This window comes from Arachis ipaensis, chromosome B2, assembly GCF_059453495.1.
Source record: "Arachis ipaensis isolate K30076 ecotype BB chromosome B2, ASM5945349v1, whole genome shotgun sequence".
Lineage (NCBI taxonomy): Eukaryota > Viridiplantae > Streptophyta > Magnoliopsida > Fabales > Fabaceae > Arachis > Arachis ipaensis.
The window spans coordinates 91140847-91212935 of NC_142437.1; the positions used below are offsets into that span (position 1 = coordinate 91140847).

The 72089-nt window shown below is 35.4% G+C and overlaps 2 protein-coding genes and 1 non-coding gene across 5 annotated transcripts; 1 reads left to right on the plus strand and 2 right to left on the minus strand.

Moving 5' to 3' along the window:
* Positions 1 to 9324: 9324 nt before the first annotated feature.
* LOC107625459 (exostosin family protein) lies at positions 9325 to 16425 on the minus strand. Its single transcript, XM_016328096.3, has 15 exons — positions 15895 to 16425; positions 15239 to 15655; positions 14993 to 15086; positions 14542 to 14728; positions 14191 to 14446; positions 13156 to 13371; positions 12977 to 13063; positions 12756 to 12890; positions 12184 to 12297; positions 11821 to 12068; positions 11608 to 11688; positions 11141 to 11372; positions 10614 to 10712; positions 10307 to 10492; positions 9325 to 9666 (listed from the first exon to the last, which is right to left on the minus strand). Exons 2-15 carry the CDS (start codon positions 15593 to 15595, stop codon positions 9568 to 9570), a joined length of 2391 nt encoding a protein of 796 aa, XP_016183582.1. The 5' UTR covers positions 15596 to 15655; positions 15895 to 16425; the 3' UTR covers positions 9325 to 9567.
* Positions 16426 to 36505: 20080 nt separating this feature from the next.
* Positions 36506 to 40572, plus strand: LOC107625460 (uncharacterized). 3 transcript variants are annotated; one of them, XM_021115965.2, is made up of 5 exons: positions 36506 to 36887; positions 37241 to 37296; positions 37378 to 37417; positions 37960 to 38256; positions 39212 to 40572. In XM_021115965.2, exon 5 carries the CDS (start codon positions 39221 to 39223, stop codon positions 40424 to 40426), a length of 1206 nt encoding a protein of 401 aa, XP_020971624.2. In that variant the 5' UTR covers positions 36506 to 36887; positions 37241 to 37296; positions 37378 to 37417; positions 37960 to 38256; positions 39212 to 39220; the 3' UTR covers positions 40427 to 40572. The 3 variants fall into 3 exon arrangements, with proteins under 3 accessions (XP_020971624.2, XP_020971625.2, XP_016183583.2); XM_021115966.2 differs by having other exon boundaries at positions 36512 to 36887; positions 37995 to 38256; XM_016328097.3 differs by lacking the exon at positions 37960 to 38256 and having other exon boundaries at positions 36512 to 36887.
* An 8875-nt stretch (positions 40573 to 49447) lies between these two features.
* On the minus strand, positions 49448 to 49555 carry LOC148574828 (small nucleolar RNA R71). Its single transcript, XR_015906450.1, has one exon. It is a non-coding gene; the product is annotated as a small nucleolar RNA R71 (small nucleolar RNA).
* Positions 49556 to 72089: the final 22534 nt, after the last annotated feature.

Genomic DNA, 72089 nt, shown 5'->3' on the forward strand with positions numbered 1-72089 from the left:
CTGTACTAACTAGCGTATTGCCAATTTTAGCACTTTATTTTATATGCATAACATTCGTAAAATTCATGCTTTATGTCATCCATAAGTTCTTACAAATTAACATCCATAATTACACAAAATTAACATCCACGTTAACATAAATAACATCCATAATGACACAAAATTAACACCCAAAAAATTACAGTAGTGTATTTTAGTTATTATATTCGACATTGAAACTAGCCTTTATTGTATAGGTAACTATCAGGTTGAGTTTCAATTGTTGTTTTTTTTTTCCAGGTCATAAACCAAGCTATTGGTGACGAGGAGCTAGAGCCTGAGGAGGGGATATGCTTCAGCACATTAGAAGATGCGCACGCATACTATTATCGATATGCAGCAAGGACTGGTTTTGTTGTCAAAATAAGAACCAGCGGCTGGGAGACTAAAAACGGTCAGAAGGTGCTTGTTAATCAAGATTTGCATTGTAACAAAGATAGATACTGCACATCATGTGTAAAGGCACCAAGAGAAGGAAAATAATGTCCTCAACAAACTGCAAAGTCCGTTGCTATGTAGCATTAGACAAGATGGCAAGGCAATAGAGGATTTCTCGAGTAGAGTTATCCACACACACCCACTTAATTCGAAGCTATTTCGCATGTTCTCAGCAAACCATCAGCTAAGTATGCATGTGAAGGACCAGATATAGTAAAACGATTAAGCTAGCAGTAGACTAAGTAAGACATACCAGGCACTAGCCAATGCTGCCAGTGGCCTGCCAACCTCACTTTTATGGAGCAGGATGTTAGAAATTACATCAGTCATTACTTACGCATTTCCGGGGATGAGACGGATCCAAAAGAGTTACTTAAGCACTTCTCACAAATGAATGAGCTAAATCTGAACTTTTTCTTTGAAATAGATGTGGACGAAAACCATAGCCTCAGAGCTACATGAAAATATTTCGGTGATGTCATGGCGTTTGACACTACTTACAAGACTAATAGGTACCAAATTATTTTTTTGTTCGACTTAATTAGATTTTTTCAGTTAAGGCATTTGGATTTTACACCTATATTACATGTTTTTATGTTTCCATCCTTAAGGTACAATATGTCGTTTGGGTCTTTTGTAGGTGTCAACCACCATGGGATGTCTACGCTTATTGGATGTGCATTATTGCAGAATGAGAAGATTAGTACATTCCAATGGCTTTTCCGGACTTGGGTGAAGTGCATGGGAAAGGCACTGCTGCTTGTGTCATAACAGACTAATGCCTTCAGATGCATTCTACCACCTTGCCAAACACACACCATAGATGGTACATATGGCATATCCTAAAGAAGATATCACAAAAGTTGTTAGATTTAATCAGCTCAGCACGTGCATGAAGAGGATTGTGTGGAAATCCAAATCTAAAGAATCATTTGAGAGAAATCGGCATGATTTTATTCAAGAGTATGACCTCCACAATTTTAGGTGGCTAAACGGTAATATAATCTCCCGGTCTGTTGTCACGTGTGTTTGGCGTGATTATAGATGTTATTTTATAGTCGATATGGATGTTGCACTTATGGGTTAACATATGCTATTTGCATTTTTTGTTTTCTTTATTTATTGGCAGATATGTTTGTCGACCGACACCTGTGGATGCCAGTATTTTTCAATGATGAATTTTGGGCTGGCGTGAGGAGCACACAACGTAGTGAGAGTGCATGCAATTTTCGATAAATATTTAAACAGTAAGAGCTCTTTGTTATAATTTCTTTACCAGTACCAAACTTTCTTATAGACAAGGAGCAAAAGGAGCTTGAGTGTGATGATGTTGATTTAAGGGAGATTGTCCCTTGTGTTTCTAGCTCACCAATAGAGAATCAGTTCCAGAGAGAATACACTAATTCTATGTTTCGAGACGTTCAGGATCAATTTATAAAAAAAGGAGGATTGCATCCTCTCCTCAATCAACCATCATGACACAATTACCGTGTGAGAAGTTGACCAACAAAAGATACTGTGCGACATGTTAGTGTATAGCAAATACCAAGTTGTCTATTGCTTGCACTCATCAGAAGTTCATTATGATTGCTACATGTTTCAATCGGATGGTATTTTATGTTGCAACATTCTTGCTGTTCTTTTGAATTTTCGTGTGACAGCAGTGTCCTTACAGTACATTCTATCCCGATAGAATAAGAATGTCAGTTGAAGACACACACACACATTAGGAGTAGCCTTGGCATGGACCGTTCTAACGACAGCATGATCATTTTTAGGGAATTGTGTTCTCTTTTTTTTTTCACAAGAAACATTTGTGGAGGATTTGAAGTTTAACAGTACTACATATATAAGCTTTAGATTTTAGCAACTACTTTGTACTTTGATCGTTTTCCGTCTTTATTTTACGTTATCATAATTTGGTAGTTTAGTGGGTTAGTTTTATATATTTTATATACTCTCTTGTTATAACTTTATATACCATTATTAAATAAAATGTAATAATAGATTTGGGCCACTAAAATACAACCTTTTTATTTTTTTAATCTTTTTTATCTTTATTATTTCTTACTACTATTTAAAATAGAAAATATTCAGTTAACAATTTGGTCATTATGATAAATCAATGCATTACATAAAGTTTAAAGTTGAAGTAAAAAAGTGGCTCATACACAATAAGATATTTAATTTATTATTTAAAAAAGTAGCTATCAAAAAGGCGTATTCAGGCTTTTTTTTTTGTTTTGTTTAAATACAATAGCATCCTTAAGTATTTCATGATAACATCCATAAAATCCTGAAATCATATCAACAGTATATATACACATACATCAACTCTAATCCCAATTTATTGTTTGTAGATATTTTTAGCTTGTTGTTAAGTATAGCTAACTTATGAAAAATGTGCATCATTTTTTTTTGTTTAAATCAAGTAACATCCATAAGTATTTCATGATAATATCCATAAAATCCTACAATCATATCAATAGTAAATACACACATCAACTCTAATCTCAATTTATTATTTGTAGATATATTTAGCTTGCTATCAAGTATAGCTAACTTATAAAAAAGGTGCATCTTTTTTTTTGTTTAAATCCAATAACATCCATAAATATTTCATGGTAACATTCACAAGACCCTAAAATCATATTAACAGTAAATACACACACATCAACTCTAATCCCAAGTTATTGTTTATAGTTCTATTTAGCTTTTTTAGCCTATTCCGCCCTTCGAATTAGTGATCTTGTCCTTGGATTTGTCCAAGGATCTTCACTCTTTTTTCCTTGCCCATATCATCCACATGACAACGCAACACATTGAGTACGCCCTTTACCATACTCCTAGAGATGTCCTTGCAAATTAGTATGTCGATTACCATTTCCTTCCGAATTTGTTGCAGCTGGGCCTGTAATAATAAACATATGTATATTTGTTTCATATAAAATATATTATAGAATCAAATATAAATTCAGACATTATAAGTAAAATGCATCAAAAAAGAATTATATATTAAATAAGCAAATAAGCATCGGCATATGTTTTGAATTACACTAACCGTCGTCCAAATAGGCATGTTTCATCCTTTACCAAGCTTTTTGGATCTCACATCTCCATCCATTTTATAACATATATGCCACAGTCCCACCTATCCAACACAAACAATAAAGAGTCATGCCAATATATTAAAATTTTGCTTCAGTTGTTTTCTTTTTACTTTTTCTAGTTTTCATCTCGAGCCCACTTACCCATTTGGCTGTTTTGGGATCATTATTTCATAGCAACACTCAAAATTCTTAGCTGTAAATTCTACTCTCTGGTCTACATTTGCAGCCAACTCTTGAAGAAGAAAGTCCTACGACAAGCCAAATAAAAAAAGAAGGGAAGGAAACTAAAACAACATACAACAAAAAGTAACAAGCAACACCCATAAAAAAATCATCATCAATTCTATTCTCACTTACAACATATTTGTCTATTTTCTTTCGCCGCTCGGAGTCTGGCCCATTGTGCATGAAGTCTACCACCCATAGGTTATCAGTATCCCAATGGAGTACATATAGCCAGCAGTGATCATTTTGACACACTGGAACAAACCACTTCATTGTAACAAAAGCATGTTAGCATATAGTTCTTTTTTTATCAAATGCTTACAATGAAAAGAAGATTTTGTGTATAAATGAAAAGCAATTACGTGAATTACTTACATATTTCATTTATTTTGCCTTTTCCGCATCTAACTAGTGCCTGCGACCTATGAACCCTCTAAGAACAGGGACGAATCTCGTGTTCGTGCCCACATCTCATTCAATATTATCATCAGTCAATATTAGCGCTTACAAACCCATTTTTGATTATTTAAACACCTAAGCTAATAATGAAGAGTGATTGCTCATAGCTAAAGATTTCGTATATCTTTAAAATTGTCCTTTACCAAGGCAATTGTGGGAATTAATTAATATTAAGTGGTTAAGGCAGATTGCACTAACCATTAATCTCGGCGAAATATAGTTAAAATCCGTGCAAAATCTTGCATTGCTCGAAGCATTGAGCATGGCACAATAGTAATCAACCACATGAATAGAATAAAAACAATGCATTTCACACCACTTTCATGCACAATACATACTCACCAAATTTTGACAGTTTTTGTTCGGTTTTACCGTATCACTTACTCTTCTCCGTCAGCCCAATAATTGCATGTCCGCTCACCACAGCTGAACATTATCACCATTTCGAATCCATGCGAGCTTGGTATACTGTGCAACCCTATGATCTGTCACCCACCTGTATATCCTTTTTATGTCATCCCTTGTAGGTCTTGCAGCACCCCGTGATGGCATTGGTATTTTCACCACATCTTCTGATTTTCTTATATTTTCTGTTTATTACTGGAGATCCGGGCGATGAGTCTAGTATGTGCATCTGGGAAATGCCAAGCGAGAATGATGGGATTGGCTGAATTGGGTCCTTTTCCAGGATCACTGCACATTAATTAGCACTTAAGTCGTTTTAATTTAGTGCCTATTGCAAGTTCTCGTGCAAGTCTTTTATACTTTGGTTTAGTAGGAAACATGTATTTCCAAAAGGTTTATAGCGTGAACTAAAGTAAAGAAAGTAGAGTAACACTCATAAGATTAGACAGATAACGTCATTTGTTGATTACATATAACACCTGAAAAATAGGAAAGCATCAGAAGTAAAAAGTCATGCACCTACTATAAATATCAATATTTCGTATTAAGGCTAAATTCAACTAATTTACCTTTTCTCTGAAGGCCCTTCATCAACATTATCATCTGTTGCCTTTCCAATAGGTGTGTTTGGCATAGTCTCATCCCTCGTGGGCGTTTCCTTATATGTCTTCTTCATACACACTGTATTCTCCCCAATGCATCATTTTTTGGAATCTTGACTGCAATTTCCGTTTAAATAAATTGAAAGTTAAGTAACTAAAGGAGATAATAAAAAAGGCATCTAAATAACACAAATATAATCCGATCATTGTAAATCTAATACGCTCAAATGTATACATGATTTTAATTCGAAAGTTTTTCCAAAGCTTCTGGGTGCAGAGTAAAGTAAATAATAAATAGTAACATTCGCAATTCCAAACAGTTAACATCCATAAGGCCACACAAATAATATCATGTGTCAGACATATATAACATCCGAATCTATGGCAAATATTAACTATTCAAACTCCTATTCAAGGTAACTAGTATTAGCATTAGTAAAATCTTTATTCATTTACAATATTGATAAACAAACTGTCATACAACTTATATATATTAAACCCAAAGCAGCTGAGTAACAAAGTATTAAAGTATGCATATGAGCTAGAGTAGAAATGACGTTATACATATTAATCTATAAATACTCACATAAATTTCAAAGTTATTAATTTATGAAGTGAACAATTAAAAAATAAAAAGATACATCTAAATGTGTAAAGTCAATTGCCATGCTCAATATAGGTAGTTGCAATAGTATTTTAATGATAAAGTAGATGTTTATGGAAAAAAAAGTTAAAGATAAATCTACAAATTAAAAAAATGATATCACACTTCTAAAATTAGATAAAAAAATTAATTATAGTTGCTATCCTTAGCAACTAAGCTCAACATTATATCTAAAAAATGTATATTAAAATTACTATATATATATGATATAACTTTATACACAACTGTAATAATTAATTATTTTAACACAGATGTTCAAATTAAAAAAATTGATACTAGTATACTGTTAAAAAGAGGCAAGTTAGAGCAATAAAATTTTATATTATAACTGGAAAATTATTAACTTGACTTTTTCTGAAGGACTTTCATCAAATTTATCAGCGGATGCATATCCAGTCCGTGTGTTAGTCTCAGTCTCAGTCTCATCCCCCGTGGAAGTTTCTTTACATATCTTCCTCTTACACCTTATTTTCTCCCTAACGCATCCTCTCTTTGATACGCAACTGTACTTTTTCGATAGATCATACTTCATCCCAATTAAATTTAGAAGACCCTGCAGTAGACAAATTATAAGCTTTATATTTGTTGGAGCATAAAAGAAGTGATTACGTGAACATATCTTTCATACTTATCACTATTAAAAAATTATATGTTTATCCTATGCCTCACCAAATGTGATGTACTTTACTCTTCATCCATCATCTTCAGATCAGCAAGCGATTAGTCTCTGATCCACGGTTCTCTTCCATTGTATCTTTCTAAATCTACTTTTTTTGTTAGCATGGAGATATATTATCTGAAAGTTATAGCTGTTAGTATAATCAAAATATATTATAAATTAACAGACAAAAAATCAAAGATTAGGGATATACAGCTCACCAGCAACGGGAGCATACAACCATCCACTGTCTTCTTCCCTACATCATGAAACCTCTCAATCTCCACAATTAGCTTATCGTAAATGTACCTAACCCAATAGATCTACCTTAGGTTCGATACATCAATGGCAACTAGTATATGTATGTCTGAAACGGTGGCCTTTGGCGAGGGAAAGAACAAACACTTCGATATCAGCATAATGAAGTGTCTCTGGAAAATGATTTTATCGTCATCGGACTACATGGAACATATAATAACATCATTTTTCAAATTGGCTTGTGTCTTTCCTATGAAGCTGTTAAAAATTCGGTGCTCTTCTAGTGTTTCTAGATTCTTGAAACTCGCCCCTGCCAAACAGAAAATGAGTCAACGCATAAATCTTTATTGGTTAATTTTATATAATACATATATTCAATGAGATTGTTGTGACAAATTTTTCTTTTTTTGCTTTTCTTCCTATTTTCTTTGGGGGTTTACTTACCATGGTTCGGTAATCCAAAACATCGCACAATGAATTCAACCGTTATGGGCATTTTTCTGGTGTCGACAACCAATGACTTCTCATCCCGACTGTATGATGATGCTATGGCCACTATCATATCTTGGTTGACAGCCCATTCAGGCACATATCTCAACCAGCCAAAGCCCATATTCTCAACCTCCCTTATTTTCTCTCCACCCGTTTTTGAACTTAAATGCTTCATAACTGAAGTCACGCAATATGACGAGTATTTAGAGACTAATATTTTCTACACAGACAATCATAATCAACACATAGTGACAACTAATGAGAAATTTGGTATTAACATTTACTATTAATGCATAAAATCCAAGTTAATTTAGTTTATTTAGTTTATTATTTATGTAACAGGTACTTAAAATTGACATTTTTGTTAATTCACCCCTAACCATTTTTTGTCATCCTCCTTCTGGAGTGTTACGCCTTATGTGTATCTTCTTTTGTCCTAGTACGAGCCAATTTTAATGCTTGTTTTTTGAACACCTGATCATGAGTAACACAGATGTATACTTAACTAAACCATTTAACTTAAATATAACATCCCAAAATTTGTACTAACATAACTACAATAACATCTATGCTTAATATAACTAGCATAACTTCCATGATATAAGAGTTACAAATTGACGCTACTTGACCAATGCAAAGGTCTTCTTAAGCAAGTCACAATTGCAATTATACCTAAGTCCAATTGTCAATACTTCACCAAGTATCATGATCATATTCATGAAGATAAAAGACTCGCTCCAAATAAAATAATGCATAATTTTTAACCAACTTAAACCTAATGGCTACTTTTTAATTGATACACTTAACATGATTAATCTCTAAAATATGAATTTAAATGTCACCATTTATATAATTCACATAAATTGAGAGTTAAAATTATAATTTAGTTATATATGATCTATTTTATTACTCTATTATTTATAAAAGCTTGAAAAATAAAAGCTAAAGTGTGTGGACCGTTTACATATATAGACATACATATATGATAATGTCATTTTTATTTGTGTTAATCTCTTTAATCAAAGCACACCACGTAGCAAGCAAACTAGGAAATTAAAAAAATGTTAAAATGAAATAAAATAATATAAAATAAAATAAAATATCAAATTGTGAATCAATGTGTGCATTGTGTGGAACAAACCATTGATAAAAAGGGGCTAAGAACACTCTAAAGTGGTTGAACAAATCACCGAGAACAGGGCCAATAACACTTTATAGTTGTGGATTGCAACGTGTTTAAAGAAGTTCAAATTTCTGGTGATGATACGAATGCCATAGATTTCTATCAGTTTGCAACCATCTCATCATCTCCACCTACAAAACACCATTTATGCAACCAGAAAATTAGGACGCGGCGGCGTTCCCTTCCCCGTAAACCACTCAATGCGAAATAAAGATTAAAAACTTCATCTTTTTTATCCAACCCAAACATATACAACAGCTGATAATGAAAAACTTCATCTTTTTTATCCAACCCAAACATATGCAACAACTGATAATGAAGCATTTTTATGCCAATTGATCGGAACATGCAAATAAATAACATACCTCTATAAATAGAAGACAATGCATGTGATGCTCCGATTATGAAGTTATGTGTTTTTCTTTTCTTTGCTTTTTTCGTTCTTTCTTGTGAGATTATAGTTGGAATAGAATGGGGAAAATATGGATTTTTTGGATGTTAATTTTTTGGAGCAAAATTGCATTTTAATGGGTAAGAATATAATTGAGAAATGTTAGAAATTTGATTTGAAAAAACTGAAATTAATTTTGAAAAAGAAATTAATGACACCAAGCATTCAAAGAAAGGTGAGTGATAAAGAGGTTTATTTTATTCACGCGCTTATCAAAAAAATAAGATCCTTTTGTGATATTTCTATATTGTATATAATTTTTTGGTTACCTAACATCACCGTATTAAATATGTTTAGAAGCATGCAAATATTACACTAGAAAACGAACAAACAATAAATAGAATACCAAAATAACGTAGCAATTATTATTTACCAAAATTTATTCATTGATGATAATTTACATTAACACGGATTGCTAAATGCACTTTTACGTGCATGCATTTATGTTGAAAGTGGTTAAAAGAATCACATACGTCCACCCTTTGTTGAATGATATACTGTATACTTCTATTGGAGACTTGCCTCCTTAGTATCTTCATCCATTTAATCGTTTCAAATAACCTTCTCACATTAGTCAAGATCCTCAGTTTGTGCTTGCAAGACACTGCTTAGGTAATCCAAATTCCTTTTCATGGAGAACTTGTTTCCTCCATGGGTCATTGTGTAACTTGTAATGCAAAACCTTGTTTCAACAAACATTCATGTCAGTATAACTGTTTCCTTTATAATGGCAAATGTGTAAATTGCGATGGATTTAGAGTGGATCCCTCAACAATGACTTTGTCATGTGTGATCTCTGACCATTCATTTAAGAGACGAGACAGATAAAACATGTGACTTAAGAAAATATAGATGGCAAGATCATGTGAAAATTCAACATGAGTATATTGGATCCATCCCTGTGATATTTAACCTATAATGAAAGTCAAGTGTCACATAACAAAATAGGTTAATTTTGATGCATCGATGATATAAACATTTTTTCTAATTACATCCAATTTTTTAGATGACCATTCAAGCGATCAATGTAAAAAGGAGTTATTGCTGATGTGACATTACGTAATTGGATATATGTATCTTAACAAAAGAGTTTAATTTTGATGCACTAATGGTATAAAACGTTTTACACAATTGTCCAATCATATCCATTCTTTTGAATTACCATTCAATATTCTTTGCAACAAATTTATTCCTCCATTGAAAACTTGTTTTTCTATCAAGTAATCAAAGGTTTTGAGTATCATGAAATAAAGTTGCTCTTATGACTTGCATATGTAAGGTGTGTTAAAATTTAAAAGTTTGACAAAAAGGAAGATAAAAACCTGTATGAAGGTGGCTAAGGCATCATCTTCTGTCAATTTTACAAATTCGATGGCCCAATCATCAACGTGTCCGAAAGCAGCTTTTTGCCTTTCAGCTTCGAGCATAACAGCATCACGGTACACGAATCTTTGCCAGATTTTCTGAACATTTGCCAGCTTGAATTCGATTTCTGTGTCATTGAATCCCTGAAAGAAGCAACACATCACAAACCATTCAGAACAATCTTTGCTTAAGAATGCATAAATTGTCCCATCAACAACAATGCATGAAATAAGCCATAAAAAGACAGGTAACAAATTAACAAACCCGAAGAAGCTTTATCAAGTTAGGAATTTCATCTTCAGGTAACCGAACTGCGAAGCTGTCATAGTTGAGCATATTCTCATATGGCAGGAAAATTCCATCCTGCAGCACAGAGAAACAAGGCAAAAGACTGCAATCATTCATCATTTCGTTAATTTTGAAATATAAACAAATTTCAGATCATTATCATGAATATAAACAAATAGCACTCTAATCTCTAATTGATAGGGCTGAATTATTCATGGTTCTGAGAACCAAACCGAACCAGCCAATTTGACCAGGTTAGTTAGAAATCGACCACTAAATTGGTCCGGTTCAGAGTAAAAACCAGTTGTAGGATAAGCAGTAAAAAAAAAGGTCAAAAAACCGATAAATCAATTGAACTGATTCGGTTTTTATTGGTTTTTTAGCCGTTAACTGATTTAACCATTCAGTACCAAACTGTCTTATAGATTATATTGACAAGGAGCAAAAGAAGTACAATTCTTAAGTAGATTCTATCAAGAAGGAGAAGAAGTATTATTTACTACCTGAATGACCACAGGAATGCACCCTTGCAAGATACTGTCCTCCATGCGACCGCTCCAACCGTCACCAGGCAGCACGCCGCAGAAAACAGAAGTTGCTAGATCAGCATGATAGTTCTCAGAACGCAACGGGGTCACAATGACGTCATCGGCATGCTGTTTTCCAAGCTTTCCATCCTTGTTAGGACTTGATCCAAATTCTTTAGCAAGTTTCTGTCGTATACCCATGCTATACCTGCAGTATTTCCAAAAAAGTTGAAGCCGCATGTTCCGTAACATTGCAATAATTACCAACAAATATATCCAATCACGTTTGTTAACAAGAAAGTGAGAAATCATTCAATTTCATACAAAATTTTGGGAGAAAGTTTGTAGATTATTGACTAGGGACAATGTGAATGTTCTTTGAAGAGAAATGAATCATACTACAGATGCCTCTAAAATTCCAGAAACTTCTCCAGTTAACTTACGAATCTTCTGGTCTTCCATGAGCATAAGCTGGACCTAGATTACCGTTGAAGTAGAACAACGTCTTGCGCTTCTCGCGGGGCCTGAAGTCAAACCATAATATGTTTGAGTTCTTTGATTTCATGAACTTTAAAGAAATAGCACTTGAAACTCAACCAGCATGACAAGAAAGGAAAGCAAATGACTAACAGTTAATGTATTGACAAATTGTTTACCAATCCCAAAGTTTTGCAGTCAACACATTAGCATCCGGAACTTTCCATGCAGGTAGCACAAGATCTTTGTCGGGGTCAAAACATGGATGGATGCCTCTTCGTTCGGAAGAAATATTATCCCAGTTGTCAGCCCAATAGGCCGTGGTTGAATGGTTATGTTTTGAGTTTGTGTTTCCCCAATGAACTAACATCATGCTGTTCCATATCTCCTTAGGGGCATAGCAAGCACCTTCATCCCATGAAAAAAACTGCCTTCAAAAACAAAAGTGACAACATTAGCATATGCTTCAAGCAATCTAATACGGTTAACATTACTTCAATAACAAAACTTCGGAGCAGAAAAACACATCTTCTTAGACATACCCAGATATGATCCCTTCCTGATGAGCGATTCCAATACGAGTATTGCTCAACAATGTGTTTATATGCATTCTTATAATATTCCAACGTGAGAGAGCTTCTCAATCCCAAATGATCCTAGCGTTATAAAGGAAAACAAAGTAAAAGTTGTGAGAAGTAATTAGTGTTAAACATGGAGTTTTTAGCTAACACATGATAAATATATCTGTATAATATAAAAAAGATCTACAACCACATAGTAAAAGGTAATTGAATAGGTAATTGAATGTTTCTATCCTTCTTCCATCCTTTTACAGAATATATTGAAGCTCCTAACAAGGGAAAAGAATATTAGATGCAACTCTATTTACCCTTTTGAAATTATTACGTATGTTTATTTAGTCATTAATGGAGAGCAAATCCATGTGACATAGACATTAGGATTGTACCAATCTTCCATAAATAGCAATTTTGTAACTCAGAAGACTATCAACATAAATAAAATGTGCATGCTTGAAAAGTTGAAACTCTTTGTCTTTCTAATACATATGCCACATGCAACAAGATACAACAGCATAACAGTTAATGCAATATACCTGCATACTCAAGTGAGGAGCGTCATCGGCACGAGTTATGATACATGAATCAAGAACAGGAACAAAGAAAAAATCGGCTTCTTCGCCATTTAATGTTCGGTGAGGACTAGCTAAGATGCTCTCGTAAAGTGCTATCTGTAAATAATCGGAAGTTATAAATATATTTCGATAGTTCTAAATTTGATCAACTGAAATGCTCTAACCTAAACTTCATAAAATACCTGGGAACCATACAGTTGCTCTGTCCATATTGTTTGATTATGGTCATTATAAATTCTATTAACACACTCTAACTTAAAATGGCGTCCCTGTAAGAATGAAGAGGAAGAAAATTAAAACCAAAAAGCACCAAAACTAGCTCTCCGGAGATAACCAAGATTGACAACCGGCTGATCCTAACCTCAAGGAGGAGGCTGTTGAACTCGGGGGGCAAATCATAAACATATATAAGAGGCCTTTTCTTTGCCACCTTTGTGTTGAGATTGACAATTTTTCCATTAACATGAAGATCATCAGGAATTTCAATCTTAGCAGGTTGAAGCCAACTCGGCCAATCTCGTATAGAAGATATCACAGATGGCACACTGCAATCTACTCCATACCACCCATTGTTACACTGAAAATCATTAAATTCAGTTTATTTAAGTTTATTGGGATGAAGAGAAAATTCACAAAGGAACCCCCATAATCCAGAAAATAATAATTAAAAAAAAAAAGAGCGAAAAGACCAGGAAGAAAATAGACAAACAAAAAACAAAATTTCAAATCCCTCATCATGTCATCTAGAGATAACCTGAAAAAAGGCCATCAACCTTGCATGAAATAGATGAAAGCCACAAAATCTCATCCCAGAATAGTAACTAACTGACTTTATACGCAAAAGTTACCCCCTGAAGAACATTTCAATGTGATTTAAATGAAATTAGACACTATTTTGATAGAGACATAAACCCGGCATTTAGGTTTCAAAGACTTTCCATACATATAATTTTAGATCAATATCAAGTGGAACAACTTCATGTTCTAGGCTTCTTATTTATATATAAAAGTGCCCTCAGAACTGAAAATGAATCACACAAAAATCCTCAGAAATTGAAAATGCATATCTAGAGGAGGCAAACTATGATTAGTCCACAGAATTCTTCTATAAATATCCCATTTCATCTCTAAAGTTTATTCTCCTTCTAACATCAAGTTAATTTGTTTCTAAATAGAGAAACGTTGGCAGCAAAATTAGGAAAATTTGACACTTTTTTCTCAAAATGAACCTACATTTTCTAAAAATTTTTAATCAAATATGTTTTAGTAGTATTTTATTTTCTACGAGCCAATCTCTACAACCGCAACAAATGAAAACATTGCAGTTTACTGTGTTTTTCTTCTAGAAACAAGTCAGACAGCAAAAACACACTTCACATTAATACACAAGAATCACCTGACAAAAGCCACCCCGACAGTGGCCATGTCCAGAGCACTGATTGATGCAAACAGATTCCACAGCCGTCTCGCATAGTGTGCCCCAAAGACCATCATATTTGCAGTCACATTCTCCTTTGATTTTCGCCTTGCCAGCATAGAATTCTGCTGGGTCCACATTACACCAACCGCGTACGCTACTGTTAGTTGAGAACACATCTTGGTCTACTTTGGCCCAATCCACTATTTTGGGACCATCGGGTTCAGAAGGTGGACTGAAGTAGATGTAAGATGTAAGCATTGTGACTTAAAATGGTACTCAAGCAAAAGATAGTCAATGAAATTCAATTAGGAAAATGAACTTCCATACTTAAATTGAAATCCGCATGTTTCTGCCAGTGGTCGATTTGGGTATTTTGTGCCTTCACCACAGAAGCACATTGCTCTTGTTTTGTCACAGTTGGCTGGGCAAATTGAGACAACCCATCGACCAAACGGGGCCTCTTGTGATCCTGGGTAGTTACATTCCAATTCCATTTTCTCAGTGCATTCTTCTCCTGTCACCACATAAAATAGTATAACATTCAGACCAAAAAAAAATATCAACTATGTTCTGTGCAATATATCCAAACATATGTAGAAAATGATATAAACAAGTTCCGTAATTTTTCTGTAAAACAACTCAGGAGATCCTTGAGCTAGAAATTGTGTCTGATTTATGAGTCACCAGAAAATGTGAATGAGAGCTAATGTGCTAAGTCATCTTCTCATTAAAGATCATGTATCAGGTCAAGAAAGTGAAAGGAGGGAACAGAACTAACCAGTATAACCGTGAAAGCATCGACATTGTCCCAATTCTCGATTACAAACGCCCAAGCCACTGCAATCATTTTTGCAGTTATTGCCACCTATAATCTGTTAATAGACCACAATCACAACCATATATGTTTAGTGAAACTACCAAGTAACTGAAACACAAAATTCCTTATTCAAAAACAAAAAAGAAGTCAATGATCTAAACATGAAATGGGAAAACAAGGTAAAGCTGTATAGGTATCCCTTGTCACCTCAGTAATGTTGACCTCCCTTTTTACAGAATCGCACCCTGCAAGCCACCGGCCAATCTCAGCCTTCCATGGTGCCCCTCGATAAACAACAGCTTCATGCAAATCAGCTGGGAACTGATGCTTCAGATCAATAACCGGCTCTTCCTTCTCAAGGTTGATCGGAAATTCAGCCGATGCATTGGTTGGTGGGATGCAAGAATCTTGAGCAAGCTTAAAGTAATTGAAAGAAGGGGTCAAAGGGAACAAGAACAGATGCACAACAGAAACCAAAGCCAAAACCGAAGCAATTGTTGCTACAAGTGACCAAGAGCATCGCCGTTTCTTCACATTTACCAAATCTAACAAGTCTCTTGCCATACTATACAAATCCTCTACACTACAAAATACTTTACCAATTCATCACCTTGACACCAAAACCTGAAATAACAACACCATCACCATCAATGCAAACAAAGAGCATAGCCATTACAAGGATCAACTAAACCAGAATTGAACCATAAAGAGTACCCCAACTCACTACTGTTAATGGATTCTTTATTTCAACACACAAGTTACATAAAACAACAATTTGAATTCAACAAAACAAAGGGCAACTACAAGAAACTGATCCCACATTAGCAAGAGTGATGTTCAAACATTGTAGACAATTGACTCACCTTTCCCAGATCTGAAGCCAAAGAAATTATCCAAAACAGAGAAACCTCATACACAGGAATGAAAATGAAGCCACCCCAGAAGGAGCAAATTCAGCAAAAGATTCACACAGTGGAAGGGGACCACCCAAATTAATAGATGAATCCAATTTCAACACAAATAAAGAAAAGAAGCTCCTTTCTTTAATTCCCTCTAGAGAATTTGTGCGAGTCACGTTTTTGGTCAATGGGGTTGGAAAAAAACAACGTTTTTCTTCATTTTTTTTCTGGAGTTTTTTTCGAGCAAGTGTGAGAACCCAAGTTGTCAGACTTATATTAAATTTGAGACAACACAGCGACTGTTTCGTTCTGCACATGTTAACATTCTGGTTGGTATGATTCTTTTTTCAATTTTTCCTTTCGGGTCAACAATTAGAAAAAGATAAACGGTGTTGTTTTGGTTTCGTAGAACAGGAACCAGAAAAGGGAATCGGATTTGTAATTTGTGAATTGTGACAAGAAAACAAAAAAGGGGGATCCGAATTTCAGTGATTCACATCTCACGGACACAGACACCGCAAGTGAGTCAAGCCAGCTCATGAGCCAGCTTGAGCTCGATTCGTTAACAGCTCGATAAGTTAAGCTCGTGAGCTGGTGAGCCAAGCTTGAGCTTGGAATTGAGTTCATAAATTAAATGAGCCGAGTTTGAGCTTGGATAAGCAGCTCGATTATATATATATATAACAATCTTAATTATTTAATATTTATATTTATTTTTTTTATATAATTTTAATATAGGACATAAATAAAAAATTTATAATTTATTGATAGATAAACAATATATAAAATTGATCTTTTCAAATATTTTTTAAAATATATAAGTTATAATTTATTGATATAGAATTATAGATTATGTATTTATGTTTCTCTTATTTGAGCCAGCTCGTGAGCTCGAGCCAACTCGTGAGTTTTTAGTGAGCCGAGCTTGAGCTTAAGAAATAAGCTCGATTGTTAATGAGTCGAGCCATGAGCCAAGCTCAATTTTCGTGAGCCGAGTTTGAGTTTGGTCTAGCTCAGCTCAGCTCGGCTCACTTTCAGCCCTAGATACAGGACACGTCTACACGTAAATTTTAAAATCTTACGTAACAGAAATATCTACATATAAAATATAAAATATTTTTAAATAAATCGTAATGATATTTTAATATTTTATTGATATTAAAATATAAATTAAATTTTTTAATTATTTTTAATATTTTATTTTAATTATATCAAGTATTTAAAATATTTTTTTTAATAAATAATTATATATTAAATCTAAATTTATTTTAAGGATATATATTAAAAATAAGACTGAACACGCTGATACATAATGGTATTTAAGTGTGTCCAAACGTATTTGAAAAAAAAAATTTATTAAGATACCATTTAACACAACAGGACGAATATCCATAAGTGTCGTGTTAAAAATATGTCAAATACGCAGACACCATAACTCAACAAAATATCCGTATTTTGTAGGATTTCACTTATTACCGATTATTTCTTTTTTTTTCTTTTACTGCAAAAGCCACCAAGGTTTCGCCCTCCATCGAGTTTGAAACCAATTAGTTGCAATTGAAGTTGCATTTATTGCCCTTAAAGGATTTTTGCATTAAGATTTACGGAAAAAATTTGGTAACCAAATTTAGAAACTAAAATGGGCCAAAATCTTCTATTTTTAGCTTTATTTAATGAGATGAGAAAAATTTAATTATTATTTTTTTATGTACTTATTTTTTTAATTATAATATTTATTGTATACTAACTGTCTTTTTTTTATTATTTTAAAAAGATTAATTTTTATAATTTTATTTTTATTTATAAATTATTAAATAATTAAAAAATTAATAATATAAAAATTTAAAAATAAATATAAAAATTTTATAGGTTATTTAACTTTTAAAATGTATAAAATTTATAAATTTAAATTAAATAAGATATTAAAAATTTATTATATTATTATTATATATAACAAAATCAAAATAAAGATTTATAAATATTATTTATAATTTAATTATTTATAAACGTTATTAAATTTATTTATTTATTTTTTTAACAATATTTAATTTGAAGTAGAAATAAATTTTTTATGCAATGTTGTCTTTATCTTTATACATGTTTTTAACAAATAAAAAAATTTATTTTTTTAATTTTATATTCAATTTTTTAAATTATCTTTAGTTTCATTATTTTTTTATTATTAATTTATATTTTTATTATATTTTGTTACTGTGACACATACTATCATAATTAATTATCATCCAATACTATTATTATAACTCTCAATCTTATCTATTATTTTGATCTATAATCATTTATTGTGATAATTTTTATGTGTTGTTGAAGTTTTGATAAAATAATTCTTTTGTCTCTCTTGTAAGGGTGTTCAAATCCAAACCGATCCAAATTAAACTGCTCATTCAATCCAATTCAAACCGAAAACCGATTAAAACCGTACTAATTCGTATTTGATTGGATTTTATTTTTTGCAAACCGTTGGATCGGATCGGATTTCGAATCTACTTTTCACAACCGATCCAATCAAAATCGCACAATATGTTATAATAATATTATTTTATTATTATATTTACAATTATACTTATAACATATTCAATTTGTTATACATTTTTATATTTTTTTAAGTATTATTATTATTTAATAAATGCTTTATGTTCAAAATGTGATTTATTTATTTTAACTAACCTATAATTTTATTTCTATTGTTATCTTATCATTGGTTTTTTAAGATATTGTTAAGACTTGCTATGTCATGGTTGGTTATTTAAAATTTGATGTTAAGACTTGATATATATATTTAATTTTTTTAATTTACAAAACCGCAAATCCAATCCAATCCAAACCGCTCGAAATTGGATCGGATTTGATCGGATTTTTTTAAAAAATCATCCAATCCAAACCGCACCGCAAGTAAACATAGTGTTCGGATCGGATGAGTTTTTTACTCAAAATCGATCCAAACCGCACCGCGAATACCCTTACTCTCTTGAATATCTAGATGTATAAAAAATATAGTTATTTTCTTAATTTGCATGATAAATCATCTTATTAATTTATTAAAAAATTATGACATAAAATATTCAAAATTTTTGCTCAAATGATTAAAATTTGTTGTCAACAGTCCTAAAAATTAATATCAAAATATTTATTTTTAGTTAATGTAATAAATAATAGTACATGTTATAAGTTTTGTAACTAATAATTATAAATTTTAGTTGCATTTTAATATAGTACATCATTACTTTTCATATTGGATTACCACCATATAATTTTCATATTTATTTTAAGGTCCACATTAATTAAATTGTACTTTATTATTTTATTTTGCATGTTTTAAAATAATGTGATTATACTATATAATAAGGATGACATTAATTTTCATAATTTAATATGAATCTTCTTACTATTTTATTTGTCATATGAATACTATTTATAAAAGATAGTTATTTAAGGTGAAATACTACTTTAATTAAGAGAAATAGAAAACTTTTAGATTTATCGACTTGTTTTACTTCTTAATCTTCACTTGATATTATTCAAATTTAATAAGTTAATGGTGGTGATTTCTTGTGATTAGTTAAACAAAAATCAATTTTTGTTCTCGTTTTTTTTATAATTTTGACCCAACTCAATTTTGTTATTAAATAATTTTTGTGGGTCATAATATTTTTAACTTTTTCTATAATTGTATTTTTTTTTCTACAATAAGTACTTTTAAATTATCTAATGCTTAAAAATTTATTTTTTTATTTTTTTGGAAAGGAGAAAATTAAAGTTAAATGATATTAGTTATTTTTTTAACAAAATTATATATTTATCTTTTGTTACTTATTTTACTTTCTTTTGATGGTCTAAATTAGTATATATATTATCTAATTATTTCTATTATTTATGCAACATTTTTTTTTGGTAATTATTTATTGATAAATATTCAATTAACGGTTCTGTTTATTGTATTTCAATATGTTTATTTTAATTACATTCAATAAACTACCCAAATTCAAATCTATTTTTTCGATCCACTTTTTAATCATATGATTGAAATTATTTAAACTGAGATCTTTAGACTCTAAAATTTTTAAAGTAAAAAAATACAATAAAATAAATTAAAAAACTAATAAAATAAAATATTTTATTTTATTGGGTTGTCAAATTAGTTAAAAAATCAATTCAACAAATGTTCTTATTTTGCCACATCTTTAATATTATATATTAATCTAATAATCAGTAAAAAATAATATTATCCAATGTAAAACAAATTAAAAAAAAAAGAAGTTAATAAAATATGCGTGAGACTTTTTACTCTATCATTAGTAGGTGGAGATTTTCTTGAGTCATTTATAAGCTAATCAAATCATTTGTGCCATATATTAAACGAACAATATTAAATCAATTAATTTTTTTGAAATATAATTTATTTATTTAATTTAGTTATAAACAAATTTACATGTATTTAGATGTCACATACAATACTCAACATAATTAATAGTTTAGAAAATTAATCTATAAATGTGTTAACAAATTATTTATAAGTATAGACTGCATCATTTATATACCAATTAAATAACTAGTATCATATGCCAAACAAATGATACTATAAAAGACAAAATTAATAATTTTTTACAAAAAGTTATGCGTGAACTTTTTTGTATTGTTAGTATGAAATAAGTATTTGCAAAATTAGTTTTGGATTATGTTAGTAGGATTAAAATAAGATAGAAGAAGAGTTAATATTCAATTTGGTCCCTGAACTTGCATGAGAGCCTCAATTTAGTCCCTGAAATTTCAATTGCCTTTCTTTAGTCCCTAAACTTTGTAAACGTGACTCACCTTAGTCCCTAGGACAATTTCCGGCACAAAAACGTTAATGAAGTTCTGACATAGACAACCAAATATCAAGCTGGAACTTGTAAAACGGCGCTGTTTTGGTTTTGGCGCTTAAATAGTCCAAAAAGGGTGTTGGAACACTTGTTTTAAGAAAAAAAGTTTCAATAAACACTACTTACGATATTTTTTTAGACTATTGAAGTGCCAAAACAAAAACGACGTCATTTTATAGAGTCAATGTGGCATTCGTCTATCCACATCAGCGTTCCGTTAACGTTTGTGTGACGAAAATTAGTTCAGGGACTAACGTGAGTCACATTTGCAAAGTTTAAGGACTAAATAGAGGCAATTGAAACTTTAGGGACTAAATTGAAGTTTGCGTATAAGTTGATGGACTAAATTAAATATTATCTCATAGAAGAAATTGAAAAGTAAAAAAAAAATACATAATAAAATATATGTGTCACGTTTTTGGAGCCCCTCTTACACTTTCATAAGGATCCTATTAATATTTTTTATTGTCACTTTTTTTTAACTTACTACTGCGCCTCACTGTTTTTTAGATTGTTCATACAATTTTAATCATGAAAGGAAGCAAAAACAAATATCTTATGATTTATTAAACTATTCTCTTTAGCAGTATCATAAAAAATAGGTAACATCCATTATCAACAAAATACCAAATATTATTATATAACTCAATAACATCACTCCAAAGTAATACATAGGACTTATTGATACTAATAATATACTGCATGAAGCACAATAACAATAGTATTTATTATCATGTATGCTACACATTAAAACTTCTGGGGATGCTACACATCCATGTAACCATGTAACTAAGTTGGCCCAACACCCAAAAAATCCGATACCATTAAATGAAACGTGAAATACACGCGCCCAATACACACGAAATCGCCCAACGCTTCTTCTCCCCATGCTTCTTCTTCTTCTTTTCACGCTCGTTTACGCACGGAGCGTCTTCTTCTTCTTCGCCTTCTTTTTCGTGTTCCTCCTTCTCCTCCTTTTTCGCGTTCCTTCTTCTTCACGTGTTTTCTCCTTATCGTCATTCTTTTGTTGTTGTTGCTGCTGTATTTTTTTGTCTTTTCCTCCTTCTCTCTCTGGTGAAGAAGCAGTAGAAGGTGAGGAAGAAGAGTTTTGAATAATGCAGAATGAACCTAACACAGTACTCATGGTGAACCGAACATAGTACTCATGGTGAACTGAAAATAATACAATTGTATAGTACTGAGTGAACGAAACATAATCCATTATATAAAATTAAATTCAAACAGTTTTCTGCAGAATGAACCGAATACAGTACTCATGGTGAACCGAACACAGTACTCATGGTGAACCGAAAACAATACAATTGTATAGTACTGAGTGAACGAAACATAATCCATTATATAAAATCAAATTCAAATAACTTTGCCTACAATTTACATATTATTAATTCAATTCAATTCAATTCAATTCAGTACACCACCGTCCATTTAATTCAATTCAAATTAGCAATTGCACTCCATTCAATTCGATTGAAAATTGAATAATCCAAACTTTGTCAGTTTGAATCGTTTCAGAAGAATAATCCAAATCGCTCTCCTGTTTACCAAAAATGTATGAACCCATAAACACTGAACCCTAAACACTAAAACCAGAACCCTGAACACTGAACCCTAAACCCATAAACCCTAAATCCCTAAAACCTAAACCCTAAATCCTACACCCTAAACCCTAAACCCTAAACCCGAACCCTGAACTCTGAACTCTGAACCCTAAACGCTAAACCCTAAACTCTGAGCCCGAACCCTGAACACTGAACTCTGAACCCTAAATGCTAAACCATAAACCATAAACCCTGAACCCTACCATAAATCCTAAACCCCTAAAATCCTGAACCCTGAACCCTAAACGCTAGATCCTTAAACCCTAAACCCTCAACCATGAACACGGTGAACTGAAATTAATACACGGGGCAAACCGAAAGTTTGAAACACACTAAATCCCTGTACACTGAACCCTGAACCCATAAACCCTAAATCCTAAAATCCTAAACCCTGAAACCCTATCGTCATTCTTTTGTTGTTGTTGCTGCTGTATTTTTTGTCTTTTCCTCCTTCTCTCTCTGGTGAAGAAGCAGTAGAAGGTGAGAAAGAAGAGTTTTGAAAAGTACAGAATGAACCGAACACAGTACTCATGGTGAACCAAAATCTTAGTTATGGTGAACCGAAATCTTAATTACGCTGAAATAATTATATAGTGCTTAGGGAAGAAAACAGAATATATTGGTCTAATTTTTGTTAGACTCCTTTCTGCGGACCGAACTGAAAATATGAAAGTGATGAACAACCTTTTTAGTACTTACCGAACCGAAAAGTTACTCACATTTATTCAGAGTTACTCACAATTACTGACACTCACAATTACTCATACTTACATATTATCAATTCAATTGAATTCAATTCAGATGTAGATCACCTCAGTCCATTCAATTCACTTCAAATAAAATTAAAAATTTCATTCCATTAAATTCGATTCAGAATTCAATAATCCAAACCTCATCAAATTGATGCGTTTGAGAAGAATCATCAAAATCGCACTCATTCAACTGATTTGAAGTTTATTCATTCATTGTTTCAATTCAAAAGTACAAATCAAAGAAAAAAAACGAAGAAGAATGCGAAAGAGGTTTACGTTGTATGAAAAAGTTTACGTTGAGAAACGTTGATAATGCAAAATAAGGATTCGTTATATATGTTATAAGAGGCGCGTGTAAAATAAACGGGGGTGTGAGGCATGGAGTGAAAGTTACTTAGATACCATCCATGTAATTTTTACATGGATGTAGAGCTTTTCTCTAAAACTTCTTCGCCTGCTTTCGCTTCATGTTGATGATTTCATGTCACCCAGTGCACCTTCATGCTCATAGTTGTATACAACTCTTGTGTCTAAATCTTTTATATATGTCTCATGTTATTGGTGCACGAATTGTAAATCACACTTTTCACAACTCGTACCACTAACCAGCAAGTGCACTGGGTCGTCCAAGTAATACCTTACGTGAGTAAGGGTCGATCCCACGGAGATTGTTGGCTTGAAGCAATATATGGTTATCTTGTAAATCTTAGTCAGGAGATTAATAATAAAAATTACTTTTGTTTATGAAAACTAAATAACATGAAATAAAGGTTACTTGTTATGCAGTAGTGGAGAACAGATTGAGGTTTTGGAGATGCTCTGTCTTCTGTATCTCTGCTTTCCTAATGTCTTCTTCTTCACGCACGCAGATCTCCTTCCATGGCAAACTGTATGTTGGTGGATCACCGTTGTCAATGGCTACCATCTATCCTCTCAGTGAAAATGGTCCAAATGCGCTGTCACTGCACAGCTAATCATCTGTCAGTTTTCACTCATGTTGGAATAGAATCCGTTGATTCTTTTGCGTCTGTCACTATGCCCAACACTCGTAAGTTTGAAGCTCGTCACAGTCATCCCTTCCCTGATCCTACTCAGAATACCACAGACAAGGTTTAGACTTTCCGGATCTCAGGAATGGCCGCCAATAATTCTAGTCTATACCACGAAGACACTGATCATGAACCAAGAGGCTAAGAGATACACACTCAATCTAAGGTAGAACGGAAGTGGTTATCAGGCACGCGTTCATAGGTTGAGAATGATGATAAGTGTCACGGATAATCACATTCATCATGGTTAAGTACGAGTGAATATCTTAGAATAGAAATAAGCATGTTTGAATAGAAAACAGAAGTAATTACATTAATTCATCGAGACACAGCAGAACTCCTCACCCCCAATCATGGAGTTTAGAGAGTCATGCCATAGAGATACAATGTAAAACGTGAAAATGTCATGAGGTACATAATAAATCTCTAAAAGTTGTTTAAATACTAAACTAGTAACCTAGGTTTACAGAAAATGAGTAAACTACGATAGATAGTGCAGAAATCCGCTTCCGGGGCTCACTTGGTGTGTGCTGGGTCTGAGACTTGAGCTTTACACATGCCTAGGCTGTTTCTGGAGTTAAACGCCAGGGTGTAGCCTGTTTTGGGCGTTTAACTCCAACTTATAACCTGTTTCTGGCGTTTAACGCCAGAATGCAACATGGAACTGGCGTTGAACGCCAATTTACGTCATTTATCTTTGAGAAAAGTATGGACTATTATATATTGCTGGAAAGCCCTGAATGTCTACTTTCCAACTCAATTGAGAGCGTGCCATTTGGGTTTCTGTAGGTCCATAAAATCCATTTCGAGTGTAGGGAGGTCAGAATCCAACAGCATCTGCAGTCCTTTTTCAGCCTCTGAATCAGATTTTGCTCAGGTCCCTCAATTTCAGCCAGAAAATACCTAAAATCACAGAAAAATACACAAACTCATAGTAAAGCCCAGAAATGTGAATTTTGAATAAAAACTAATATAAATATAGTAAAAACTAACTAAATCATACTAAAAACTACCTAAAAGCAATGCCAAAAAGCGTATAAATTATCCGCTCATCACAACACCAAACTTAAATTGTTGCTTGTCCCCAAGTAACTGAAAATCAAATAGGATAAAAAGAAGAGAATATACCATAAACTCCAAAATATCAATGAAACTTAGCTCCAACTAAATGAGCGGGACTAGTAGCTTTTTGCCTCTGAACAGTTTTGGCATCTCACTTTATCCCTTGAAGTTCAGAATGATTGGTATCTATAGGAACTCAGAATTCAGATAGTGTTATTGATTCTCCTAGTTCAGTATGTTGATTCTTGAACACAGCTACTTTATGAGTCTTGGCCGTGGCCCTAAGCACTTTATTTTCCAGTATTACCACCGGATACATAAATGCCACAGACACATAATTGGGTGAACCTTTTTAGATTGTGACTCAGTTTTGCTAAAGTCCCCAATTAGAGGTGTCTAGAGTTCTTAAGCACACTCTATTTTTGCTTTGGACCTCGACTTTAACCGCTCAGTCTCAAGCTTTTAACTTGACACCTTCACGTCACAAGCACATGGTTAGGGACAGCTTGGTTTAGCCGCTTAGGCCAGAATTTTATTCCTTTGGGCCCTCCTATCCACTGATACTCAAAGCCTTGGATCCTTTTTATTACCCTTGCCTTTTGGTTTTAAGGGCTATTGGCTTTTTCTGCTTGCTTTTGCTTTTTTTTTTTTTGCAAGCCTTGTTTATTCACTGCTTTTTCTTACTTCAAGAATCAATTTTATGATTTTTCAGATTGTCAAATAACATTTCTCCTTTTTCATTATTCTTCAAGAGCCAACAATTTTAACATTCATAAACAATAAATTCAAAAGACATATGCACTGTTCAAGCATTCATTCAGAGAACAAAAAGTATTGCCACCACATCAAAATAATTAAACTAATTTCAAGGATGAATTCGAAATCATGTACTTCTTGTTCTTTTGTAATTAAAACATTTTTCATTTAAGAAAGGTGATGGATTCATAGGACATTCATAACTTTAAGGCATAGACTCTAATCTTTATTTATTATTTAATGGAAATAATATAAATTAGGCATAAAAACAGACACTTAGTAATAAAAGAAAGGAAATTAAAGACATAAAAACAAATGACTCTAATTCTAATACTCATGTACTCTTAAAATGGATAAAAGGTTATCAAAGATTTAGGACTCAACAACTTTTATTTTGGGAGGTAGATGCCTCTTTAGTCTGTGGGGTGCTTGACCCTTCAAGAGATAGCTTCTGGCGCTTCAGTTCCTTCAGTTCACGCCCTTGCTCTTCTTGTTCCCTAAGCAGTTTGCAGAGCATGCTGTTTTGATTTTGCTGTTCTTCCTTCAGTTGATCCATAGCTTCTTGTAACTTGGTGATAGATGCTTCTAGGTGCCCCCAGTATTCAAATTGAGGAATTTTCGGGAGGAACTCCTATGCTCTCCTCTTGATGGGGTCGTCCTGCACTTGTCCTTCCATTGACTTTTTGGTGATTGGTTGCTCAACTGAGATATACTCATCTACCCCCATTTTTATCCCAGCATCTTTACATAGCAGAGAGATTAAGCTTGGATAAGCCAATTTGGCATCTTTGGAGTTCTTGTTTGCAATTGTGTAAAGCTCACAAGAAATCAGCTGATGAACTTCCACTTCTTTTTCCAACATAATGCAATGAATCATCACTGCTCTTTTAATGGTGACTTCAGAGCGGTTGCTAGTGGGCAGTATAGAACGCCCAATGAAGTCCAGCCAGCTTCTGGCGACTGGTTTGAGATCTCCTCTCTTGAGTTGGTTTGGGATACCCTTTGTGTTGGTTGTCCATTTGGCTCCAGGGAGGCATATGTCCTCTAGAATTTTGTCAAAGCTCTTGTTTGGTCTCATCATTCTCCTATTGAAGGAGTCCGGGTCATCTTGCAATTGAGGCAGTTTGAAGATCTCCCTTATTTTGTTAGGGTGGGTGTGAACAATCTTCCCTCTGACCAGAGTTCGGTAGTAATAGACTGCGGTTCCAGCTATTCTCTGCATATCTGTCTGCCACAGATTATAGTAGAATTCCTGAACCATATTTTTTTCCTACCTTTGTCTCAGGATTAGCTAGGATTTCCCAGCTCCTATTTCAAATTTGCTCTTGGATCTCCGGATATTCGTCTTCTTTCAGATCGAATTTAACTTCCGGGATCACTGACCTTAGACCCATTATTTTGTAGTAATGGTCTGAATGTTCTTTGGTTAAGAACTTCCCTTGATTCCAAAGTGGTTTTAGAATATTCTCTTTCTTGCCTCTTGAGTTGGTTTGTTTTCCTTTAGGAGCCATGATCTTGGTGGGTATTGGCTCAGTGATCACGGATAAACACACCAAACTTAGAGGTTTGCTTGTCCTCAAGCAAAAGAAAAGAAAGAAGAGGGATAGAGGGAGAGCCAAGTTCGAATTGTGGAGGAGAGGTGGGGGCCGAACGAGGATTTAAAGGGAAGGGGGTGGGTTTTTCGAAAATTTTTGAGAAAGATATGACAGAAAATGTGATTTGGAAAAGATAAGTATGATAGGAAAAGATGTAATTTAAAATTAAAAAGATATGAAAGATATTTGAGAAAGATAGATTTGTTTTTAAAAATATTGTGAAGATTTGAAAAAGATATTGATAAGTTTGAAAAAAAAATTAAAAAAGATAGATTTGTTTTGAAAAAGATTTGAGAAGAGGTTGAAGAAGAATTGAGAAAGATTTAATTTTAGGATTAAGATATTTTTAATATTTTTGGAAAAGAGTTTGAAAAATGAAAGTATGGGAACATGTTTATGCAAGAAAGTATGGATGGAAATATGAAAAAAAAAATCAAGTTGGGAACAAAAACTTCCTCCCCTCCACAATCCTGGCGTTAAATGCCCAACTGCTGCATGTTTTGGGCGTTTAACGCCCATCTGTAGCCTCTTTTGGCTGTTTAACGCCCAGCTGTTGCTTCTGGCTGGCGTTAAACGCCAGAATCCTTTGTCACTGGGCATTTTTCTGAACGCCCAGGATGCTGTAAGTGTGGCGTTAAACGCCCAGAATGGCACCCATTCTGGCGTTTAACGCCCAGAAAGGTATCATTACTGGCGTTAAACGCCCAGTAGATGCTTCTTTGGGGCGTTTAACACCCAATTGTACCTCTTACTAGCGTTTTCTTGCCAGTGAGCTTCTTTTCCTTGTTTTGTACTCTGAATCCTTCTGTAACCCAGTGAACTTATGCAATTGATACTTTACCTTGAAGATTATTTATATTAAACTTGTATAATTAAAAATAAATAGAAAAAAAGGTTTTGCTAATGGCTGGGTTGCCTCCCAGCAAGCGCTTCTTTATTGTCTTTAGCTGGACCTTGCTGAGCTTTTAATCTAGCCTCAGCCTTGAGCACTCTTGCTCAACATTGCCTTCAAGATAATGCTTGATTCTCTGTCCATTAACAATGAACTTCTTATCAGAATCAATGTCTTGAAGCTCCACATAGCCATATGGTGACACACTTGTAATCACATATGGTCCCTTCCACCGGGATTTCAGTTTTCCGGGGAATAGCCTAAGCCTAGAGTTAAATAGCAGAACCTTCTGTCCTGGTTCAAAAACTCTAAATGACAGCTTTCTGTCATGTCACCTTTTTGCTTTCTCTTTGTAAAGCTTGGCATTTTCGAAAGCAGTGAGTCTGAATTCCTCTAGCTCATTCAGCTGGAGTAATCTTTTTTCTCCAGCTAATTTGGCATCAAAGTTTAGGAATCTGGTTGCCCAGTAGGCCTTATGCTCCAGTTCCACGGGCAGATGATAGGCCTTACCATACACAAGCTGGTATGGAGAGGTCCCTATAGGAGTCTTGAATGCTGTTCTGTAAGCCCACAGAGCATCATCCAAGCTTCTCACCCAATCCTTTCTACGGGTACTTACAGGCTGTTCCAGGATTCTTTTTAGTTCTCTATTAGAGACTTCAGCTTGCCCATTTGTCTGTGGATGATATGGAGTTACCACCTTGTGGCTAATTCCATACCGGACCATAGCAGAGTAAAGCTGTTTGTTGCAGAAGCGAGTGCCCCATCACTAATTAGTGCTCTAGGGACACCAAACCTGTTGAAGATATGTTTCTGGAGGAACTTCAGCACTGTCTTAGTATCATTAGTGGGTGTGGCAATGACATCTACCCATTTGGATACATAGTCGACTGCCACCAGAATATAAGTGTTTGAGTATGATGGTGGGAAAGGCCCCATGAAGTCAATACCCCATACATCAAACAACTCAATCTCCAAGATTCCTTGTTGAGGCATGGCGTAACCATGAGGCAGATTACCAGCTCTCTGGCAACTGTCACAGTTACGTACAAACTCTCGGGAATCTCTATAGAGGGTAGGCCAGTAGAAGCCACATTGGAGGACTTTGGTGGCTGTTCGCTCACCTCCGAAATGGCCTCCATATTGTGACCCATGGAAATGCCATAAGATCTTCTGTGCTTCTCCTCCAGGCACACACCTACGGATTATTCCGTCTGGACATCTCTTAAAGAGATAGAGTTTATCCCACAAGTAGTACTTTGCATCAGTAATTAATTTTTTCTTTTGTTGCCTGTTGTACTTCTTGGGTATGAATCTTGCAGCTTTATAGTTTGGAATGTCTGCAAACCATGGTATTTCCTGAATGGCAAATAATGCTCATCCGGAAAGGTTTCAGAGATCTCAATAGAGGGGGGAAACGCCCCTTCTACTGGTTCTATCCGGGACAGATGATCAGCCACTTGGTTCTCTGTCCCTTTTCTGTCTCTTATTTCTATATCAAACTCTTGCAGAAGCAACACCCATCTTATGAGCCTGGGTTTTGAATCCTGCTTTGTGAGTAGATATTTAAGAGCAGCATGGTCAGTGTACACAATCACTTTGGATCCTACTAAGTATGATCTAAACTTGTTAATGGCGTAAACCACTACAAGCAATTCTTTTTCTGTGGTTGTGTAATTTTTCTGGCATCATTTAAAACGCGGCTAGCATAATAAATGACATGCAGAAGCTTGTTATGCCTCTGTCCCAGTACTGCACCAATGGCATGGTCACTGGCATCACACATTAGTTCGAATGGTAATGTCCAGTCTGGTGCAGAAATAATTGGTGCTGTGACCAGCTTAGCTTTCAGGGTTTCAAACGCCTACAGACACTCTGTGTCAAACACAAATGGCGTGTCAGCAGCTAGCAGATTGCTCAGAGGTTTTGCAATTTTTGAAAAATCCTTTATAAACCTCCTATAGAATCCTGCATGCCCCAGAAAGCTTCTGATTGCCTTAACATTGGCAGGTGGTGGTAATTTTTCAATTACTTCCACTTTAGCTTGATCCACCTCTATTCACTTTAACTAACTATTTTTTATGGATAGTATTTAAGTGACAAACAAAATAGTAAGAAGGTTCATATTAGATTATGAAAATTAATATCATCCTTATAGTAGGATCGCATTATTTCAAAATATGCAAAATAAAATAATAAAATATAGTTTAATTAATTTACACAATAAAACAAACGTACAACTTATATAATAGTAGTCAAATGTAAGAAGCAATGACAGTCTTTTATTCTAAGGGCCTATATTAAATTGTAACTTAATTTTATAATTATTAGTTAAAAACTTACAATAATGTACTATTTTTATTATATTAGTTAAAATAATATATTTTAATATTATTTTTAAGGATTACTGACATCAAATTTTGATAAATTGAGCAAAAATTTTGAATGTTTTATGTCGTACATTTTTTAATAGAATAATAAGACAACTTAAAATCTACATCAAGAAAAAACTATTATTTTTATACATTTAGATATTCAGAAGACATAAAAACCAATTCTTTTAACAACACTTCAACTACTCATAAAAGTTAACATAATAAATGATTATAGATCAAAGTAATAGACAAGATTGAAAGTTGCAATAATAGTACTTTGTGATAATTAATTACGATTGGGTGAAGAGAAGGTGTGAGGAGAAGAAGAAAATGAGAAAGGAGAATAAGACAATAATAGTGTGCGATAGAAATAATAGTAAGAGAAAATAATAGTGTGTGATAGAATAAAAACATATAATAAAGGTATACATTAATAATTTAAAAAAATCTTAAAATTAAAGATAATTTAATAAATTGAATATAAAATTTAAAAAACAAAATATTTTTTATCTATTAGAATTATGAATATAAAATTAAAAAAATAAAATTTTTTATTTATTAGAATTATGAATAAAAATAAAAAAATACTTTAAATATAAATTTTTATATTTGCTTCAAATTAAATACTATTAAAAAATAAATAAATAAACTTTATAATATTTATAAATAATTACTTTATAATATTTATCTTAATTTTATTACACATAATAACAACATAATAAATTTTTTAATATCTTATTTAATTTAAATTTATAATTTTTGAACGTCCTAAAAGTTAAATAACTTATAAAATTTCTATATTTATTTTTAAATATATTTATTTTTAAATTATTTTATCAAATCTATAATTAATTGAATTAATTGAATTTGTCCCTACTATATTAAGGAATCAATTTAATTGAATAATCTTGAAGCGTTTATATAGTTATTTTTATAGTCAATAAATCTGACAGTTTTTTAAGACTCAAAAAGTTATTAATAAGGATATGTATGATGAATTACGAAGATTTTTTTCAGGTACACAATTTTTATATTATGCTATTTTGTTTATTAATTATTCTTATAATTTGATATTTAAAAATAAAAAAATAAACATTCTCATTTCTTCTTTTTTTCATTACTTATAAGAAAATGAAGACCTCAGATTCATATTTTGGCATTCCACTTAAAAAATATGAAGACAAATATAAATATCGGTGACATTTAAGTAAAAATTAACTTTTGTAAATAACTAATATATATTTTGATTTATATATAATTTTTCTGAATCAGGATAACATTATTATCATTATTTTTTGAACTATATTATATATATATATACCTTTTTATTATGTGTTTTTATAATTTAACATTTTAAAATTTTTTATAATAGTTTTAATTTTAACAAAATATTATATAAATAAGGTCATGCCAATATTAAAATAATAAAAAAATATTTATCTAATAAATTCAAAAAATAAATAATATATTAACAAAAAATAAATTTAATTTTTTAAAAAAACAATAGAAAAGAGGCTGAACAGGCATAATAGTGCCTGTTGAGCCGCTAGTAACATATAATGTCAATGGACGTTCAAATTTAAGTTTTAATATTGTCCTTACCGAGAGAGATTTATTATTAAAAAAATTTATCCTATACATCAGTCAACTTCCACACATTTTTTGCCGTTTTTTTTATGTAAATTAGTCATGCAAATTTTTTATTATCGATATGCTTTGAAAAGAATAAAAGTAGAATAATTTAGCAAGGGAAATATTTAAAAAAAAAATTTACACATAGTAATTATATACCAATATATTATGATTTTCTTTGCATATAATATTCATTCTTCTAAGTTCATTTATGGAGTACCTTACAAAAATTATATTTAAATAATTCTTTTTTATCTTATAACTATTATATTTTGGAATTCAAAATTTTGTATTTTTATTTTTATTCAAGATTTATTTTTATGTTTTATGTAAGTTTTGTTAATAAAAAAGTATTTATATTAGTTTTAATTTTTATTTTTTAGGATAAATAAAAAGATGGACCTTTTTTTATAAATTAGATGATTGAAAAATTATTTATTATAGAAAAAGTTAAGTTTATTTCTTGATTATAGGAGTAGATATAATTAACTCTTAAATGTAATAAAAATAAATATAAATTTATTCAATTTTTTAAAATTTATATTAATTATTAAAATCATGATATAATGGATGTACTACTATAAAAAAATGAAAATAATTTCATAACTATTTTTTTTGTTGAAATAAACATGACTCAATAACTGTAAAGTCTAATTTAAACAACTATAGATAAGTAAAATAAATAATAAAAAATGGACATAAAATTTAACTTCTTTGTTATTTGATATAAAATTAAATATAATAAAATAAATCAATGTTCTCATACATAATGACATAAAATTTAACATTATCCTTTTTTAGATCCATCTTTTTTTTTTTAGTTTTTATCCTTATTTTTGTACTTTATTTTAATTTTATTAAAATAAAAAGTACTAATATAATTTAATTTTAATTTTTAACTTTTAATCATAAATGAAAATATGTGACTTTGTATGCATTAGATAATAAAAAAATACTCATAATAAAAAAATTAAATTTATTTCTTTGTTATATTTATAGGAGTGTAGATAATTCACATAAGAGTTATGAGATTTTTTTTAACTTTATTTTTAAAGTAGTATTCACTTTTGAGTGTAATAATTACGAACTAATATACAGTGGTAACTAATTGCGATTGAAGAAAACGTAGAAGAAGAATAAAAATGGAGGAATGAAGAGAGAACAAGGCAATATAAGAGTGGTGGTGAGCCAACGAACATGTGGACAGAGAATGGTAAGAAAAAAAAAATAATGAAAATAAAAATTAAAAATTTTAAAAAAATAATAAAACTAAAGATAATTTAAAATGTTAAATATAAAATTTTACTTTTTGTTTTGTAATACAAAGATAATATAATAATCTAATAAATTATAATATTCTGGTACAAAAGAACATAAAATTTAATCAAAAATGTTATTTGTACAATAAAATGAGCCACTAAAATCAGTTATCAATATATTTGTGTATAAATACATGTGTAGTGTAATTTATTTTCAATGTGTATTTGTATTCTAGCATGTATTTTATACTGGTGGCTAATTTATTAAAGATAATTTAATAAATTGAATATAAAATTTTAAAAACAAAATATTTTTTATCTATTAGAATTATGAATATAAAATTAAAAAATAAAATATTTTTTATCTATTAGAATTATGAATAAAGATAAAAAAAGATACTTTGAATATAAATTTTTATCTTTACTTTAAATTAAATACTGTTAAAAAAATAAATAAATAAACTTTATAATATTTATAAATAATTAATTTATAAATATTTATCTTGATTTTATTACACATAATAACAACATAATAAATTTTTTAATATCTTATTTAATTTAAATTTATAATTTTTGAACGTCCTAAAAGTTAAATAACTTATAAAATTTTTATATTTATTTTTAAATATATATTTTTTTATTTTTAAATAATTTTATCAAATCTATAATTAATTGAATTTGTCCCTACTATATTAAGAAATCAATTTAATTGAATAATTTTAAAGCATTTATATAGTTATTTTTATAGTTAATAAATCTGACCATTTTTCAAGATTCAAAAAATTATTAATAAGGATATGTATGATGAATTACAAAAATCTTTTTCAGGTACACAATTTTTATACTCTCCTATTTTGTTTATTGATTATTCTTATAGTTTGATATTTAAAAATATAAAAAATAAACATTCTCATTTCTTCTATTTTTTTCATTATTTATAGAAAAATGAAGACTTTTTCAGATTCAGATATATATTTTGATCTGCCACTTAAAAAATATGAAGACAAATATAAATATCTATGACATTAAAATAAAAATTATCATTTGTAAATAACTAATATATATTTTGGTGTATATATAATTTTTTTGAATTAAGATATTATTATTATTATTATTATTATTATTATTATTATTATTATTATTATTTTAACTATATATATATATATATATCTTTATTGTATGTTTTTATAATTTAATATTTTAAAATTTTTTTATAGTAGTTTTAATTTTAACAAAATATTATATAAATAAGACCATATCAATATTAAAATAATAAAAAAAATATTTATCTAATAAATTTAAAAAATAAATAATATATAAAAAAATAAAATTAATTTTTTAAAAAACAACAAAAAAGCGACTGAACAGGCACGATAGTGCTTGTTGAGCCGCTAGTTATCATAATGTCTATTTGGACCAATTTCATTGACATGTGATATAGGAGTTGGATCAACTCCCTTGTCAAATCATCTCGGGATGATTTGTAAGCCTTCTAGTGAGGTGATGTTGCATTTGTTCGTGATTATTGATTTGTTGAATTCTCCCTTTCTTAATAAATACATATCAAAACCAAAAGATAGCAAGACGCAGAAAAGAAGATCGACACGGTGATGGATGCTTGTAAGTGGAGCAGTTTTTTATGATTATTGATTTGTTGAATTCTCCCTTTCTTAACAAATGCATGTCAGAACCAAAAGATAGCAAGACACGGAAAAGAAGATTGACAACGGTGATGGATGCTTGTAAGTGGAGCCGTTTTTCGTGATTATTGATTTGTTAAATTCTTCCTTTCTTAATAAATACATATTATAACCAAAATATAGCAAGACGCGGAAAAGAAGATCGGTGATGGATGCTTGTAAGTGGAGTAGTTTTTTAATTTCTTCGTGATTGCAAAGTTATTTAACTCTTTAGTGGGTTAATGCTTTTTTTTTAATTAAAAAACAAAAATATATTATTACTATTTTGTCCATAAATTTAGTTTGTAAAATAAATTATTTGAGGACAAATGGTGTCTACAAAAATTGGACACCAAACTCTGGTATTGGCTTTATAAAACACCAAACTCTGGTATTAACTTTTTTATAAGTAAATTTTTTTACAAATCAAGATATAAAAAAAAATTTATATGAAAGATGGGGCTTTTTTATTTAAATAAATAAACAAAAATAATTAATTCCCAAACTACAGGAGAATGAAATTGGGATGAAAATACGCATGGTCATCTTACTTGCAGCGCATGCAAAATAGAAAAACACATCAATCTAAGAATGACACCAGCGAAACAGGGACTGATATGGAAGAAGAGTAGACCACGTAAGGAAAAGTCTGACTTCCCAATGCAAGATTGACGACTGCAAAATGGCCATCTCTGGTTCAGCACCCGCGAATTAGAGCACATCAGCCGTGGCAAACACGAATTGGGTCAACTCAGTGGTAACGCCTACGAATTGCGTTGCAAATTCCAAAGCGAAATGAGACAAATTAGCCTTGTTACTGTTTCATACAATGTTCTGAAAATCGGTTTGAATCGATCGAACCGTGAACCGTTGACAATATAATTCGAGCAGACAGCAAAACCGACAAATTTAGAAACCGAGATTCAACTATCAAACCGGCCGGGAACCGGTCGGCCGAACCGAACCGTGACCCGGCCGGTTTTTGAAATTGACTAGCATTAGCAAAACGCTGCGTTTTGCATGCTGAAGAAGGGGCCAAAGGGGAATGAACCCTAGTCTCACCCACAGCCCACTCACACCTCTCCTCTCGAGCCTCCACAGTCCACTCTCACCTCTTGCTCTCAGTTCTCACGTCTTCGGTCTCCACCTCGAGCTTCCGGCGCAACTTCCGTCCAGCCCCGCCGTCGCAACGTCCGTGGAGCCACCACCACTGTTCGCGCAGCCACGCTCCATCGAGTCAGCCCTCGAAAATCGCAGCCACCGCCAGCGCCACTTTCCGTCACGCAGTTAGGGACCGCCGGCGCCAGCTCTGTTCAACCCTGCCACCCCTTCAGCCACCTCTTGCCTGCCACTGTCCCTGTCCCCGCCAGCTCTGCATTTTTCCAGACTTCCAGCTTCTAACCCTAGGTATGAATTTTGATTTTTGTAATAATAATTGTTGAAGCATTGATTAATTGTTGAAGGATGATTAATTGAATAATTTTTTATAATTATTGTTAGTTCAGTTCTGTTCAAGCCTGTTCGAAGGTTACTTTGAAGTTTTGTGAAGTGTGAAGTGTGAACTGTGAACTGCGATTTTTTTATTTTTCTCCCCTAAATTCGGTCTTTTTATGCTCTGTTCAGAAATTATTGAATGATTATTGAATGTTTTGTGTTTTTGTTGAATGATTATTTGATTCTTGATTAGCACTGGATGCTCTGCTTTGTGTGTGTACTATTTCTATACTGTGTTTGTGATTTTTTTTTGGGTAATTCAATAGGAAGCAGATATAAAAGCAGAGCTTTCAAGTCTGTGCCAGTTGCTGTCCATGTCCTGGTAAATGGATTGCAAGTTAATGTTATTTCCTTTAGTTTTAATGTTGGATTTTGAAACTAACCCTAATTTCTTGCTTCTCAGGAATCAAAAATAAAAAATCAAAGAAATAGAAAAGAAGCAGGTACTATCAGTTAAATTCAATTATGAGTATTATTGGTTTGACAATTATGAGAACATTATTACTGCTTGTGAGCTGAAAACTTTAGTTGCCTTTAAAAGCATACTTATTACAATTCTATTGGAACTTTAATAGTTCAACGTCTAGAAATTAAGATAAATTAAGGTCATGAATGTAATTTTGTCTATCTGGTGAAAAATTGGTGATTAACAACAACAATGCTTCTAGTTCAAGGTATCTAATTATGTGGAATATAAACATTAAAAAAAAGGAAATTTTTACCATGATGCAACTCTTGCTGTTGCATATTCTCCTGCAAATATGAAGAAAAAAAAAAGTATATCTAACTCATTTAAAACCTAAAGAAAAACGATGTTTGCACTATTTTGTGTGCACGTATCTTTTATATATACTTTTCCTTTTTTTAATCCTTTAAAAACCGAACTGGGTCAAGTTTGAATCTTTTTATTCCTACTCCAAACCCAAAAATCAACGTCGCTTAACCCGTTTACCCCAATTCTCAATCTCTCCTTCCCTCCTTGCAGCCTCACTTATTTAAGCCTCACTTCCCTCCTTGCAGCCACCGCCCCCCCCTCACGGCCTCACGTCTGTTTGTCGTTTTCTGACTTTTCTCGTGCTTCCTTATTCCGTTTGCCGTCGCCGCCCTTTGGTTATCACCGTCGACGTCACAGGTGCGGGCATCCGGTTCTTCTTCTTTCCATCAGCCTCTGCTCGTGCTTCTTGCCTCTAGGTCACCATCTGCCTCTGCTCTGCCTCTGCGTATTCTAGTTTGTTGTCTGCCGCGGTTTCTCCTCTGAATCTACCACTTCGTGTGCAATCTTGTGAGCAATTTTTTATTTCTTTTGTATTTAACTTTTTTAATCAGTTGATAATTAGTTTATTGATGCTGGTAAATATGTAGAAGAATCAAAAAGTTTGGTAGGGAAGAATATATTTTGGATATAAGAACGAAGGAACCATGACTGCAGAACAATCGTGAAAAAATATTTCTTTTTGTTGTGTGAGTCCTTTTAAAAACTTTGTTGTGCGACTCTTTTTTTTTTGGCTCAGAAGAGAGGGTTTTCTCTCTGGGTGAAAGGTTATAGGTCTATGGCCGAATGGTACATGAAAGTGGAAAAATGAGAGGAGAATAAGAAAAAGTAAGAATAAAAATACAAATTTGATGATGTGAATTTAGTGTGTTTTGGGTATTGTGATATGATAGCCTTTTTTTTGTCTGCTTGCTTTATTTCTGCTGAAATGAAAAATGGACCATTGAATTGAATTGAATCTGTCGAGACTTCTAGGAATTTTTATTGTGAAAATATATGCATAACTAATTTTGGTCCTAATTGATTAGTAATTAGTGACTCACCAATTGAATCAGTAACCCAGTAACCCGGTGATCCATAGTCCAATCAGTTCGATTGCCATTTTGGTTCTGATAACTATGATAGGTCTACAGTATAATTCACTCAACCTAGTGTATAGAACATGTTTTGTTTGTTTTGTTGCCTCAATGTACTGAAGTTTTTTTTTATGTTATTTGTTTTCTACTTTGAGTATTCCTAAATTAAAAATTTCATGCCTCAACTAGTATGCAAGGGTTTTCTCTGTTAAGCAATTAAGTTAAACGAATTTGATATCTAGTGTATGATTATCTATATATATTTTATTAAACTTGCTTCTTATTTTGATATGTTCTCTCTTTCTCGACATGAATACTTGTTTTATTACTGTTCTTGTTTATTTGTTTGTTCCCTCTTCTTGATTTGCAGATTTTTTTTTTCCTTGCAGTTTTCAGTCATGAGTTTGCTTGAAGTCATTAAAAATGCTTCAATCAATTCGAAGCCACTTGATTCTCCATTGGATTATCCTATTGTTCTGAACCCTGATACTATTATACCTAACTTGAAGCCTGAACAAGAAGACGCAGTGGCCTTGTGTCTTGTAAAACCTCTTAGTGGATGGAAAATTTCGCAAGCTGATGCCGAACTCATTGACATTGGGAAGAAGTTCTTTATACAGCTAAAGGCAAAGCTCAAGAGTGGTAATAGTTTGGAGAAGGATGAGTTTATTGGTGATTTGAATTCCTATCTGAATAGCATCGCTGAGAAAATAGGTGTTTCGGTTGTTATTAATCCATCTATGCCCAATTATACTAAGTTCTTGATTGACAAGGTTGGATATTCTATGGGTAAGGATGTTGTTGGTGTTGTTTTGGATGTGTGCATTTCGTTTGATATTTGGGATATAGTTGAGGCTTTGATTGAGCATGGTGTTATTAAGCATTCTTGTCATTCGGGCTTGGTTACTAGGTTAGTTGAAAAGGAGAGGTCCGACTTGATATGTATGTGCATTAAGCACGCGTCTGATCTCGGGTCATCTGAAATACTCGGCATTCTGAGGTATTTTCTTTCTCCATCCAAAGATGCTTATGATAGTATGATAACCGTGAAGAAGGAATGGGAGAACCAAGCACAGTTGGCCATTGATGGAATTAGTAATAGCAGTTGGAACAAAAAGAATCTGCTTGTGGCAAAGGAGGCTTCCATTTTGCTTATGGTAGCTTATGATGGTTTCTCTGCATCTGAGATTTGTTTGCATTATCTACTTGCATCGTCAAACTTCAATGATGTGCTGTTATCGTCTTCCTTCAGTAAGTTGAATGGCAAAGAGTTGATTAACTTGATTCGCTATTTATCGAAGTGGCTAAAGAAGTACGAGAGGTTTCCTCAAGCTGGTCCCTGCCCTGAAGCTGCAGCAGCTTTGGGTTTGACGGTTTGCAATTGGGTTCCTAAACTCGACGATGTTGTGAAGTTTCTTGGTTTTGTGCTTGATGAGAACTTTTCTTCGTTGGTGTTGCATCCGGAGTTTCATGAGCAGCTAAGATTAATTGAGGAAGTGGTTAGTTCTTTGACTGCTGAATCCAAATGTTGTTTTTTGATGGCTGATGTGGTGAACAAACTAAAGATGGAAGTAAAAGGTGGAAATACGTATGATCTTTTTTGAAACTTAGTTGTTCGATTTTGTTATGTTTTATCAATTTTGATAGAATATGAAGACGTGTCTGAAGTGTGAACTGATAATCAAATGATCAAATCATTGTAATTTTTGGTTTATGATGTCGACTGCAATTCATTTAGAGGTTTATCTCTTCTCACGGGCTTTTTTATTTAAGAATTATTCCTTGTAGTGTTCATTAGTAGTCGATTTCTTGGATTCGCTATAGTGTTATTAGTCTACTCCTGTCATTTGTTACTCGGTAAAGAATCATTTTTTTTTCTTTTCAAATGATATCATTGCTGTTTTACATATTTTTTTTCCTATTTTTATTCGAACATTTTAAAAGTAAAGAATATTTACATGTGATCTGGATTTTTTTATTTAAATTAATTAAATATAATATTTACTAAAATATATAAACAATCAAGTATTTATCAATATGCATAACATGACATATTCTGGACAAGGTTTTGAAAATTAGACCGGATCGATCGGTTCGATTGGATTAATTGAAAATCGATCAGTTGGTCGATCTGGTTAGCGTCCAAAACCAGTTTACAAAAAATTAGTGAAAAAGTCGGTCCAACCGATGATTAACCAGCGAACCGAATGAATCGGTCGGTTTTTTTAAAGGTCCGGTCTTCCATTCAACATAAAACGGTGTCGTTTTGTTTAAAAAAAAAACAAACGCGTGAAGACCCCCCAAATGCCCCCAATCCCTTCTCCCTTCTCGCTCACTCTCATCAGTCTCACTCACCAAAATGGCACAAAATTCCTAATTTCAAAGGTGGCAGCTTTGGAGAGCAGCGGAAGAATGAGCGGAGCCCTTGTCACAGCACGGCAGCGGCGGAGGAAGGAGGCGGTGGAGCTGTGTCTGAGGATGATGTGCATGGCTTCTTCTCATTGTTGCAGTGTCTCTCACTCTCCGTCTCAGCCGCCGCCACTCTTCTCCTCCTCACCGTCTCTGTGCTCGTCGTGAAGCTTGCCTCTGTCCTCGCAGTCGTCGGCCGCCTCTTTCTCATCGTCAAAAACGCCTCTGTCTCCGAGCCATCTCTCTCTCTGTGTGCGAAGTGGGAACTTACCCGTGCCGCCGTGGACTCTTCGCCGTCCTCGTGAGTTCTTCAATCTTCGCCGTCCTTCAACATCTTCGTGGTCTTCTTTATTTTCACTTATTTCCTCCCTTTTTCACTTTAGTTTTTTATTTGTTTCCTCTGTTGTGTAGTCATTGATTATTTGTTAACTTTATTTATTCTGATTTCTGAGTTGCTTCACTTGCTTGTTGCTGATTTTTTTTATTATCAGTTGATAGTGCTATGATGCATTGCTTCACTACATTGTTTATGGAAATTCGTAATCTTCTCCATGTTTCTGTTAATGGAATACAGTGGTAACAGAGTATAGAGAATAAATATTGAAAACTAGGGGATCACATATTGTGGAATTCTATATTCTGTAATGTATTCTTCTAATAATCCTCCTAATTTTGATATAATTTTAGATTCTGGATTTTGAATGCTGAATTAAATTTTGGTATAATTTTATAATGCTGAACAGAATTGATATAATTTTGGATTTTGAATGTTTATAATTCTGAATTTTGCTGTCATTGCTATAATGGCTGAGGTTTTATTTTACTGAAACTTCTGTAATAGCTCAAACATGAAGTTGGGTTTTCAGGGGCAGGGCATGGTTTGTTTTGCACATCTTGAAAAAATGTTACTGCTGATACTGGTTGATAGCTATTTCTAATTAGTAATTTGGCATTAATTGAGTGAGTTTTGTCTAATTAAGTAATTATTGATGTTGGTGATTGTTGATTGAATATGGATATAGTATTTTATGCCATGATTTCTTTTAGATATAAATTTTGATGTTTGAATTCGAATGTAGAATTTTAATGATGAGATGAGATATAGTTTAGATAGTGGATGGGTTATGAAATTTTAAATTTTATTATTATATAAATGATTGAATTTAAATTTTAAAAGATTAATATTATATTTTTAATAATTTTATTTTGGTGAATTCTATCCAATCTCTTCTAAAATAACATCTAACTTATTCTTTATTATGTATCAACTTTTAATTGATCATCATCTTAACCATAGTTAGATTATTTTGTAATTTATTATTTGAGATTGAAAATGATATAATTTCTTAAAATATCAAAACTCCACTCCGGAAGCACATTTCCACTCCTCCATTCTTTCTTCATCACTTCATCACCTAGATTCGGTTCTTCCAAGCACCGTCGCGTTCGTGACAAGAAGTGCCGACGTCGTTGCCATCTACTGCCTTCCCACACAATCTCTCTTTCTTTAGTGCATCATCCCTTAGTCACGCTCGTTGAATTACGTCGCTCGTAACTTCGCCGTCTTTCCCAGTATAGCCAGCGCCTCTTTTTGCCATGGATCTTTGGTTATTAAATTTTTTTATTAAAAAAATATATTTTTATTTAATTACGTGATGGAATATATATTTATATATAAAATATAATATAATAAAATAAATCTATTCAAAGTATTTAAAAGTATAATTAAAATCATGAACATATAAATATAATAATAAAATTTGTACTCCAAACAAATAAACATATTTTTTTATCATACATATATTATTTAAAAAATAAATATATTATTAAAATTAATAACAAAAATTTAAAATGATAAAATTCAACTTTCTTACCGTATTTTTTTATAGTATTTTTATTTTTTTAATTTTTAATTTATTAGTACTTTATTATTTAATTAATAATAAAAAAAAATATTTTTATGAAAAATTATTTTTTGTATTATATTAGAGAAGAGACCAATATAGCAGTTTAAAAAATAAATTGTATAAATATTTAAGAGATAAATATGAAATACATATCTAAAATAAATAAAACAGACAAAATGAGAGTACTCAATGTCTTCGGCATCAGCTTGCGAAATTTTCATCCACTAAGAGGTTTTACAAGACACAAGGCCGCTACGTCTTCTTGTTCAGACTTCAAGTTAGGTATAATAGTATCAGGGTTCAGAACAATAGGATAATCCAATGGATAATCCAATAGAAATTCTTCTACATATTTACCAGCATCAATAAACTAATTATCAACTGATTCAAAAAGTTAAATACAAAAGAAATAACAAAAAAATGCTCACAAGATTGCACACGCAACGGTAGATTCAGAGGAGAAACCGCGGCAGACAACAAACCAGAATACGTAAAGGCAGAGCAGAAGCAGATAGTGACCTAGAGACAAGAAGCACGAGCAGAGACTGATGGAAAGAAGAAGAACCGGATGTCTGCACCTGTGACGTCGACGGTGATAACCAAAGGGCGGCGACGGCAAACGGAATAAGGAAGCACGAGAAAAGTCAGAAGACGATAAACAGAGGTGAGGCCTGAGGGAGGCGACGGTTGCAAGGAGGGAAGTGAGGCTTAAATAAGTGAGGCAGCAAGGAGGGAAGGAGGAGAGATTGAGAATTGGGGTAAACGGGTTAAACGACGTTGACTTTTGGGTTTGGAGTAGGAATAAAAAGATTCAAACTTGACACGGTTCTGTTTTTAAATGATTAAAAAAAGGAAAAGTATAGGTAGACAATGAAAATACTAAACAATATGAACAACGGATATATCGGATGTTCATTTTACTAGGTGTGTGGATGGTTATTCTAATATTAAGATTTAGATGGATAATTTGGAGATATAGTGTGTTTTGATTTGATTAGTGGTTGTTCATGTTGTTCAAAAAAGTTATTTGTTGCCTAGAATAACCCTTAAAAAAATATATATAAAAGATACGTGCACACAAAATAGTGCAAACATTGTTTTTCTTTAGGTTTTAAATGAGTTAGATGATACTTTTTTTCTTCATATTTGCAGGAGAATATGCAACAGGAAGAGGGAACAAAAAAAAAAAATCATTTTTAATGACTTCAAGCAAACTCATGACTCAAAACTGCAAAGAAAAAAAATCTGTAAATCAAGAAGAGGGAACAAACAAATAACAAGAACGGTAATAAAACAAGTATTCATGTCGAGAAAGAGAGAACATATCAAAATAAGAAGCAAGTTTAATAAAATATATATAGATAGCCTAAATCTCATGAAAATGCATCAATTTAACCATGTTTGAATGAATCAAGGTGTGCATGAAACTTCCATCCAAATACTTATTTATTGCTCAAGAAAGTGCATAAAACCTAATAAAACAAGTGAAAAAGACTAGTGAAACTAGCCTAAGATACCTTGGCATCAAGCACTCAAGAAGCTTTTTCTGAAGTAGAAGCTTATGATCCTGACCAACCCACCATGGAAGAGGTGAATTATATGGGAGAACCCTATGGAAACACCTACAATCCCTCATGGAGAAATCATCTTAACCTTTCATGGAAGGATCAACAGAAGCCTCAGCAAGGCTTTAACAATAATCAAGGTGGAAGGAACCAAAAGAGGTTCAACAACAGACCACCATTCCCATCTTCTCAAGGGAATATGGAGACTCCTAAGCAGAGCCTTTCTGACTTAGTGACTATAGTCTCCAACCTCTCTAAGACCACTCGTAGTTTCATTACTGAAACAAGATCCTCCATCAGAAATTTGGAGATACAAGTTGGTCAGTTGAGCAAGAGGATCCCTGAGACTCCTCCTGACACTCTTCCTAGTAACACTGAGGTGAACCCAAGAGAAGAGTGCAAGGCCATCACCACAGAGACTTTGGCCGAATCTGGAGAGACTGTGATGGCATTGAACGCCAGTGAAGAGCATATCACTGGGCGTTCACTGCCCAACTTGGCACCAAAGCTAGCGTTGAACGCCAATGAGGAAGCCTTCACTGGGCGTTCAACGCCCAAACTGGCCCCAGAGCTGGCGTTGAACGCCAGTGAGGAAGCCCTCACTGGGCGTTCAACGCCTAAACTGGCAGGGACTCCGGTGTTGAACGCCAACAAGGACACCCCTGCTGGGCTTTCAATGCCCAAAATGGTAAGGGAACTAGTGTTGAACGCTAGTGAAGGTATACATGATGGGTGATGAGCGGATAATTTATACGCTTTTTGGCATTGTTTTTAGTATATTTTTAGTAGAATCTGGCTACTTTTAGGGATGTTTTCATTAGTTTTTATGTTAAATTCACATTTCTGGACTTTACTATGAGTTTGTGTGTTTTTTTTGTGATTTCAGGTATTTTCTGGCTGAAATTGAGGGACTTGAGCAAAAATCAGATTCAGAGGTTGAAGAAGGACTGCTGATGCTGTTGGATTCTGACCTCCCTGCATTCAAAAGGGATTTTCTGGAGCTAAAGAACTCAAAATGGCGTGCTTCTAATTGCGTTGGAAAGTAGACATCCAGGGCTTTCCAGCAATATATAATAGTCCATACTTTGCTCAAGTTTAGACGACGCAAACTGGCGTTCAACGCCAGTTCTCTGCCCAATTCTGGCGTCCAGCGCCAGAAACAAGTTGCAAAGTGGAGTTCAACGCCCAAAATGGCACAAAAGCTGGCGTTCAACTCCAAGATTGACCTCTACACGTGTAACATTCAAGCTCAGCCCAAGCACACACCAAGTGGGTCCCGGAAGTGGATTTATACATCAATTACTTACTTCTGTAAACCCTAGCGACTAGTTTAGTATAAATAGAACTTTTTATTATTGTATTCGTAGTCTTGGTTACTCCGGTTCCCCTCTGGGGCCGAGACCAATGAACTCCATTATCACTTATGTATTTTCAACGGTAGAGTTTCTACACTCCATAGATTAAGGTGTGGAGCTCTGTTGTTGCTCAAAGATTAATGCAAAGTACTACTATTCTCCTATTCAATTCAACTTGTTCCGCTTCTAAGATATTCATTCGCACTTCAACCTGAATGTGATGAACGTGACAATCATCATCATTCCTTATGAACGCGTGCCTGACAACCACTTCCGTTCTACCTTAGATTGAATGAGTATCTCTTAGATCTCTTAATCAGAATCTTCGTGGTGTAAGCTAGATTGATGGCGGCATTCATGAGAATCCGGAAAGTCTAAACCTTGTCTGTGGTATTCCGAGTAGGATTCAGGGATCGAATGACTGTGACGAGCTTCAAACTCGCGAGTGCTGGGCGTAGTGACAGACGCAAAAGGAGGGTGAATCCTATTCCAGCATGATCGAGAACCTCAGATGATTAGCCGTGCTGTGACAGAGCATTTGGACCATTTTCACAAGAGGATGGGATGTAGCCATTGACAACGGTGATGCCCTTACATAATGCCAACCATGGAAAGGAGTAAGACTGATTGGGTGAAGACAGCAGAAAAGCAGAGATTCAGAGGGACGAAAGCATCTCTATACTCTTATATGAAATTCTCACCAATGAATTACATAAGTATTTCTATCCTTCTATTATTATTATTATTTATTTTCGAAAACTCCATAACTATTTTATATCCGCCTGACTGAGATTTACAAGGTGACCATAGCTTGCTTCATACCAATAATCTCCGTGGGATCGACCCTTACTCACGTAAGGTTTATTACTTGGACGACCCAGTGCGCTTGCTGGTTAATTGTATCGAAGTTGTGACAAATTATGAATTGAGATTAGAGCACCAAGTTTTTGGAGCCATTACCAGAGATCACAATTTCGTGCACCAAGTTTTTGGCGCCGTTGCCGGGAATTGTTCGAGTTTGGACAACTGACGGTTCATCTTGTTGCTCAGATTAGGTAATTTTCTTTTTGTTTTGTTTTCAAAAATTTTTCAAAAATCTTTCAAAAATTTCTCCTTTGTTTTCGAAAAAAATTTTAAAATAAAAATGTTTTCAAAAATATATTTTCTTCAGAATTTTTAAGAATGAATTCTAGTGTTTCATGAAGCATGTTGAAGCCTGGCTGGCTGTAAAGCCATGTCTAATTCTTCTGTAGGGCATGTTAGGCGTGTCATGTCTGAGTTACATACTAAAGCTTGGCTGGCTATTAAGCCATGCCTGACCCTTTGATTGGAGCTTTAGACTAAAGAGCATAAGATTCCTGGAATTCATATTAAAAATTTTGGAATCCTTATTTTTCTTTTTTTTTCAAAATGATTTTCGAAAAAATTAAAAGAAAATACAAAAAAAAAAAATCATAAAATCATAAAAATAAAAAATATTTCATGTTTCTTGTTTGAGTCTTGAGTCAAGTTAAAAGTTTGGTGTCAATTGCATACTCATCTTGCATTTTTCGAAAATTGCATTCATGCATTGCATTCATCATGATCTTCAAGTTGTTCTTGATAAAACCTTCTTGATTGATCTTCATATTATATTGTTTTGTGTTATATGATGTTTTTCATATGCATTCTTGAATTCTTAGTGCCTAAGCATTAAATATTTCTAAGTTTGGTGTCTTGCATGTTTTCTTTGCATTAAAAATTTTTCAAAAATATGTTCTTGGTGTTCATCTTGACATTCAAAGTGTTCTTGGTGTTCATCTTGACATTCATAACATTCTTGCATGCATTCATTGTTTTGATCCAAAATTTTCATGCATTGCATCATTTTCATGTTTTTTTCTCCCTCATCATAAAAAATTCAAAAAAAAAAAAATATCTTTCCCTTTTTCTCTCTCAAAATTTCGAAAATTAGATTTGAATTTTTCAAAAATTTTTAAAAAAAAATCTAGTTGTTTTTATGAGTCAAATCAAATTTTCAAATTTAAAAATCCCATCTTTTTCAAAACTCAAATCTTTTTCATTTTTCTTAGTTATTTTCGAAAATTACAAAAATATTTTTCAAAAATCTTTTCTTAATTTTATCTCATAATTTTCGAAAATAACATCATCAATTAATGTTTTGATTCAAAATTTCAAGTTTGTTACTTGCTTGTTAAGAAAGATTCAAACCTTGAGTTCTAGAATCATATCTTGTGATTTCTTGTGAATCAAGTCATTAATTGTGATTTTAAAAATCAAATCTTTTTCAAAACTAATTTCAATCATATCTTTTCAAAATATCTTCTTATCTTATCTTTTTCAAAAATTTGATTTCAAAATATCTTTTCTAACTTCCTAACTTCTTATCTTTTCAAAATTTGTTTCAACTAACTAACTAACTTTTTGTTTGTTTCTTATCTTTTTCAAAACTATCTAACTAACTCTCTCTCTCTCTCTCTCTCTCTCTCTCTCTAATTTTCGAAAATATCTTCCCTCTTTTTCAAAATTTCTTTTTAATTAACTAATTATTTTAATTTTTTATTTTTATTTTCGAAAACTACTAACACTTTTCAAAAATTATTTTCGAAAATCACTAACTCTTTTTCAAAAATTATTTTCGAAAATCCTCTTTCTTCCTCATCTCCTTCTAATTATTTATTCATCTACTAACACTTCTCTTCATCTCACATCATTGCTCCTATCCTTACCCTTGTGTTTGGATTCTTCATTCTTCTTCACCCCTATTCCTTTTCTTCTTCTACTAACAATAAGGAACCTCTTTACTGTGACATAGAGGATTCCTCTTCTTTTCTTGTTCTCTTCTCTTTCTTATGAGCAGGAACAAAGAAAAAGGCATTCTTGTTAAAGCTGATCCAGAACCTGAAAGGACTCTGAAGAGGAAACTAAGAGAAGCTAAATTACAACAATTCAGAGACAACCTTATTGAAAATTTTGAACAAGTAAAGGAGATGGCAGCCGAACCCAACAGCAATAATGCAAGGAGAATGCTTGGTGACTTTACTGCACCTAATTCCAATTTACATGGAAGAAGCATCTCCATTCCTGCCATTGGAGCAAACAATTTTGAGCTGAAACCTCAATTAGTTTCTCTGATGCAGCAGAACTGCAGGTTTCATGGACTTCTATCTGAAGATCCTTTTCAGTTCTTAACTGAATTCTTGCAGATATGTGATATTGTAAAGACTAATGGAGTAGATCCTGAAGTCTACAGGCTCATGCTTTTCCCTTTTGCTGTAAGAGACAGAGCTAGAGTGTGGTTGGACTCTCAACCCAAAGATCGCCTGAACTCTTGGGATAAGCTGGTCACGGCTTTCTTAGCCAAGTTCTTTCCTCCTCAAAAGCTGAGCAAGCTTAGAGTGGACGTTCAAACCTTCAGACAGAAAGAAGGTGAATCCCTCTATGAAGCTTGGGAAAGATACAAGCAGCTGACCAAAAAGTGTCCTTCTGACATGCTTTCAGAATGGACCATCCTAGATATATTCTATGATGGTTTATCTGAGCTATCAAAGATGTCATTGGACACCTCTGCAGGTGGATCCATTCACCTAAAGAAAACGCCTACAGAAGCTCAAGAACTCATTGACATAGTTGCTAATAACCAGTTCATGTACACTTCTGAGAGGAATCCTGTGAGTAATGGGACGCCTCAGAAGAAGGGAGTTCTTGAAATTGATACTCTGAATGCCATATTGGCTCAGAACAAAATATTGACTCAGCAAGTCAATATGATTTCTCAGAGTCTGAATGGAATGCAAGCTGCATCCAACAGTACTCAAGAGGCATCTTCTGAAGAAGAAGCTTATGATCCTGAAAATCATGCAATAGCAGAGGTAAATTATATGGGTGAACCTTATGGAAACACCTATAACCCATCATGGAGAAATCATCCAAATTTCTCATGGAAGGATCAAAAGCCTCAACAAGGCTTTAATAATGGTGGAAGAAATAGGTTTAGCAATAGCAAGCCTTTTCCATCATCCACTCAGCAACAGACAGAGAACTCTGAACAAAATACCTCTAATTTAGCAAACTTAGTCTCTGATCTATCTAAGGCCACTGTGGGTTTCATGAATGAAACAAGATCTTCCATTAGAAATTTGGAAGCACAAGTGGGACAGCTGAGTAAAAGGATCACTGAAATCCCTCCTAGTACTCTCCCAAGCAATACAGAAGAAAATCCAAAAAGAGAGTGCAAGGCCATTGAATTGATCACCATGGCCGAACCTGTAAAGGAAGGAGAGGACGTGAATCCCAAGGAGGAAGACCTCCTGGGACGTCCAGTGATCAATAAGGAGCTTCCCTCTGAGGAACCAAAGGAATCTGAGGCTCACCTAGAGACCATAGAGATTCCATTAAACCTCCTTATGCCATTCATGAGCTCTGATGAGTATTCCTCTTCTGAAGAGAATGAGGATGTTACTGAAGAGCAAGTTACCAAATACCTTGGTGCAATCATGAAGCTGAATGCCAAATTATTTGGTATTGAGACTTGGGAAGATGAACCTCCCTTGTTCACTAATGAACTAAGTGATCTGGATCAACTGACATTGCCTCAGAAGAAACAGGATCCTGGAAAGTTCATAATACCTTGTACCATAGGCAACATGATCTTTGATAAGGCTATGTGTGACCTTGGTTCAGGAATAAACCTCATGCCCCTCTCTGTAATAGAGAAACTGGGAATCTTTGGGGTGCAAGCCACTAAAATCTCATTAGAAATGGCAGACAATTCAAGAAAACAGGCTTATGGACAAGTAGAGGACGTGTTAGTAAAGGTTGAAGGCCTTTACATCCCTACTGATTTCATAGTCCTAGATACTGGGAAGGATGAGGATGAATTCATCATCCTTGGAAGACCCTTCCTAGCCACAGCAAGAGCTGTGATTGATGTGGATAGAGGAGAATTGATCCTTCAATTAAATGAGGACAACCTTGTGTTTAAAACTCAAGGATTTCTCTCTGTACCCATGGAAAGGAAGCACATTAAGCTTCTCTTATTGCAGAGTCAACCAGAGCCCCCACAGTCAAACTCTAAGTTTGGTGTTGGGAGGCCACAACCAAACTCTAAGTTTGGTGTTGAACTCCCATATCCAAACTCTAAGTTTGGTGTTGGAGAGTCTCAACAATGCTCTGAACATCTGTGAGGCTCCATGAGAGCCCACTGTCAAGCTATTGACATTAAAGAAGCGCTTGTTGGGAGGTAACCCAAATTTTATTTATCTAATTATATTTTTCTTGTTCTTTCATGTTTTATTAGGTTCATGATCATGTGGAGTCACAAAATAAATATAAAAATTGAAAACGGAATCAAAAACAGCAAAAGAAAAATCACACCCTGGAGGAAGACCTTACTGGCGTTTAAACGCCAGTAAGAAGCATGTTTTGGGCGTTCAACGCCAGAACAGAGCATGGTTCTGGCGCTGAACGCCAGAAATGGGCAGCATCTGGGCGTTTGAACGCCATAAATGCACCCTGGAGAAGAGCTGGCGCTGAACGCCCAGAACAAGCATGGTTCTGGCGTTCAACGCCAGCAATGGGCAACAAATGGGTGTTCAACGCCCAGAACAAGCACCAATCTGGCGCTGAACGCCCAGAGTTGTGTGCAAGGGCATTTTACATGCCTAATTTGGTGCAAGGTTGTAAATTCTTGAACACCTCAGGATCTGTGGACCCCACAGGATCCCCACCTACCTCCACTCACTTCTTCTCAACCTTCTTTCACACAATCCTATAAACACTCTTCCCCAAAACTCTTCACCAATCACCTCAATCTCTCTTCCCTATCACCTCTTCACCACTCACATCCATCCACTCTTCCCCATACACCTACCTCATAAACTCCACCTACCTTCAAAATTCAAAATCAATTTCCCACCTAAACCCACCCTAAATGGCTGAACTTACCCCCCATCCCTTCCCTATATATAACCCTCCATTCTTCCTCATTTTCACACAACACAACCCTCTTTTCTCTTCTTGGCCGAAACACACCTCCCCCTCTTCTCCATATTTTCTTCTTCTTCTTCATCTTTTCTTTCTTCTCTTGCTCGAGGGCGAGCAATATTCTAAGTTTGGTGTGGTAAAAGCATAAGCTTTTTGTTTTTCTATTACCATTGATGGCACCCAAGACCGGAGAATCCTCTAGAAAAGGGAAAGGGAAGACAAAAGCTTCCACCTCCGAGTCATGGAAGATGGAAAGATTCATCTCCAAAGCTCATCAAGACCACTTCTATGATGTTGTGGCCAAGAAGAAGGTGATCCCCGAGGTTCCTTTCAAACTCAAGAAGAATGAGTATCCAGAGATCTGACATGAAATCCAAAGAAGAGGTTGGGAAGTTCTAACAAACCCCATCCAACAAGTCGGCATCCTAATGGTTCAAGAGTTCTATGCCAATGCATGGATCAATAGGAACCATGATCAAAGTAAGAACCCGAATCCAAAGAATTATGTTACAATGGTACGGGGGAAATACTTAGATTTTAGTCCGAAAAATGTGAGGTTGGCATTTAACTTGCCTATGATGCAAGGAGATGAGCGCCCCTACACTAGAAGGGTCAACTTTAATCAAAGTTTAGACCAAGTCCTCATGGACATATGTGTGGAAGGAGCTCAATGGAAGATTGACTCCAAAGGCAAGCCAGTTCAACTAAGAAGACTGGACCTCAAGCCTGTGGCTAGAGGATGGTTGGAGTTCATCCAACGCTCCATCATCCCCACTAGCAACCGATCTGAAGTTACTGTGGATCGGGCCATCATGATTCATAGCATCATGATTGGAGAGGAAGTAGAAGTTCATGAAGTCATCTCCCTTGAACTCTACAAAATAGCCGAAAAGCCCTCCCCTGGGGCAAGGCTAGCTTTTCCTCATCTTATTTGCCATCTATATTACTCAGCTGGAGCTTTCATAGAAGGAGACATTCACATTGAGGAAGAGAAGCCCATCACTAAGAAAAAGATGAAGCAAGCAAGAGAGCCCATTCATGGAGCTCAAGAGGCGCAGGAAGCTCATCACCATGAGATCCCGGAGATGCCTCAAATGCATTTTCCTCCACAAAACTATTGGGAGCAAATCAACACCTCCCTAGGAGAATTAAGTTCCAACATGGGACAACTAAGGGTGGAACATCAAGAGCACTCCATCATCCTTCATGAAATTAGAGAAGATCAAAAAGTAATGAGGGAGGAGCAACAAAGACAAGGAAGAGACATAGAAGAGCTCAAGGACATCATTGGTTCCTCAAGAAGAAAACGCCACCATCACTAAGGTGGACTCATTCCTTATTCTCACTTTCTGTTTTTTTCGTTTTCTCTATGTTAAGTGCTTATCTATGTTTGTGTCTGCATTACATGATCATTAGTATTTAGTAACATTGTCTTAAAGTTATGAATGTCCTATGAATCCATCACCTCTCTTAAATGAAAAATGTTTTAATTCAAAAGAACAAGAAGTACATGAGTTTCGAATTTATCCTTGAACTTAGTTTAATTATATTGATGTGGTGACAATGCTTCTTGTTTTCTGAATGAATGCTTGAACAGTGCATATATATTTTGACGTTGTTGTTTAAGAATGTTAAATATGTTGGCTCTTGAAAGAATGATGACAATGAGACATGTTATTTGATAATCTGAAAAATCATAAAAATGATTCTTGAAGCAAGAAAAAGCAGCAAAGAACAAAGCTTGCAGAAAAAAAAATAGAAAAAAAAATAGCGAAAAAAAATAGAAAGAAAAAGAAAAAGTAAGGAGAAAAAGCCAAAAGCTCTTAAAACCAAGAGGCAAGAGCAAAAAGCCAGTAACCCTTAAAACCAAAAGGCAAGGGCAATAAAAAAGATCCCAAGGCTTTGAGCATTAGTGGATAGGAGGGCCTAAAGGAATAAAATCCTGGCCTAAGCGGCTAAACCAAGCTGTCCCTAACCATGTGCTTGTGGCGTGAAGGTGTCAAGTGAAAACTTGAGACTGAGCGGTTAAAGTCAAGGTCCAAAGCAAAAGAAGAGTGTGCTTAAGAACCATGGACACCTCTAATTGGGGACTTTAGCAAAGCTGAGTCACAATCTGAAAAGGTTCACCCAATTATGTATCTGTGGCATTTATGTATCCGGTGGTAATACTGGAAAACAAAGTGCTTAGGGCCACGGCCAAGACTCATAAAATAGCTGTGTTCAAGAATCATCATACTGAACTAGGAGAATCAATAATTACTATCTGAACTCTGAGTTCCTATAGATGCTAATCATTTTGAACCTCAATGGATAAAGTGAGATGCCAAAACTATTCAAGAGGCAAAAAGCTACAAGTCCCGCTCATCTGATTGGAGCTATGTTTCATTGGTAGTTTGGAATTTATAGTATATTCTCTTCTTTTTATCCTATTTGATTTTCAGTTGCTTGGGGACAAGCAACAATTTAAGTTTGGTGTTGTGATGAGCGGATAATTTATACGCTTTTTGGCATTGTTTTTAGTATATTTTTAGTAGAATCTGGCTACTTTTAGGGATGTTTTCATTAGTTTTTATGTTAAATTCACATTTCTGGACTTTACTATGAGTTTGTGTATTTTTTTGTGATTTCAGGTATTTTCTGGCTGAAATTGAGGGACTTGAGCAAAAATCAGATTCAGAGGTTGAAGAAGGACTGCTGATGCTGTTGGATTATGACCTCCCTACACTCAAAATGGATTTTCTGGAGCTACAGAACTCAAAATGGCGCACTTCCAATTGCGTTGGAAAGTAGACATCCAGGGCTTTCCAGCAATATATAATAGTCCATACTTTTTCCAAGTTTAGATGACGCAAACTGGCGTTCAACACCAGTTCTCTGCCCAATTCTGGCGTCCAGCGCCAGAAATAAGTTGCAAAGTGGAGTTCAACGCCCAAAATGGCACAAAAGCTGGTGTTCAACTCCAAGATTGACCTCTACATGTGTAACATTCAAGCTCAGCCCAAGCACACACCAAGTGGGCTCCGGAAGTGGATTTATACATCAATTACTTACTTCTCTAAACCATAGTGACTAGTTTAGTATAAATAGAACTTTTTATTATTGTATTCGCAGTCTTGGTTACTCCGGTTCTCCTCTGGGGCCGAGACCAATGAAATCCATTATCACTTATGTATTTTCAACGGTAGAGTTTCTACACTCCATAGATTAAGGTGTGGAGCTCTGCTGTTCCTCAAAGATTAATGCAAAGTACTACTATTTTTCTATTCAATTCAACTTGTTCCGCTTCTAAGATATTCATTCGCACTTCAACCTGAATGTGATGAACGTGACAATCATCATCATTCCTTATGAACGCGTGCCTGATAACCACTTCCGTTCTACCTTAGATTGAATGAGTATCTCTTAGATCTCTTAATCAGAATCTTTGTGGTGTAAGCTAGATTGATGGCGGCATTCATGAGAATCCGGAAAGTCTAAACCTTGTCTGTGGTATTCCGAGTAGGATTCAGGGATCGAATGACTGTGACGAGCTTCAAACTCGCGAGTGCTGGGCGTAGTGACAGACGCAAAAGGAGGGTGAATCCTATTCCAGCATGATCGAGAACCTCAGATGATTAGCTGTGCTGTGACAGAGCATTTGGACCATTTTCACAAGAGGATGGGATGTAGCCATTGACAAAGGTGATGCCCTTACATAACGCCAACCATGGAAAGGAGTAAGACTGATTGGGTGAAGACAGCAGAAAAGCAGAGATTCAGAGGGACGAAAGCATCTCTATACTCTTATCTGAAATTCTCACCAATGAATTACATAAGTATTTCTATCCTTCTATTATTATTATTTATTTTCGAAAACTCCATAACTATTTTATATCCGCCTGACTGAGATTTACAAGGTGACCATAGCTTGCTTCATACCAACAATCTCCGTGGGATCGACCCTTACTCACGTAAGGTTTATTACTTGGACGACCCAGTGCACTTGCTGGTTAATTGTATCGAAGTTGTGACAAATTATGAATTGAGATTAGAGCACCAAGTTTTTGGAGCCATTACCAGAGATCACAATTTCGTGCACCAATGGGCGTCCAATGCCTAAAGAACCATCAGAACTGCGTTGAACGCCAGTGATGGCATACCTAGTGAGTGTTCAGCACCCACTGAAGCAATTCCTATCCAGAACTTAAAGGAAGCCAAGGCTCATGTAGAGACCATAGAGGTTCCTTTGCATGCACTCCTGCAGTGCATGAGATCTGATGACTACTCATCCTCTGATGAGGATGAGGATACTAGGGAAGAGGAAGTTGCTCGGTACCTAGGAGCTCTCATGAAACTGAATGCCAAGTTATTTGGTATAAAACCTTTGGAGGAAGAACCTCCACTGCTTACCAAAGAACTAAATGCTTTGGTTCAACTTAGGTTACCTCAGAAGCTTCTGGATCCCGGACACTTCCTAATTCCTTGCACCATAGGCACCATGACCTTTGAGAAGGCTCTGTGTGACCTAGGGTCAAGCATAAACCTCATGCCACTCTCTGTAATGAAGAAGCTGGGAATCTTTGAGGTACAAGCTGCAAACATCTCATTAGAGATGGTAAATAAGTCAATGAAGAAGCCATATGGCTTAGTAGAGGATGTCTTGGTGAAGGTTGAAGACCACTACATCCCTGAAAACTTCATAGTCTTGGATATTGGAGAGGATGAGGATGAATCCATCATCATCGGAAGACCTTTCCTAGCCACTGCAAATGCCATGATTAATGTGGTAAAGGGAGAAATGGTCTTCCAAATAGGGGAAGACTATATTTTTTTCAAGATGCCCGAACCTAACTCCCTACTTAAAAGAGAGATAACTGTGCAATACTTAGTGTTCCAACCATCTCTTTCAGTGCAGAGCTATACTAAGCCTTCAAACATCAATTCTAAGTTTGGTGTTGGGCAGCCATTACCAAGCACTGAGAACAAAGGTACTACGAAGAAAGTACCTAAAGGCTGGAGGAACAAGAAAGTCCCCACTGAAGGCCTCTCACCTGGCATGAGAGTTGTCTTCACCAAGAAACCAGTCATACCACATACAGTGAGTCGTGTCATGTCTCTAGAGCATGTGGAGCTCATTCATGAGAAGACAGGTAGAAAGTTCACTGTAAGGGACGAAATTCTGAGCCCATACTCACCTTCGTAAGGAGCTAACCGTCAAGCTAATAACGTTAAAGAAGCGCTTGTTGGGAGGCAACCCAACCCTAATTAGTTATTTCTCTTTCTTTTAATTTGTTTTTCTTAAGTTATTTCTTTAGGTTCATGATCATGTGCAGCAATTAGAATAGAGACAAAAAACTTCAGCAATGAAAATAGAACACTCTGGATGGAGTGTCTTACTGGCATTGAACGCCAGCCAGGGAGCATTGGCTGGGCATTCAACGCCCCAACTGGCAAACTTGCTGGCGTTGAACGCCAGCCAGGGAGCACTGGTTGGGCATTCAACGCCCATAATGGCAGCCTTACTGGCGTTGAACGCCAGCCATAGGCATAATGCCGGGCGTTCAACGCCCATGCAGATGGCAGGGATTTTGAATTCCCTAGCCTCTCAGGACCAGTGGGTCCCACAGCATCTTTACCTACCCCACTTCCTCACTCTTCTTTTCACACTTCCCCATACACTCTTCCTTATAAACCCTAGCCCAATCACATCCATATCACTTCCCAAAACCATCATAAATACCACCAACCCCCACCTACTTCAAAATCAAATTTTCCTCCCATTTAACCTACCCATGACCAAACCTTACCCTAGCCCACTCCTATAAATATCCCTCATTCTAACTCTTCATACACACACTTCATACACTCTAAAGCCCCTTGGTCAAATTGATTTATCCCTCCTTCTCCTTCTATTTCCTTCTTCTTCTACTCCATTCTTCTCTTTTATTTATTTTTGCTCGAGGACGAGAAAACTTTTTAAGTTTGGTGTGGGAAAAGCGTTGCTTTTTGCTTTCCATTACCACTTATGGCACCCAAGGTTGGATAATCCTTTAGAAAGAGGAAAGGAAAGGCCATAGCCGCCACCTCTGAATCTTGGGAGATGGAGAGATTCATCACCAAAGCCCACCAAGACCACTTCTATGAAGTAGTGGCAGAGAAGAAGGTGATCCTTGAGGTCCCTTTTAGCCTTAAGAAGAATAAGTACCCGGAGATCCGAAGAGAAATTCGGAGAAGAGGTTGGGAAGTCCTAACCAATCCCATTTAAGAGGTTGGGATCTTAATGGTGCAAGAGTTCTATACTAATGCATGGGTCACAAAAAACCATGACATCAGTGTGAACCCAAATTCCAAGAATTGGAGCACCATGGTCCGAGGGAGAATCTTAGATTTTAGCTCAAAAAGTGTGAGGTTGGCGTTCAACTTGCTTTTAATGCAAGGAGATCCACATCCTTACACTAGAAGAGTCAACTTTGATCAAAGACTGGATCAAGTGCTCTTAAACATCTGTGTGGAAGGAGCACAGTGGAAAAAGGGATTCTCAAGGCAAGCCTATCCAACTAAGGAGGCCTGACCTCAAGCCCATAGCTAGAAGATGGTTGGAGTTTATTCAACGCTCTATCATCCCTACTAGCAACTGATCTGAAGTGACCATAGACTGAGCTATCATGATCCATTGCATCATGCTCGGAAAGGAGGTGGAAGTACATGAGGTGATACCTCAAGAGTTGTACAAAGTGGCATAGAAGGCGATATTCCGATTGAGGAGGACAAGCCTATCACTAAAAGTAGGATGGAGCATACTAGAGAGCCGGCACATGAACCACAATAAGAGCATGTGGAGCCGCCTCAACATGAGATCCCAGAGATGCCTCAAGAGATGTATTTTCCTCCTCAAAGCTATTGGGATCAATGGCATACTTCTCTTGGAGAACTAAGCACTAACATGGAGCAATTGAGGATGGAGCATCAAGAGCACTCCACCACCCTCAATGAAATTAAAGAAGATCAAAGGGCTATGAGGGAATAACAACAGAGCCAAAGGTGTGACATTGAAGAGATCAAGCACTACATTGGATCCTTAAGGAGGAGTACTAGCCGCCGCCATTAAGGTGGATTCATTCTCTTAATCCCCTTTTCTTTATGTTATTTTTCTGTTATGTTTTATTGTCTGTTCTCTTCTTCTTGTTGCATGATCATTTTTATCTGTCTTAAAGTTATAAAATGTTCCATATATCTCTCACCTTGTTTAAAAAAAAATTTTATTTGAAAAGAATTGAGAGATACATAAATTTCAAGTTTTATAATAAGAATAGTTCAATTATCTTAATGTGGTGGCATTGCTTTTGTTTCCTGAATGTATGAATAAACAATGCATATTTGAAATTGGAATTAAGAATATTGGCTCTTGAAATAATGATAATGAAAGTGAAGTACTATTGGTAATCTGAAAAATCCAAAAAATGATTCTTGAAGCAAGACAAATCAGCAAAAAGAAAAAAGAAAAAAGCATGTTGCAATAAAAACAAAAGAAAAAGAAAGCATGCAAAAAAAAAAAAAAGCAAAACAGAAAAAGCCAATAACCCTTTAAACTAAACGGCAAGGGTGAGAGGATCCAAGGCTTTGAGCATCAATGGTTAGGAGGGCCTAAAGGAAACAAAATCCTGGCCTAAGCGGCTCAACCAAGCTGTCCCTAACCATGTGCTTGTGGTGTGAAGGTGTCAAGTGAAAAGCTTGAGACTGAGCAGTTAAAGTCGTGATCCAAAGCAAAAAGAGTGTGCTTAAGAACTCTGGACACCTCTATCTGGGGATTCTAGCAAAGCTGAATCATAATCCGAAAGGGTTAACCCAGTTAAGTGTCTGTGACATTTACTTATCCGGTGGTGATACTGGAAAACAAAGTGCTTAGGGCCACGGCCAAGACTCTAAAAGCTGTGTTCAAGAATAAAAAAGAACTAAACTAGGAGAGTCAATAATGTCATCTGGATTCTAAGTTCCCAAAGATACCAACACTTCTGAGTTTCAATGGATAGTGGGATGCCAAAACTATTCAGAAGCAAAAAGCTACTAAGTCCCGCTCATCTAATTGAAACTAAGTTTCATTGGAAACTTTGAGATTTATTGTATCTTACTCTTCTTTTTATCCTACTTTGTTTTTAGTTGCTTGGGGACAAAAAATAGTTTAAGTTTGGTGTTGTGATTAGCGGATATTTTATACACTTTTTCCCTCATTTTCATATAGTTTTTAGCATGTTTTGTTTAAGTTTTATTGAGTTTTCATAGGTTTTAGTAAAAAATTCACATTTTTGGATTCTACTTTGAGTTTGTGTGTTTTTATGCAATTTCAGATATTTTCTGGCTGAAATTGAGGAGTTGGAGCAAAAGTCTGTTTCAGAGGCAGAGAAAGTGCTGCAGATGTTGTCTGGATCTGACCTCCTTGCACTTGAAAGTGATTTTCTGGAGTTACAGAAGTCCAAATGGAGCGTTCTCAATGGCTATGGAAAGCCAACATCCAGGAATTTCCAGAAATATATAATAGTTCATACTTTGCTTCAGAATAGAAGGTCCAAAACTGGCGTTTAATGCCAGCCATCTACCCCAGTCCAGGCGTCCAGCGCCCACAAGGCGGTAGACAGCGTTCAAAGGCCCAAGAAGGATCCCCTAGCCAGTGTTCAATGCCCAAGGGGTCTCCTAGCTTGCGGATCTCATCAAAGCTCAGCCCAAACACTCACCAAGTGGGTCTCGGAAGTGGATTTTAGCACTAAAAGACTGTTTTACCCTTTTTATGTAATCCTTAGTCATTAGTTTAGTATTTAAAGTAGAAGATCACTCTTTGTTAAGGATCTTCCATGACTTTACACATTTTTCACATTGTATTTTCTGTCAGTATGAGTTTCTAAACCTCCTAGGTTGAGGGGAGGAGCTCTGTTAAGTTTTATGGATTAATAAAGTACTATGTTTTTTCTCAATTAGTGTTTGATTCTCTATTCTAAGATGTATCTTCGTTCTTCATTCTAAGACCGCGTGTCTGACAACCATCCGTGTTCTTTTTGGGTTTGTGTGAATACGCAACTGGAAAGCATTGAACCACTAGTTTGATTATACATCTCTTAGACAGATAATCCATGACTTCGTTGGGGACTTCTCGAGACACCAGTTCAGCTGAGGTATAGGGAGATTAGAGTCTTTGTGGTAGAGGCTAGAACCCAAAGGCGCAGCATTCTCTTATCTGGAAGATTCGACCTTGTTTGTGGCGGTTTGAGTAGGATCACTAAGGAGAATGAACTGCAGGAGCTTCACCCTCAATCAGAATGGATCCACACTAACCCTGGAGTTCAGATCTGGAGGAGCATTGGCGTCCTCTCAACCGGCGTTGATCACATACATCCTGTGATGCGTGAGCATCTTCTCTATCTTTTCCTAGTGAATTTGCATTCAAATTATTAAGTTTAATCAAGATTTAAATATCTTTTAGCCACTATGAATGCTACTTTGAGTTGTGTGCAATTTTATTTATTTCAGGTAGTATTCGGATGGATTTGGTGGAGTTTCTGTTGAAGAAGAAGAAGAAAGTAGATGATGCTGTCAACCCTGAGTTAAGGTTGAGGGAGGGGAGAGAGAATGACGCGAGTTAAGGTTCTCGCGTCGGGGGGGTTATAAAATCAAATCCACGCGTACGCGTGGATCACGCCTGGGCGTGAATGGAGGGAAAGTGCATCGACGTGTAAGCGTCGTAGACGCGAACGCGTGAACGAGGAGAAATGAAGATGACGCGTACACGTGAGGCACGCGTACGCGTCGACCAAAATTGTGCTAAACGCACGATTCCAGCGTCGTTTTGGCGCAACTCTCTGTTCAGATTGAGGGGGCTAGATTATTCATGCGACGTGTGCGTGGGCCAAATTGTGCTTATAGCACGCCAGCCACACGATTCCATCTCAACTTTCTGGTCGTTGGATGGAGACGCCGAATTGAGATCGACGCCCATGCGTGGCCTACGCGCACGCGTGGTGTGTTTTTTTTTTTAAATGTAAAATGCAGAATGCAGAATGCAGATGCTGATGCAGACATTATGAATGAACATTAAGAAAAATAGAATAAAATAAAACTAAGAATAAAACAAAACAAAATAAAACTAAGACTGAAAAAGAACGACCATACCATGGTGGGTTGTCTCCTACCTAGCACTTTTAGTTAAAGTCCTTAAGTTGGACATTTGATAAGCTCCCTGTCATGGTGGCTTATGCTTGAACTCATCCAGGAATCTCCACCAATGTTTGCAATTCCAATAACCTCCGGGGTCCCAAACTAGGCATATAAGGCCTTCGAGCAAGTTAAAGCAAGTGACAAAGCTCCAGGAATGTTGATTGTCAGAATGAATTCCGGGGTTCCAAACCTTGCTTTTGCACCCGTCTTCGCTTTGATCTACATTGTTCCAACCGGGTGGTACGCAATCTGAATTCTCACTGAGATACCCAAACATCTTTCGAGACCCATTCAATCGAGACTTATACCAACCATTGCACTTCAGCTTTGAGTATGCAACCGTATTGAACCTTGCATGATAACTCTTACCACTAACCATCTCCCTCTTACTCTTATAGCCACAAAGAGCTCTAAGTTGCCCATCCGTCTCAAGAAAAGCATATTCAAGTGGGCTAATTAAGCTTGGAGATGAAAGATTCACCCACTTGAATGAAGAAATGGATGGTGATGGCTTTGGGGGAGAGGTCTCCAACAACTTTGGCAAGGTGATTTCCAGCTCCACTCTCTTGAGCTCTTCCTTGACAACTTCCACCTCTTTGTAAGCTTCTTCAATTTCAACCTCTTCCTCTTGGTAGCGTTCTTCCAATTCAATCTCTTTTTCATTACTTACCAAGGGCATGGGAGGTTGTGCTTCTTCTTCTTCAATCTCCATCTCTTGATCAACCTCTGCAAAGTCTTCAACCGTGATATGCCTCGGAGGTTGTACACCCTCCTCAACATCAAATTCAAACTCCTTAGGAGGAGGCTCTATGACTCGAGGTTCCCATGGAGGTTCAGCATCTTCTAAGTCTGCAACCACTTCTTCCTCTTCAATAATTACTGCTTTGTCCAGTTATTTTAGTATAAAATCGTACTTCTCCTTGATGATTTCCTTTCCATGACAACTCCTTTCAACTATTCTTTCATCTTTAAGGGTCTCTCCTACCTCCACATTTTGGGTCTCCTCTTGCTCCTCTGGAAATAAGGCTGCGTGTAACCGATCCATTGCGACCTTAAGGCGATCCCTTCTCTCTTGTTCCATGTCACGTGCATAATTGGGATCGTGTTGCTCTTGGATTGCTGGATATGGGTATTCTTGCACGTGGGGTGGTGGTGTAGTAAAGCTTGAGGGTTGAATGTTGGAGGTATTTGATGATCCAATCTGGGAGATGAGGGCTTGTATAGCGGAGGTCAGATTGGTAAGTGTGCTTTCCATGGTCTTAACAGAGTGAGGCAACTCGTCATTAGAAGATGAAGGGGGGGGCAATTGTTTTAGAATTGGGGTGGTTCTATGTATGGTTCATAAGGCTCATAGGGTGGTTGATATGATGGATAAGGGTTAGGGTCATATGGAGGTGAATGGTGGAAAGGGGCTTGTGAGTGTGGTGGTTCAAAGCTATGTTGAAGAGGTGGTTCATAAGCATATGGTGGGGCTTGTTGGTAACTACAAGGGGGTCCACCATATTCATCATGTTGGTACGCATCCTGGAATGGCTCTTGATCATAGTAATTTTGTGGAGGTTAGTTGTCACGAAGAGGTCCACCATAACTATTGTCTTGGTATGCATCATAGAATGGTTGTTGGTTATATCGCTTTGGAGGGGGTTGTTGTCGAAAGGGTTGATCAAATCCTCGTGGTTCCTCCCATATTTGATTGTTCCAACCTTGATGCATGTTCTCATTATAGCTTCCATTACCTACAACATAATTGGAACCAAACTCATAGCGACAGGGGTGAGAATTCTTATTAGCTAATAAAAATTAAAAACAAAAACAAATAAACAAGCAAAAAGTAAATATTTACAATAACCAATAATAAGGCACACGTTTACAGCTCCCTGGCAACGGCGCCATTTTTGACGAACGGATTTTTGCTAGTAAAGAGTTTACAAAAGTAATCACGTTGTAAGTATAGTTTCTAAACCAACAAAGAATCATTTCCTACAAAAACTTGTTTGTCACTTAAGCAAACCCAATAAAAATAATAACCGAAGTATTTAAACCTCGGGTCGTCTCTCAAAGAATTGTAGGGAGGTGTAGTTATTATTGGTTATGGAAAGTATATTTTTGGGTTTTTGAAAGGTTGAACAAGGAATGTAAATGATAAGAAATTAAATTAATAACTAAGAAAAACTCTTGGCAAGGTATGAGAATTAGACGTCCTATCCTAGTTATCCTTATCAATTGTGATGAGAATTGTTCATTGCTCCCACTTGGTTAACCTCTAACTATGGAGGTAAGTCAAGTGGATAAATCAATTTAATTCCTCAATTCCTAGTCAACTCCTAAGGAAAGACTAGAGTTATTGGAATTCAAGTCAATTAACAACTTCCAATTAACAATCAACAAAGGAGTTGTATAACTCAAGCATCTCCAATTACTCAACCAAAGCTAAGAATGTAAAAAGCTAAATTAAAATCATAAATATGAAATACCTCAAATTGAATTAAATAAAGAAATCAAATCTAACATGGAGTTCATAAACTAATTTGGGAAAATAAATAAACTAGAATGCTGGAATAAATAAAAGTAGAAGAAAAACTAAATTAAAGGAACATTGAACCTGGAATTGAGAAGAAATAAACCTAAAACTAAGAGAAATCCTAAAACCTAGAGAGAGGAGAGAGCTTCTCTCTCTAGAAACTACATCTAAAACCTAAAATTATGTGAATTGATGAATGAATGAATGATTGAATGATTTCTCCATTCTACAGCCTCTATTCTGTGTTCTCGGGCTTGGAATTGGGCCAAAAAGGAGCCCAAAAATCGTCCCCAGCGCTTTCTGCAACTTTTTGCACGTGGTGCATGTCACGCGTACGTGTAGGTCACGCGTGCGCGTCATTTGGCAATTTTTCTTGTCACGCGTATGCGTCGCTTGTCTTCTGCGCTAGGCACGCGTACGCGTCGCCCATGCTTGCGCATCGCTGCCAGCTTCTCAAAACTTCATTTTTCACGTTCCTTCTACTTTTACACGTTTCCTTTCCATCCTCTAAGCCATTCCTGTCCTATAAAGCCTAAAAGCACTCAACACACAGATCACGGCATCGAATGGTAATAAAGGATAATTAAAATTGACAGTTTAAAGGCCCAGGAAACATGTTTTCAACTATATCACAGAATTAGGAAGGAATTGTAAAACCATGCAATTTATATGAATAAGTGAGCAAAGAATTGATAAAAACCACTCAAATTAGCACAAGATAAACCATAAAATAGTGGTTTATCAATCTCCCGACACTTAAACATTAGCATATCCTCATGCTAACTCAGGAGAAACTGTAAAAGAGTGAAGGCAGAATGGTGGAACCTACACAATGCAATTTATCTAAATGCAAGCTACCTACATGCAAGCTACCTACATGCATCATGCAATTCTAATTTCTATCTATCTATCTATATATATAAGCATATATGTGGTCAAATTGAGTCAACTATCCAAGAAATCATATATGCACAATCAATGACTAATTCATATCAAAACACATTCACAATTGAGTTGAGTTAATCAAAAGCGTTCATAAACTTGCAAGACAAGCAATGATTAAACATGGATATATGGAGATGAGCTATTGAACCCTCACTGGATTTGTATATGCACTCTAATCACTCAGTGTTTGGGGTTAAACGAACTCAACTCTTCTCTAGTCATGCTTTCTAAAACTTTGTTCTTCATCTAACCAATCAACAAATGTTTAATATTCAAATGCAAACATCATGAGGTCTTTTCAAGGTTGTAATGGGGTTAAGATAAGGGTGAGGATATATGTATGGCCAAGTGAGCTATAAATTGAATCCTTGACTAGCCTAAGTTCTCATCTAACACATATACATGCTCTATATAACTCTAAAATTCATGCCTAGCTACCCATAATTTCCACTTTTGTATATTTCACATACTCATGTACTAAATTTTTCTTTTATTCTATTACATGTGCATTGATCTTTTTATTAAACTTAGCATTGGGATAATTTTGTCCCCTTATTTATTTATTTATTTATATGAATATTTTTGGGTTTTTTTTTTGTAAAAATAAACATAACATATCAATGCACATGGTATTTTAATTGTTTTGGTCTCACATGAGTATGCTCCCAAATTCCCAATATCTTGTCAATTCAATGCTTTCTTATCAATCCAAGTTCCCACAGTTCCCCACACTTAATTGTTACACAATCTCTATCTTAAGCTAACCAAAGATTCAATTTGGGGTAATTAATTTGTTTTTCCGCTTAAAGCTAGTGATGTGGTAAAATACAGAATAAATGGGGCTAAAAGGCTCAAAGTGGCAAGCAAGGTTGATTGAAAGGGTAGGCTATTTGGGATAAGTGAGCTAATGACAAATAATGGCCTCAATCATATGCAAGCATGTAAATACACTAAACAGTGGATATATAGAATGGAACAAAGTAAAGTTTGTAATCATAGTGAAGAAACACACAAGAATAAAATATTATGGTAAAATAATGTAACCATGTAATTAAACTCAAATCTCACGGGTTGTGTGTTCTTAGGCTCAAAACCATATTCCAGTTGTGTATATCATGCAAGTTACTGAAAGGGTTCGTACTCAAATTCAATGTGAATCTTAAATGCCTTTCCTAAAAATAAATAAATTTCTACCCTATTTTCAATTAAACCAATTTCTCATATGCTAAAAGGGTAAACTAAGCTCAATAATCCATATTTTTCTATATCACAACTAACAGACTAAATGTGCAATTTAAGCTAAATATCTAAGATATATACAGCCCAAAGTGCAAAATGTAACAAAGTAAAAATAAACAAAAGTATAGTAAAAGAAAATGTGCAAGTATTGAGAGGAAAAAAAGATAAAATAAAATAAAATAAGCCAAAAATACAAAATAAAGCAAAAATAGGATAGAAGGTCAAAAATAGTTCACCAAGATAAAATTCGCCAGAGATGGCGACCTCCCCACACTTATATCATAGCATCGTCCTCGATGCTCAGTCAAGCTTAGTGTGAAGGGTCATCGCTTCCTGAAGGGTGTGCTGCTGCTGGCTCTATGGGCTCTGGCTGTGTAGGGGCCTGTGGCTCTGTCGATTGCTCAAGCTGAGGCTCCTCATGTTGTGCCTGCTGCTGGTCTGCCACCTGTGCCTCCTCATCCTGCTCATCCTCCTCTGCCTCCTCAGAGTGCTCCAATGGTGAGTCGGGCTCGGAGGGGATATCAGTATGCCCAGTCCTCATCATCAGCTTCAGATGCTCATAGCGCTGCTTGTTGTGACGCTCAGACTGCTTAATACGCCGTTGAGTGCGGCGCTCCATCTGATCAATGCGCTCAAAGAGGCGGTGCACTAGATGGTAGATGGGTGGGAAGTGGAAGATGGTGCTGTGGATGAGGGAGGTGCAGCAGGCATTGAGGGTGCTACGGAGGATGCGGCCGCGTCAGTAGAGTTAGTGAGGGAAGGTGGTCTGTGGCCTAAAGCTTCGAACCGCTTGCCGTGTGGAATAATCTTTTTGCAGTCAGCAGCCGGTGGCTTCTCATCCTCAAGCTCCCACGGTACCTCAGCTCGGCAGGCCATCTGGGTGATCAGATAGAGAAAAGGTAGGGTGCCTCTGACATGGACTCTAGCCATGTATTTCCTGATGAACCGCGGAAGGTACAGGTCCTTGCCTTCCATAACGCACTAGATGAGAACGATCATAGTAGCCGGCACCTCTGACTCGTGAGTGCTCGGTATAACATAGTTACTCAGGATTTGTTGCCATAGTCTAGCCTCATCATTAAGGTAGATAATCTTGATGCCCTTTGGAGTTACCATCAACTTACCCATAGCCCAGGGAACAGCAGGATCAATGGCTATGGTGCGCTTTACAGCATCCCAATCAAAGCTCATAAACCTCATGGATTTCTCAGCCTTCTGATAACCATCTGGCTCGTTTGATTTAGGCTGGAAATGGAGGATATCTTCAATGGCCTCCTTAGTAACCAAAATCTGTTTTCCTCTTAGTTGTACTGCATCCAGGGTCGTTTTGTAATAGTTGCAGTAGAATTCACGGACCTAGGATGCGTTAACTTCTGTCAGTTTTCTCTCTAGAAAGAACCAACCTCTCTGTTTAATTTTCTCTGCAGTGTACTTCTGTAATTCAGTTGGTATTCTGAGAGTCTTTTCTAAATATAGGTGCCTCTTATCCGCAAAGACCGAAAATTTCAGTTCACAGTAGCGATTTGCAAACTTGATTGGGTCAGTCGTAGGCACTAGTTGATCTTCTTTTTCCTGTGGAGTGAAGTTCTTCTCACGCCAGGATTCATCCCCTAGAATATCTGACAGAGCTATAGAGGACTGTCTTCTTTTCTTCTTACCCGTGCTGGCCTTAGCTTTGCCTTTACCTTTCGGATCAGACATCCTAAAAAGCAGAGATCCCAGGATACAGATTAACAATTAAAGCAGGGAAACAAATAGGCAATCAATGGGCAAGCATGACAAGTAGTGGATAGGTTAAAGGGGAATGAAAGCTAAAGCAAGAAGTGAGTCATAAAGATATAGAGTTTTGGACTGGATGCAAGGTAGGAATCAAAGAAACCAATCAAAAATCACAATCCGAGAATCTATTAAATGAAATTCAGAAAGCTTGTATGTCATGAAACAACAATAACATGCCTTGAAAGGGGTTGAAAAGAGTTAGTGTAAAATGAAGAGAGAGGTTAGGAAGTTAATGAAGTTAAGAGTTAGAAAGGTAAGTTAAAATTAGTGGCATGATACTATAGTTCCTAGCTAGCAGAAGTTCACAAGATTGAAGAGCAAGCAACTCACATTCAAGCAGACAATGCAAATTATGGATGATAAATCAGGAGGGAAGAAAGCACAAAGAGAAATAAAATCATCAACAATGCAAGTCAATTAAGAAGGGAACCAATTGGAATGGAAATGCCAGCCCAGCATCTCATAAAATGGCTTTGGTGGAAACCAAGTAAATCACAATTTCAAAAGCACTAAAGTCAATTCATGAGTGGAAGTTAACTAAAACGGTTTTCAGAAAAATTGGGCAGCATTCCGGCAGCAAAAGGAACGTTCCCGAAAAAATAAACAGCAAAAACTCAGTTCAAATATAGTAAAGACAGTTCAGCAAAGAAGTAGCAATCAGCATGGTATATGGACTCAGAGTAATAATCGCAATCAGCACATGAATTTCAATATATGGCAACAGCAAGAAGAACAAGGTAATTTATGTGACTCAGACATCAGAAAGCAGCGGGCTAGTCCCAAATTCAGTTTATCAGTTTGGACTTTCTATGAATGCATTAACCATTAAAAACACGAAAACCATATGTAGCACAAACGCAATTCAGATAGGATCCCAGCAAATTCAGATAATACGCAGCAACAACAAGAAACCAGTGTAGCACAAAAGCAAACAATGAAATATGATCATAGCATCAATAACAATTCAGCACAGGGCAGAGCATTGGCACAAACAGAGATTAATTAACCATTCCAGTCAGCAAGAACGGAGCATTTATCATACCTAAATCCACTAACCACATCCTAACTAACTAACCACCTAAAATCCACTAAAAACATGTATCTCTAACTATCCTAAATTGAACAGAATTTAAATTACGCTAACTGACTTAATTCAATGAAAATGAATGCAGAGGAAGACATGGGAAACTTGGAAGTGGTGTAGGAAGCAGAGGCGGAGATGGAAACTTGAAGGGGGAAAAAGAAAAGAGGGGTGGTACAAAGTGCTGTCGGTGTCGAGGTAGTAGCTCACGGCTGTGCAGTGGAGCCCGCGGCGGTGCATGGTGAGGGCAAGAGGGGTTGAGAGGAGAGAGAAGTGGGAGAAGAAGAGAGGAAGGGGAGTGAGGGTGATCGGCGACGCCGGTGGCGGTTCCGGTTTTGCCAGTGGTGGCTGCGGTGGTGGCTGGTGGCAATGAGGGTTTGGAGGGAAAAAGGAAGGAAACGGAACGTTGAGGGAGGGGAGAGTGAATGACATGAGTTAAGGTTCTCGCGTCAGGGGGGTTATAAAATCAAATCCACACATACGCGTGGATCACGCCTGGGCGTGAATGGAGGGAAAGTGCATCGATGCGTAAGCGTCGTAGACACGAACGCGTGAACGAGGAGAAATGAAGATAACGCGTACGCGTGAGTCACGCGTACGCGTCAACTGAAATTGTGCTAAACACACGATTCCAGCGTCGTTTTGGCGCAACTCTCTGTTCAAATTGAGGGGGCTAGATTATTCATGCGACGCGTGCGCGTGGCGCACGACAACGCGTGGTGTGCTAATATTGAAATTGACGCGTACGCGTTGGGGATGCCCACGTGGGCCAAATTGTGCTTATAGCACGCCAGCCGCACGATTCCATCTCAACTTTCTGGTCGTTGGATGGAGACGCCGAATTGAGATCGACGCCCACGCGTGGCCTACGCGCACGCGTGGTGTGGTTTTTTTTTAAATGCAAAATATAGAATGCAGAATGCAGATGCTGATGCAGACATTATGAATGAACACTAAGAAAAATAGAATAAAATAAAACTAAGAATAAAACAAAACAAAATAAAACTAAGACTGAAAAAGAACGACCATACCATGGTGGGTTGTTTCCTACCTAGCACTTTTAGTTAAAGTCCTTAAGTTGGACATTTGATGAGCTCCCTGTCATAGTGGCTTATGCTTGAACTCATCCAGGAATCTCCACCAATGTTTGCAATTCCAATAACCTCCGGGGTCCCAAACTAGGAACATAAGGCCTTCGAGCAAGTTAAAGCAAGTGACAAAGCTCCAGGAATGTTGATTGTCAGAATGAATTTCGGGATTCCAAACCTTACTTTTGCACTCGTCTTCGCTTTGATCTACATTGTTCCAACCGGGTGGTACGCAATCTGAATTCTCACTGAGATATCCAAACATCTTTCAAGACCCATTCAATCGAGACTTATACCAACCATTGCACTTCAGCTTTGAGTATGCAACCGTATTGAACCTTGCATGACAACTCTTACCACTAACCATCTCCTTCTTACTCTTATAGCCACATAGAGCTCTAAGTTGCCCATCCTTCTCAAGCAAAGCATATTCAAATGGGCTAATTAAGCTTGGAGATGAAAGATTCACCCACTTGAATGAAGAAATGGATGGTGATGGCTTTGGGAGAGAGGTCTCCAACAACTTTGGCAAGGTGATTTCCAGCTCCACTCCCTTGAGCTCTTCCTTAACAACTTCCACCTCTTTGCAAGCTTCTTCAATTTCAACCTCTTCCTTTTGGTAGCGTTCTTTCAATTCAATCTCTTCTTCATTACTTACCAAGGGCATGGGAGGTTGTTCTTCTTCATCTTCAATCTCCATCTCTTGATCAACCTCTGCAAAGTCTTCAACTGTGATATGCCTCGGAGGTTATACACCCTCCTCAACATCAAATTCAAACTCCTTAGAAGGAGGCTCTATGACTCGAGGTTCCCATGGAGGTTCAGCATCTCCTAAGTCTGCAACCACTTCTTCCTCTTCAATAATTACTGCTTTGTCCAGTTGTTTTAGTATAAAATCGTACTCCTCCTTGATGATTTCCTTTCCATGACAACTCCTTTCAACTATTCCTTCATCTTCAAGGGTCTCTCTTACCTCCATATTTTGGGCCTCCTCTTGCTCCTCTGGAAATAAGGCCGCATGTAACCGATCCATTGTGACCCTAAGGCGATCCCTTCACTCTTGTTCCATGTCACTAGCATAATTGGGATCATGTTGCTCTTGGATTGCAGGATATGGGTATTCTTGCACGTGGGGTGGTGGTGCAGTAAAGCTTGAGGGTTGAATGTTAGAGTTATTCGATGATCCAATCTGGCAGATGAAGGCTTGATAG

Coding starts and splice junctions, on each gene's coding strand:
- LOC107625459 (XM_016328096.3), bottom strand. CDS start 15,595: ATGGCAAGAGACTTGTTAGATTTGGTAAATGTGAAGAAACGGCGATGC. Junction 12,069..12,183: donor CAGGAAGGGATCATATCTGG/GTATGTCTAAGA, acceptor TTTTGAAGGCAG/TTTTTTTCATGGGATGAAGG. Junction 10,493..10,613: donor ACTTGATAAAGCTTCTTCGG/GTTTGTTAATTT, acceptor TGCTTCTTTCAG/GGATTCAATGACACAGAAAT.
- LOC107625460 (XM_021115965.2), top strand. CDS start 39,221: ATGAGTTTGCTTGAAGTCATTAAAAATGCTTCAATCAATTCGAAGCCA.